Consider the following 72,089-nt stretch of genomic DNA (forward strand, 5'->3'; position numbering starts at 1 on the left):
GCCATGAATGAAAAATTGTTGATGAGGTGTATATGTAGGGCAATTACATTATTTTTCTCAACTTTTTTTAGGTTTGGAACTTTTTATTGAACACATGCACACGTCCCTTGATAACTGGGGCTGCTTCCCCATTATTCTTGTAGTAGCCCTTCTGATTTTCACTTCATCTTCAGTCTTGGAGATTCTGGATTTTTTTGTGTGTGGCAATTTCAAGTATGCCTTTGCAAGGAGTATCCAGCATGTCTACCTACTCAGCCGTATTATCAGAAACAGAAATATTTTCCAGATTCTTGTCTTGTCCTATTTAGACTTCTTAAGTTCCAAGAACAATCACCTTCTACTAGACACTCTGATGTTGGAAGACAAAGCATATTTTGTAAGTAGCATGATTTCTGGGCTCATATTTAGAACAGAGCCACAGCTTTCAACAACCCAAAAATAACTTACTGTGACTCACCAAATTTAGAAAGATGGAGATTATTAAAAAAAAGAAAACCTTAATTTACTATGTGACCTCTAAGTATCTCGGCTGAACATTGTAAATGTAGAAAGGTAAATCAAAAGATATAGAGACTGTAATCATGCACTTAATAAAGCACTAAATCAAAATATTTTTGGCATACGTGAAAGAGTTTAATTTTATCACATTTTTTACTGGCACTATAGCTATTTGCAAGTACATATAAAACTACAGTGTTACATACAAACTACCAAAAAAGAACTTTTTAAGAAATGAGACTCATCTAGCAACTTTATTTAAAAGTTTATCTTCAGGGAATAATTAAGGATGGCCGTACAAAAGGATTTAGCCATGGCATGAGAATGTTCTCCCTGGCAAACCAATGGAAATTATTAAATGTGCAAAATGGAACTGTTGGAATAAATTCTAATGCCTTCATATGACCGTATATTTAACCTTTTAAAATGATATTGAAGAGTTGCATACATTGACTTAAACACACATTTGTAACACATCACTGAATAGGAGAAATATGGGCCAGCAAAGAACATAGAGTTGGTCCAATTTCTACAAAAAAAAGAAGACTGTAATAGCATGACAGCAGGGAAGGGGGACTATGTCAACGTATGTGTGTATGTATGTATATGCATAGCAAGTATGAACTTGAAAAGATATATTTCAAATTGTTTACATAGATTACCTCAGAGAGGTAAATAACTTTGGACTTTGGTGTTCTGTATTCCACATGCTCTGAATTTTCTTTTTTTATTTAAATAGAGATGGGATCTTAGCCAGGAGCAGTGGCTCACCCCTGTAATTCCAGCACTTTGGGAGGCTGAGGAGGGCGGATTGTTTGAGGCAGGAGTTCAAGACCAATCTGGCCAACACGGCAAAACTCTGTCTCAACTAAAACTTCAAAAATTAGCCAGGGGCGCAGTGGCTCATGCCTGTAACCCCAGACACTCGACAGACTGAGGCATGAGAATTGCTTGAACCAGGAGGCAGAGGTTGCAGTGAGCCGAGATCACACCACGGCACTCCAGCCTGGGCAACAGACCAAGACTCTGTCAAAAAACAAAACAAAATAAAACAAAACAACAACCACAACAACAAAACAGTAATAAAGAGAAAACCTAATGGACAGGAGCAATGTCTCATGCCTGTAATCCCAGTGCTTTGGGAGGCCAAGATGGGAGAATTGCTTGAGGCCAGGAGTTCAAGACCAGCATTGGCAACATAGTAAGACCTTTTCTCTACAAAAAAATTTAAAAATTAGCCAGGCATAGTAGTGCATGCTTATACTCCCAGCTACCTGGGAGGCTGAGGTGGGAGGATCACTTGAGCCTGAGAGTTGGAGGTTGCAGTAAGCTGTGATCATACCACCAGAGAGCCACGACCCCATCCCCGCCTCCTTCCTCTGTCCTATGCTAGCAATAAATAAGTTTCCCAGCCACAAATAATTATTACAACCTCCTCCCCATGTGCCAGCTCCAACCTCAGCTAGGTATGACACAGGGGCAGCCCTACCCGCTGGAATATACAAAACCTTACACAGACACAATGTGTACACCGGGGAACGGAGGCCACCCCAGCAGCCCGTGCCCTCGCCTGGTCCACAGTTAGCACCACTGTCCTGCCTCTCTGAATAAGAAGGGAGCCCCCCTGAGGGAAAAGTTGCTATGGTGAGAGTAAGGGGGGCATCAGGCGTCCTCCAAACAAACCAACACCACCAGCCTCTGGCTCTTAAATAACAATCATCATCATCCAGAAATTTAGGGACTCAGCCCTGGTCAAGGTGGCAAAGGGTCTGTTTGTCTTTCCCCATTAGACAGAGGTCTTGTCCTGCTACCCTAATTGTAAAGGGGTGCCTGGGAAGGGGTGGTAGGGACATGGTGGCAGTGGAGACTCCAGCCCCACTTCTCCAGGCTTTGCTGACAGGGGCCTCCTTTTAATTTTTATTTTTATTCCATGACTTTTTAAAAAAATCCCATAACTTCTTTTTCATAACTTTTTTTGTAACTTTTCATAAAACTTTTTTCTACTTTTTTCCCACAAGTTTTTTTGCCACAACTTTTTCACATTTTTTTATCCCATAACTTATTTGCCCCATAACTTTTTTTAATAAAAAGTTATTTAATAAAATAACTTTTTATAAAACTTTAATGAAAGTTTTTTAATAAAAAAACCCATAACTTTTTTATTTTGGTTTTTAAGAAACACTTGCATAGTTATATTACAACTTTGTAAAAATGAAACACATTATCTCATGCCAAGCATGCCCAGCATTTGCACAGTATCAATACCTTTAATACTATAGTTTTCAAGAAACGCAAAATAAAATTTTAAGGCAAAAACAACACATTGAAACAACTTAATAATTTATTACATTACAGTGGCATCACACCAGCAGTCAATAAGGCCACTCTAGGGAAAAATCTTTCAGTATTTCCATCACACATTCTGTTTACAATAATTCATAAACTGGTAAAATTCATTCTAAGAAAACTTGGCAAATAAAACTTTGGATTGGAATTGGCATTTCTTTCTCTGCTTTTCGTTCCCACCATTTCTTTCTTTTATACTACAGTATTCATATTTTAAAATGTTTTAAATTATTTCAGAACATTAAGATAGCAGTTACATTTTTAATAGTTATATTATTTTAAAATGACTCTTTAAGATAAAGTTTTAGAGAAACTATATTACGGATAGGGCTGATTTACATTTTCAAATTTTCTAAAATCAGCTTTGGTTTCAGAGCTGATTTTTTTTTCATTTCTGGAAAATTATCAGGTTTAATCAAATACTTTTAAAATGATTATTATATATTGCCATCTTTAAATAGGTGTTTTGATTCTTCCTACAGAAATTAAAATGTATTCAGTGGAACTCACATTTTAAAATTCTATGTTTCTGATGAACTCTAACATTCCAATGTTGCCTTCTAAGCAAACTGAAAGCTGCCTTATACTGAATGAGGAAGAGCACAAATACTCGGCTGAATGAGGTATCGCAAAAGACTGCATGCACTTTGGAGAAAGACTTAAGTTATTGTCATACAATTTCCATTCTTTTTAGCTTTTTCTTAAATATATGACAAATACCTACACAAAGAGTGGTATTTCAGTCAATATAGTAAATTTATTTTCCAGACTGACCTTCAGCTTAAATATGCCAGTGTGTGATTTAATCCATAGGCACCTCATGAACACATTATTGTCAGATTGGTTACAGATGCTAAACGCTATCCGAAGGTCATTCCTAGTCACTGATATTTATCAGGGTAAAAGTGAAGTGATTTCAACGATAAAAGTACCTTTGAAATAATTTATCAATGTATTAGATAAACCCAGTTTCAGAATGATAAAAGAAAAAACGTTAGACCAAATAATGTGGCTGATTAACAGTGGTCCGATTTCTAGCCCGAGGGTTTAAAATGCTCTTAAAGTAACTGTCTTTAAACTGAACTCAAAGAATGCAAAAGCGGCAAGTTCAGAAAATAAAAGGCGAGAACAGGACTTTAAGTGCATTTTAAACCCACGGGCTAGAAATCGTACCACTGTTAATTAGCCGCATTATTTGGTCTAACATTTTTTCTTTATCATTCTGAAACTGGGTTTATCTAATACATTGATACATTCATAAAATTTGGAAGAGTCAGTTGAAGTCACAAGGACCGAATATTTGCACTCTTTCAGTGAATGCCAGCAAATCTGTTATCCCATCGGTAAAATCGTATTGTTGCTCTCCTGTTAATGTCATATTTATAGAAGTATCATGAGGATGCCAAATGCTAAAAATGGAGATGATCTAGTAACTAGAAATCCCCACCGCAGGGAGCACACACACCTATCTCCCTGCATCCTAACAATGTGATGTGTTTTGGAACACAGACATTAGAACTTCATGAAGTTTTAACTGTTGAGTCTTTCCCAAGCATCATCAAGTTACGATTTAGGCAATATATAACTGAAATGCATTCATTCATCATGCATAGGCACAATCACATAAATATTGCACAAAATATGTCCCGAACAGAAACCCAGAGGTACAAAAACATATTTCACTTTGTAAAGAAGTCTGTGAGAAAATATAACTCTGTGATTGTATAGACATGTTTCCTGATAATACATTGACATTCACGAACAGTAGATTGCACTGCAGTTTGTACACATTTTAAGTTTCATAAACTTCTCCTTGATTTTCAAAGATAGTATAATACCGTCTACTAAAACTCCTTTTTGTTTCAACTAAGTATCTCACATATATTAGTTTATAATAATGTTTCTATTATTTTTTAAAGTGTTTTCCATTCAAGGAAAAAGAAGTAAATTCCTATGTCAGAGTAACCAAGGTGGTTGAAGAATAGGTATTAGCCAAAGAGGTCTAGATGGTAAAATCAATCTTCAAGCCTCAAAGAATCTCCCTGAACAGAGAGGAATGCCAGGTGTCACACAGCTTTCCTTCACTCTAATTCATTCTTGACTAGAGCCTGTATGCCTGTTCCAGGGACATTTGAACTCGTAAAGGATTTTTTATGATCTTCACTAAATACATTAAGAAGAATGCCAACCAGTGCCCTTTTGTGTACTGGGGCATGTAGTCATGTGATTAAAACAGGTAACATGAACTCTGACTTTAAAATGTATTGTAGATACAAATGCTCTAAGCTAGGAAAGGATTTCCACATCCACAGTCAATGATGGGAACCTTTCATTCCTCAGAAATAAGCCCTTTTTAGGTCATCGAAAAAGAGTACAACTGCTGCAGCTCATGATGCAGTATCTTCATGAGCCCAGAGCACATACAAATCCTAAGGGAACCACCATAATACACCGCTAATTCCTGGCACCGGAACAGATGAAACACACTCTATCCTGCACGTACCTGCCAGAGGAGGCCACTTTCCTCTTCTGTGAGATTTAAAAAGCTCCCCCAAAAGGTTATCACTCCCATCACCAATACACAGAAAATGGAGGAAAGGCTGTTTCCGGTTCTTGGCCTTTAAACAACTCTAAATGTCAGTACTCATAGTGGCATATTACAAAGTAATAAACAGTGCACACTTGGGGGCAAACTACATATTGAGCTAACGAAGAGCTCACTGATTAAGATTAGATCAAACAACAGCAGAACATAGGCAAATTTTGTCTGAATTCTGTAGTGAATATACATGCTGCAATAACATTAAAAAAGCATGGCAGCCTATTCCAAACCAAAGAGAACAGTTGTGGGCAAAGAGTGGGTCTTTGTGTGTTTGAACTCCCACCACGTAAGGGCAAACTCGATATGCTTGCTAATGACCTACAATTATGAAATTAAAAAAGAAAAATGCTAAAGGATGCCAGAGTGAACATCAGTGAGAGCCACAGACACCCACTCTCTTTTAACTTTTTACAAATAAACTTCAACTATAAATTAGAAACACAAATAATCATGAGTGACTCTAACATTCAAAGGAAGTAAATGAATTGTGTAGGAGATTAACCCCATAACTTGGTTTCTTATTTAAAAATTTCTTGAGCAGCTCTTTGATGATGGTGATGTTTATCTCCTTCTTCTTGGCAGCCAAGCCCAGCGAAAGAATGGCACACAGCAGTTGCTGCCCAAGCCTGGGTGCTCCTGGTGGTCCTGCACGATGGGCTGTGCAGTAGGCTTGTCAAGGAGAGGATCCTCCCTGGCCTCTCCTTGGGCAGAGGAGGTGAGGCTCACCTCACAAAGATCTTTGGAGAGAGGGAGGCGGGGATCTCAGCACAGTGGGAGCCCCCTCTTCCTGCCTGCCCACCCCACCTGAGGACTGTACTCACCACCATGCTTGTCTGCAGCCCCAAGCTCCTGGGGAGCTGGGGCTCCTGGACCGGGCTCATCAGCAGGGTTGTGGGCAGCGGCCAGGAATTTTCTGTGCCCATTGTTGTAGTTGCTGTAAGCCGCAATACCATCTGCTGCAGCTCCAGCAGCTTCACCTGGAGGGAGGGGTGCTCAGCTGCCATGCCGCTGCCTGCGCCCACCCTCACACCCACCCCCACCCCCACCCCCACAGAGATGTTGCCCACACTACCTTCATCTCCTCCCTGAGCTCCAGCCTGATGGTGTCCTCCTCCCAGTGCCGCATCTTTGGCACGGCCCCCTGGTTCTGATAACAGGTGATGGATTTTCCTGCGGGAGGACAGGGCTCAGATGCTGGGGCCCCTCCGACGGCCCTGTAGCTCCCCCTGCCGTGCGCTGGCCTCCCACTCACTGATGGCATCTCTCTCGCCAGTGATGGATGAAGCGAAGTTCTTTTTTCTTCACCAGCTCACTCAGGTCTGCCTTCTCCTCCAGGTGGTCCATAAAGCTGCTCTGGAGCCAAAATATTGCAGTCACATCTCGGCAGCAACCTGCCCTCACGTGGCATTTTCAAGTCATGGAGAAGGTGGAGGTGAGTCCTGGCATGGGCCAGCTTCTCCGTGACTTCCTGCAGGGCCCAGTGGGTCTCCCCACTCACAGACTCGCCCCCAGGCCCTGGGGCTCCAGGGCCTCTGGCTGCCTCTGGCTCCTTCTGGGCTGAGGCCACCGGGTGAGCCAGGCGCTGGCAGCACACCCTCTGCTCTTTCACCTGCTCTTGTAACTGTGCCTGCTTCTCCTGGGCACTAGCTCCAGCGGACTTGAAAAATGCCACCTGAGGGCAAGATGTGAGCATTCTTCTAGGGGCATACACAGAAGAAATGGGGCAGAGAGGTGGAGCGCAGCCCCTTCCCTTGGGGCCTCAGAGAGTGCACCTGTTGGTCACAGGTGAAATGGTGTGTGACCACTGGCTCTCGGAAGGGGTGAGGGTCCAGAGAAATCAGAAGGCAGGGAAACGAGGAGCATAAAGGGGTCTTGGAGGGACCACAGAGAAAGGTGGCAAAATGGGTGCGGGGGGAGTCAGGCTCACCATGGCCTCCCTGTTCTCCAGGTCCTCTGGGACACTCGGCATGGGCTGAGGTGCCTCCTCCCCCTCACTGTCCAGATGTTCTCCTCCGTGTCCTGTGGGGGGTGGCCAGAGGGGTCTTCAGACAACCCAACAAGGGAGGTACTGTGGGCCCACCTCTACCTCCACCCTCACTGTGTAACCCTGAGCCAGCCCCTCCCCAGAGAGGAATGAGCTGTTGTTCTTTATTTTTACTTTTAAGAATCAAGATCTTGCTATTCCGCCCAGGCACACTCCCACTACTGGTCGATGTGGGAGTTCTGACCTGCTCCCTTTCTGACCTTGGCCAGTTCAGCCATCCTTAGGCAACTTGGTGACCCCCCGCTCACAGGAGGTCACCACACTGATGCCGAACTTAGTGCAGGCACCCGGTCGGCGTAATGACCAGCTGTTCTAAAGGTCTCTTCCAACTCCTCAATCCTATGCTGCTAGCAGTCCCCGCTTCCTACTGGGGCTCTCTCCTCTTCCTCTGAGCGGTCTCCCGTACCTTCCCCAGGGAGAGCCATGAGGCTAGGCTGGGCTGTTAGCTGCTGGTTCTGCTGGCTGGCCGCTTCCAGGTGCTCCTAAGGGGCCAGGAAAGAGTGAGAAGGGATGGAGTTTGCCGGGTCGTCCCCCTCACAGCCCCATCCTCGGCAGCTCCCTCCCCTGGGTCTCCTGCAACTTTTGGCAGGCCATCTCAGCCACTGCTTTGCCCCAAGCTTCCTGCTGCTGCAGCTGGTTCATTAGCTGGGTCTGTTGCAGTCACTGCCTGTACAGCGCCTCCATCTCACAGGTCAGCTGCTGATAGGCGGCCACCTGCTGCTGATAGGTGGCCACGGACTGCTGCAGGTGACCCAGGTAATGGTCTGGCTGCTGCTGCAGACTCTGAGCCTCTTGGCTCTTCAGCTCCACCTGCAGGAAGACCCTGGGTGTGAGGGCACGTGGTGGCTGGTTTCCAGATTCTGGGCCCATTAATAGGGTAGCGAGGGCACTGTGGGGCTCTGTCAGCTACTCAGGCGCCTGTCCCCTTACTCCAGGCCTAAGTGACTGCCTCCCTTTCCTAGAACCCCATGCCTCCTTCCCCAGCCTCAAATCTCATACCCTCTTCTCATTTAATCCTCAGCACCTCTGTAAGGAAAATGCTAACTTCCCTTTGAAGTGAAAGAAACAGAGACTTAGAGATGCAAAGTACTTGAATGGTGACCAGTGGAACCGAGGCTGGAATCCAGTTTTAATCTAAGGAGTCTTTTTGTTTTGTTTTCAGACAAGAGTGTCACTCTGTGGCCCAGGCTGGAGTGCAGTGGTGCAATCTCAGCTCACTGCAACCTCCACCTCCTGGGTTGAAGCAATTCTCGTGCCTCAGCTTCCCGAGTAGGTGGAATTACAGGCATGCGCCACAATGTCCTGCTAATTTTTTTTTTTTTTTTTTTTTTTTGTAATTTTAGTAGAGATGAGGTTTTACCACATTGGCCAGGCTGATCTCAAACTCCCGACCTCAAGTGATTCTCCTGCCTCAGCCTCCCAAAGTGCTGGGATTATAGGCATGAGCCACTGCACCTGGCATAAGGAGCCTGTTATACCACTGTCTCTTCCCCTGTGATTGGGGGCTCCATGCCTCTAGCTAGGATGATGTTGTCCAGACCTGAGAGGAGCCCAGGGCTACCCACCTTTAAAAGTCAGAGGCAGGAAGCAAGAAACAGGACTGCCCTGGGGGGTGCTGTGGTCACCAGCCCCCAGGCTGGAAGCTGCCTCTGGCCTGGCACCTCCCCTCCCAAGAGGCTGCTGCCCGCCTCCCAGCCCTTCTTGGATGGGGTGGAGGTTTCCGACTCCTTCACCTCACCAAGCTTCTCCTGTAGCTCCTTTACTTGCTGCTCCAACTGCAGTGCGCTCTTGTTCTCATTGTTCTGGACAGAGAGAAGCAATCAGCAGCCACCCACTGCAGCTGGAGACCCCAGAACTTGGTGTCTGCCTCCCATGGCACTGGGAAGGCTGGAGGCAGGTTAGAAAAATCACCCCCTCTCTCCCACAGCCACCTGGCTCACAGGTGCCTTTAGAAGTAACATTTCATGTGAGGGCTACACTGCCCCATTTTAGAGGTGGGGAAACAAAGGCCCGGAGGGCTAGGGAGGAGGGCAGGCTCCCCAGTTTGGGCAACGCACCAGCTCCTCCAAGACGCTCTGTGGCTTGGCCAGCTGCTGAAGGCTCTTGTGCTGCTCCTGAAGCCTCTCCTCCTGCTTCCGAAGCCTCTCTTCCTGCTCCTGAATCCTCTCTTCTTGTCCCCGGTTCAGGAGACTTATGCGCTGATTGTTTTTGACCTGGGCCTGGAGCTCTCCTGCCACTCTCTCTAGTTCCTTCCTCAGGTGCTGCAGCTCCACCTCAGAGGGCACTGCTGGGGGCTCCGGGGGCAAGGGTTCAGCTGAGAAAGGAAGCAGATAATAAGGGCCTCTGGATTCTCGGAAAAGAAAAACCCTCCTCTTGGCGCACAGCTCCTCTCAGGCTCCTCAAACTTGGCCTCACTGCTAATGATTCCTCGCACCCAGATGGTAGCCAGTCTTCCAAAGCACTTTCAGAAAAAGAGCACTGCGGGTGGCTGGCAACGGGCCCTCTTTGCTGATGGGGACACTGAGACTCATTGAGATGACAAGACTTGCCGTCTCCTGGCACAGACCTCTTTCCCTCTGCCTCAAAGCCCTTCCATCCACCCACCTCCCTGGGGCACTCTAAGCCACCCTCACAGCCCTCTGATGCCAGTCCTGCTGCCAGGCCATGCCAGCCCCATCTTACCCGTCTGGTTTTTGAGTTTGGACAAGCTCCTCTCCAGCTTCTCTACCCGACGCATATCTTGCTGCTTCTCTTTCTTTAATGTGCAAATCTGCCCAACGCACAGGGGGAAAGGGCCCTGGAGAGAGGGGCTGGTGGCTGGACAGGCTGCCCTCTCCCTCTCTGCCCCTACCTCCACAAAGCCCAGACCCATGACCACCTCTGGCTGTACTATTCCCATTTTACAGATGAACAGAAAGATCCAGTGACCAATCTAATGTGGGGGGGCTGAAGGGTCAGATCTCACCTCCTGTGACATTTTTCTCATCCTCTGCTGCCACCGGGCCCTCTCTCCTTTTAGATGTTCAGCATACTCATGTCTTTCTAATTGGAGTTGTTGAAATGACTCCTTCAACTGCAAGAATGGGCACAGAAGTTAGGAAGGGCTGTCACTGGTCCTCACCTGCTCCTGGCCACCTGGGGTCATCGTCCTTCCACATAACTCCCTCGGAAAACCTCACCTGTGTCAGCTGCGCTTTCAGCAGTGCCTCCTCCCGCATGGACTGCTCTAACTTCCACTCCGTACGTGCTTTACTGGGGCTGGACCACTGGATGGCGAAGAGTGAGAAGTTTCAATCTGGAGAGCCTGGGCCATTCCACACAGTGCCCCTTAAAAGGGCTAGGGCTAGGCCCAATATACAACTCGGTCAGTAAAGATCAAGGCATTTCCAAGCCCGTGGTCTGGTTTTTAAAAGAACTCAGTAAAGTTGGAATGGACAGGGAATGAGATTGAATTTATAGCTGGCTAACAAGAGGCCCAGAGAGATCAGATAATATTGCTATTGTTATTACTGTTATTATTACCACTGTTTGAACCTTTGTGGAATGCTTCACCAGGTACCGTGCTAACAATCCCATTTAATCCTCACAGCCACCATAGGAGACAGTTACTATGATTCCCTCTATTGTGGAGATGATAAAACATGGAGTATTTGAGGTTAAGTGCTTGCCTAAGTTCACTTAGGCAGAGCTGGGATAAAAACACCCAGGTCTATCCAATTCTCTAAGCCCGTTTTTCTTGCTGGGGATGGGGGCACAGATAGGAAGGGGAAAATTAATCTTTTGTTCACTTTTTGAAAGGATGATACATTTGCATAGTTCAAAACTCAGAAGGTACAGAAGGGAAGTATCTCCCGGCCATCTTGTTGCTCTCTCCTGAATTTTTTATGAACCCTTGCAGACATGTTTTATGTATATTATCATAGTATGTACACACACACACACACACACACACACACATGCACACGTTTCCTCTTTCTACAGAAATGGTAACATACTAAAGGTACTCTTCTGTACCTTCACAGTACAAGTACCCAATACCCCACCTAGGACTTGCCCAAGACCACAGCCAGGTAAGGGCGGGGCAGGCACTTGGCCTCCAAGCTCTGCGTCCAGTGCTCACTCCACACAGTGACCCCCAACTCACCCACAGCAGCTGACTCAGCCCCAGGCTGCCACTAAAAACCATACAAAAAAGTAGCAAGAAACGGCCATGCTGCCTTCTGGGCAGGACATGCCATCCTGCAGAAGGGACCTTTAGGCTCACTCCTCCATCTGCAAAGCCAGGCTCCCAGGGGATGGGGCAGGTGGCTGGACTCACCTGGTTTGCCTTCTTCTTCTGTGTGGCCATGACATCAGAGAGAACACTCTCTAACTCTCCTTTACGCTGCAATGAATGTTGCAGGCGGACAGCCAGATCCTTGGACTTTTCTGTAATGAGAGAGTTGAGATGGGACCCAAAGGACTCCCCCTGAAGACCTGTCAAAGTGCCAGGTTGAAGGATGACAGGGTGCCCAGATTCCCACCTTCAAAGTATCTGAGAGAACGTTTCATGTGGTACAGGTCTGTATTTAGTTCCTCTTTCTGTATGTTCAATGTCTGGATTTGAACCTTTGGGAGAAAAGACAAGCAAGTGCTGAAAGAGAAGGAAAGAAACCTTCTCCGGAGGACAGGAGGAAACTGCACACCCTCCACTCACCTCTAGCTCCCTTTCGGCTTTCTGTCTCTCGTTGTTTGCTTTCTTTTCCTGTAGGAAGAGGAAGACAGAGCTCTTACCAGGGGGAGGCAGAGATGGCACAGCAAGAGACATGCCCCCAGAATGCCACCAATGCCCCAGGACAGGCCCACCCATGGGACCGGGTTATCAGGGATCCTGTGGGGATGGGGTGGACTCTGGGGGGTGAGCCTTCTTCCCCAGGCTGGGAGTGGGTGAGACGAGACTGGGGCCTGTATGTCTGAGTGCCCCCCAAACCCAGCAGTCATGTTGCGAGGAAACGAAATCACGTTACTTCTTCCAGCTGATGTTCCACTTGTTTCTTCTGTTGTTTCTGTGGGAGAGTCAAATAAGGTGATGGAGGGTGGCCCCCTCAACTCTATTCCCCAGACCAGGAAGCGGTAGGCAGGGGCCAGGAATGGATTTTAAAGGCAAAGTTCCCAGACATAATGGGAACACAAACCGGTAAACTCTCCTCAAGCTCCCAAGGACAGAGGATTTGGGTCTTTGTTGGCTTTTGCCCACAGCCACAGAACTCAAAGTCTGAATCTGGAATCTCTTGAGAGGACAGAAACATAAACCTCTAGAGATGGAGTTTCAGAAAGGCCCCTCCTGCTGGCAGCTTGTGATTTAGAAAAGTGGGTTCATTCAATAAACATTTACTGCGCATGTATGGACCAGGTACGGTTCTTCACAGCAGATATAGGATGGAAAAGGACAGACAGGAGCCCTTAGCCCTGAGGTTTCCATTCTCGGGGGCCTTTAAATCTCAGACTCGAGAGCTAACAGAGACCTTTGATACTCACTACCTCCTCTGGAAACACGAGCCCAAAAAGGAGAGGTGGCTTGTCCAGAATCAAAGAGCAAATTAGGGACTGAGTCATGGCAGAAATACGGGGCCCTTGACAACCAGTCAGGCTAGCACTTCCCCAAGAGGCAACAACCCCAGGGCGTGTGTAGCAAGGACTCGAGCAGGGGTGTCTGGAGAGGAGAGAGTCGGCAAAGAGGGCAGCAAAAGAAGAGCCATGCTGCATGCTCTGGGGTCCCTCCAGGTGAGGCCTGGGCACCTAAGCTCCCTATTTGTCCCAGGCACCAGGGACCCCCAGCCCCTTTCTTCAGGGCCCCAAGGGGAAACTGGAGCCCAGGATTGGCAGCGTGGAATCAGGGGACCCCACCGGACTCTTACCAAAGATTTGATGGTGTTCTTCAGTTGACTGATTCCTACGAACCTTGAATCCAGGACTACTGCTCGTTCTTGGCACGGGCTCTGAGGTGCATGCAGAGAGGAGGAGGTGGAGCAGGAGTGGGGGGAGAGGTAGAGAGAACGATCATTAGGGCTGGGGTGTGTGGGCTGTCTCAGCTGGCAGAGGGGCACCCAGTCCCACCTGGAGGAGGAGGTTGGAGGGTTGACCCGAAGGGTCACTGCACCTCTGCCCAGAGCCTCTTACCTCCAGATCTTTCAGGGTAGCAGATGCTGTAGGGCCTTCCCTGTGGAAACCTGTTGCTGACTACAAGAGATGAGAGTGCACATGGAGATGTTCTGTCCCCCACAATGTCTGAGCCCTCTGACTTCCTTTCTTCCCCATCAACTGGTAACATTTTCTTTTCTGCCTATCTTGGACCCTTTGTCCCATAACTCCTTTGTGCTAACTTCTCTCATGGTTCTTATCTCCCCACCATCCCATCCTGGGGCCCCTTCAGTGACTCCTGATGGCAAGTGGCTGTTCTCATTGTCCTGGTTTCCCCTTGAGACTGGGGATGAGGAAAATCAAACCATATCCTGGGTGTCCTGAGTGTTTACAGCAGGCCATGTACTAGGGATTAACATAAAAACAACAATAACAAATCTCATGAAAATTTCACAAATGGAAGTGAAACAATATCACCTCTATTATACAGATATGAAAAGAGAGGCCCGATGAGGTCTAGCAACTTTTCCTAAATCATATCCCTAGCAGAGCAGATGGAGAGGCAGGATTCAAACCCAGAATTCCTTTTTTGTTTCTTTGAGACAGAGTCTTGCTCTGTCACCAGGCTGGAGTGCAGTGGCATAATCTTGGCTACTGCAAGCTCCACCTCCCAGGTTCACACCATTCTCTTGCCTCAGCCTTCTGAGTAGCTGGGACTACAGGCACACGCCACCACGCTTGGCTAATGTTTTTGTATTTTTAGTAGAGACAGGGTTTCACCGTGTTAACCAGGATGGTCTCGATCTCCTGATGTCATGATCCGCCTGTCTTGGCCTCCCAAAGTGCTAGGATTACAGGCGTGGGCCACCACACCCGGCTAAAGCCAGAATTCTTAACCAGTACCCAGCAGTCCATCCACAATCTTAAGAATTACCCTCTATTGCCCCTTGGGCCCCCTGTCCCCAGAAGCCTGGTCAGCAAAGACTCACATCCCCAGGTGACTGGCAACCACCAGAAGTGGCTGTCTCAGGGATACTGCCATTTGTTTTCCTGTTCCTGTTCGCTCCTGCTGGAACTCTAGGGCTGTTTTTCTGCCAATATTCTTTTAACTGTTGGAAAGAAGAGCAGTAATACTCATGAGAACCGTCAGCCCCTGCAGCCACATCCTCCTTTACAGTTTTTACAAAATACACTTACACACCATCTGATTTAATGACACCAACAACTGTACAAGGTGTTGTCACACTCATTTAGTGACTGAGAAGGATTGATATCATGGCTAGAAAAAAAAAAAAGAAAAAGGCAATACTGGAACTTTGAAACTCAGTCTTCTGACTCCAAGCTCTGAGGTTTTGCCAAGAATCAGCAGCTGCCAGGGATCAAAACCAGAGGCAGAGGTAGAAAGTAAACATTAAGTAGGCAGGAACTGTGTGCCATGTGGTTTAGAGTCACACATCCTCACACGTCTGTTAGTGTGAAGAAGTGCACCAGTACCTCTCAAACTCTTATATCAATGTGTCCTCATGGCAGAAGGCAGCCTTTCTGTGAAATCAGAATTTATCAGAAAGAGGACAACCCAAGCCTCATTTCAGAGAGAGGTCTGGTATACTCTTAGAAACCTATGTGACTGTCATCCCTAAGTACATTCATGTTTTTTCTCTTGATCTCAAGAGAATCAAGGGAAACTGATACTTCAGAAAGATGTCCCACATTTATCCTGTGGCACTCAAAGTACCCAAGCTTGAGATAATATGAGGAAGATTCAAGGTGTCAAGTTCAGTTTCCCAAGATCTATTCCACAGAAGATGAGCAAATCTCACTTCAGAGACCACTGACTGAAGGAGAGTCTGGTCCCAGAACCATGGAGAATTAGAATATGAGGTGGAGAACTCAGAAAAAAATGTTAAAATCTCTCTGGAAAGTAGAAGCCTGGGAGAAAACCAAACCAAACCCATTCTCTCATTGCCACCCAGAGATACTGTCAACATTTTGAGTTCATGGGGAAGTGTAGGCTTTTCCCACCGTCAACATCTATAAGGGAGTGAGGCAGCCTGGAACCTCTTGCTCCTAGGTCCCATAGTCTCCATTCCCCTTCCAGCTGGAAATTTGTGCTGTGACCAGAGGAACCAGAAATGGGGTTAGAACGCTTACGGGACTGGGTCGTAAGATCAAAGGCCAGTCTTGCAGTAACTGCAGTTACTAGGTGGGCTGTGACATCACAACATTCCACTCCTCCTGGTCGGGGGGAGGGACCATGTCAGCACCATGTCCAAGTCGCCGCTCCACGATGGGGGAGGGAAGCACAGGGTTGGGACCCAGCTCCTTGGAGACGCCAGCACAAAGAACCCAGGGAGGTCGACCTTGAGGCAGCAGGAGGGGAGGGCACAGTCTGCAGCAGGGAGTCCCAGGAGTCACCAGTCCAAAGTCACCCAGGGATGACTGGCGAGGGTGGGGCCTGGCTCCTTGGAGATGAGAGCCCAAAGAGCCCAGGGAGATCAAGCTTGGGGCGGCAGGAGATGAGGGCCCAGTAATGGAGCGGGAAGCCCCAGGAGTCACCCACCCAAAGTCACCTGGGGTGATTGGCGAGGGCAAGGACTGGGCTGCTTTCTGAAGGGGTGGGGCTGACTGACAAAACTTTGATGGGGGTAGCCCAGAGGCACCAGGGTTGGGGGGACCAGTCCAGTGTGCCTCAGGAGTCGTATAGACTCTGGCAGGGGTCTTGTCATCAGAGGGGATCTGTGGCTGGGTTGAGGGGCTATGACCCAGTGCGTTTTTACCTTTTTCTTGGCTGCAGCCAATTTGTTGTGTTGAGTTTCTTCTGCCATCGCAGGGTGGGGAGGGAGGCAGGGTTGGGGTCACAGCAGCAAAATCTCAATGAGAACCGATCAAGGCCTCCAGTCACCTACCAGGCAGCTGTGTGACTGAGCCAGAGGAGGCGTAACCAGGGCCCCAGTAGAATGCGGAATAGGGGCGTGGCCTTAATGCTCCAAGCCCATTGGTCAATGAGAAAGATGAAAAGGAAAGGGGGCGTGGCCAGAAAGCAGTGTGTCCAGAGGGACCTGTGGCTCACAAGGAAAGCTGCCCATGCAACCGCTCTCCCCACCCACTCTAAGAGAGGGGAGAGGCCTCCCACTCTGGAAGAGAAGAGGGGCCGGCTTTTGCTTTAAAAGCTTTAAAACTTTAAAAAATATATGTGTGTATACTTTATATATATGTGTGTCCGTGTGTGTGTATCTATGTTTTTCTCCATAGCTGTCTTCATTATCCAGCTTCTATGCAAGGTCTATGATTTTGGCCTATATTTTTCATCTTTGATTACAGTACAAAAATTACCAGTATTACCTTAACTGAGATACAGATCCTATAAAAATGGAAAATGCATAGCATGCTTGATGATTAATGAAGCAGACTATATTATCCAACATTCTAATAAGATAAAATAATCACAATGATTTCTCTTTTTTGGAAAAATGTTTCTCTTATTCTCCTACGTTTTCATTAAGATTTTTTTTCTTAAACAAGAAACATGTCTAATATCTGTAAAAACACAAAGCTTTTGGGCCGGGTGCAGTGGCTCATGCCTGTAATTCCAGGACTTTGAGAGCCCAAGGTGGGTGGATCATGAGGTCAGGAAATCCAGACCATCCTGGCTAACACGGTGAAACCCCATCTCTACTAAAAATACAAAAAAGGCCGGGCATGGTGGCAGGCAACTGTAGTCTCAGCTACTTGGGAGGCTGAGGCAGGAGAATGACATGAACCCCCGAGGTGGAGCTTGCAGTGAGCCAAGATCATGCCGCTGCACTCCAGCCTGGCTACAGAGGAAGACTCCATCTCAATAATTTAATTAATTAATTAATCAATTAATAAAAATAAAAAAGTAATAGTAAGAGCAATGTGAACAAAAGATGCAATGAAATAATTTAGAAAATACAAGCTATTTAAGAAAGAGATTTTAAAGCTTGTGCAACAAAGTCAAACAGCACCCAACGAAAATGTATACCCTTACATGTTTGTTTAAAACGCAATTTAAATTACATTGATCCACTAAACTAGGAAAAGCAAAGCAAACAAAAAGGGGGAAATAAGACGTAAGGAAAAAGGAAAAAGAAAAACCACTAGATTTAAAAAATAAAACTGAAGGAGGATTCTTTCAAAAGACTGAGATAATAAAACAGTCAAGCCTCTGATAAGTAATCAAGATAAAGAAAACTTTGAAGAGAAAAGGGCATATAGCCACATGTGAATATGATGCAAAAAGTGAAAACTTTACACATCTTTACAACACCTTAGAAGTATGGATGACATGTTCTTTTTTTTTTTTTTTTGAGATGGAGTCTCGCTCTGTCACCCACGCTGGAGTGCAGTGGCGCGATCTTGGCTCACTGCAAGCTCCGCCTCCTGGGTTCACGCCATTCTCCTGCCTCAACCTCCTGAGTAGCTGGGACTACAGGCGCCCGCCACCACGCCTGGCTAATTTTTTGTATTTTGGCTTAGTAGAGACAGGGTTTCACCATGTTAGCCAGGATGATCTCGATCTCCTGATCTCGTGATCCATCCGCCTCGGCCTCCCAAAGTGCTGGGATTACAGGCATGAGCCATTGCACCCGGCCAAAGTTTTAATTTTTTTTTTTTAAGATTCTACAGTTACAAAAACTAACTGAAGAAGTGGGAAATCTGGAGACCAATACGCAGAAGAAGGAAAAAGACAAAGACTCATCCTCCAAATTGGATATTTATTTAAACCAGAATTTGTCAGCCTCAGCAATACTGATACATTGGGCCAGATAATTCTTTGTGGAGGGTTCTCCTGGTGTGTTGTCGGACATTTAGTGACATTCCCTCTACCCACAGAATGCCAATAAGACCTCCCGACCTTGACCAGTTGTCACCACAAAAATGTCTCCAGATATTTCCAAACGTCCCATAGGAGGCAAAATACTCCTGCAGTTGAAAATTACTGTGTAAACCAGATCTACATCCTAGATCTTATAAAAAAGATGTAAAGCTTCCCAACTCAGCCCTGCATACCCTTGATACTGAAATGAAATAACAGCCTTATTGGAAACAAACAAAACTATAATCTTATTTAATACAGAAGTAAAAATGCAAAAATAAAATATTACCACAGCCATTCTAACAGTGTTTATTATAGGAATGCAAAGATGATTCAAAATTAGGAAAAATTCATCAGGCAATTCACAAATTATATTTCTACATATAATTGAAGGCAAAATCATGAAAAACAAAGTAGCTCTATATGCATTAAGTCCATGATCTATTCAGTGAAAAACACAAGTTGCAGATGTCTTACAGAAGGAAAACTTAACACTGAACACATATTCTTACCATCTGCTCTTTGTCCTGAGGCTCCAATAGAAATACAGAGAAGAATAAACATTGTATAAGCACGCAATTACAAAAAAAATGGGGTTACCAACAGAAGAGAATTCATCTTCATTAGACAATGACAGTACATGGAAAATGGTTAACTAATGGAGCAAAGCAAACAAAGGTGGAGGTCAGGGGGATACTGAGAACAAGGAGGCCAATTTGTCCCCAGCAACCTAGAAAGGTTCTAGACCCAGACACGAGGTATCCACGAGAGTGGGACTGATAGGCAAGACTGAAAACAGAGATTAAGCAAAAGCCCGGATAGAGAACACATTTTACAGGCCCTGAAACACACTGCTGGCCCCATCTCCTTAAACAGAACCCAAGCAAACATATCTACCTCAGGCAAGAGAATGTAGATTTTACATCCAGAGGAATGGAGTAGTCATCCAGCCATCATTTATGATTGCACCAGGAGATAAGATAGAGGGATGGAGGATAACAATTAGGAATCAGCATACATTGCCCCTAAAAGCTATCAGTTGACAAGTCTTGGCCACAAAGAACTCCCAATCAATTTTTATTTATTTTTATTTATTTATTTTTTTTGAGACAGGGTCTTGCTCTTTCGCCCAGGCTGGAATGCAGGAATGCAGTGGCATGATCAGAGCTCACTGCAGCCTCAACCTCCTGGGCTCAAGCAATCCTCCTGCCTCAGCCTCCCAGGTAGCTGGGACTGCAGATGTGTGTCACCACACCTAGCTATTTTTTTTTTTTGTAAAGATGGGGTCTCACTATGTTGCCCAAACTAGTCTTGAGCTCCTGGGCTCAAGTGATCCTCCCACTTCGGTCTCCCAAAGCACTGAGATTATAGGTGTGAGCCACCACACCCCAGCTCCCAGTCTTTTAGTACCTCTCTCAAATATGAATGAGCAAATAAAGGAATGAAAAAAAGACTATAGGTCAGGCGCGGTGGCTCATGTCTGTAATCCCAGCACTTTGGGAGGCCGAGGTGGGTGGATCACCTGAGGTTGGGAGTTCCAGACCAGACTGACCAACATGGAGAAATCCCATCTCTACTAAAAATACACAAATTAGCTGGGCATGGTAGCACATGACTGTAATCCCAGCTACTTGGGAGGCTGAGGCAGGAGAACTGCTTGAACCTGGGAGGCAGAGGTTGTGATGAGCCGAGATCCCATTATTGTACTCCACCCTAGGCAACAAGAGCAAAACTGGGTCTCAAAAAAAAAAAAGACTACAGATGATATGCAACATAGAATAGATATTTAAGGAAAGGCTTTAAAAAGAAAAATAAGACCAAAATAAACTAAGAAAAAAAATTATTGAAGGACAAAGAGATACCAGGGAGAAGACAAAGAGTATCAAAATCATTTCATAAAGACACTTGTGAATATATTACATGTATAAAACAAAACAGAATATGAATAAGAAATAATCAGAGAAGAAAAAGTTCTTAGAACTCATGCTTCATCTTGGGAGTTGGTCTCCAATGAGCCATACCTCCTGTCATCATGTCCTTAGACAGGCCCATCCCATAGTCAATCTGGGTTGGCCCCAACACTCACTTTAACCTATAGCATGTGGTAGAAATGACACTGGACCTGTTCCAGGTCTGAGCCTTAAGAACCCCTGGCAGCTCCATTTCTGTGCTTCTGGAAGCCAAAAATAAGAATTGACTACCCTCTTGGAGAAAGAAAAGCCACATGAAGAGACCCGAGAGGATGAGATGCTATGCAGAGAGAAAGGCCACATGAAGAAACACCAAAGCAGCAGACCTGTGGGTGAAGAAGCCGTCTTAGACATTCCACTGCAGCTGAGCATCCAGATGACCAGTCCCTGACACTGTTTGACCGCACAGTGAGAGCTGCCAAATAAGACCAGCAAGAAAACTGTCCAGCTAGCCCCAGTTAATCCATACAGTAGTGACAGATAGACATATGTGTAGTTTTACGCCATTAAGTTTTGGGATAATTGGTTAAGCAACAATAAATAACCAAAACAAAACTTAAAGTTATGACAGTCCAAATAAAATTTCCTGAAAGTCAAAAGATAAGAAAATATTCCAGAACTTAAAAATTTTTTAAAAATTTAGAAATAACGTGAGATACAAGACTCAAGACAAGAGGTCTAAAATCCAATTAACAGACACTTTAAAATGAACACATAAGATGGAAAAGAGAAAGTTAACAACAAAAATATAACAAGATTCAAGACTCCAACTTTGAAAGAGGCTATCCATAGACCTGTTCATTTGGTGTACCCAGCATAATGAATGAAAAAAGACCCACACTAAGTACACTGTTGTGCTATTTCAGCTCACCAAGGAAAAGACAAACTCCTAAAAGCTTCCAGGGAGAAAGTCATGCATAAATAAGTGAAACTCAGGATGGCATGAGGCTTCACCACCACGACTGGTTAGAAGACAACAGCACAGACTTTGAAATTCTAAGGTAAAATTATCCTCAACCTAGAAATACATAATCAAGCAAACTATCAATCAAGTGTGAGGGTAGAATATGAGAGACGTGAATACTGATGGGGATGTGGTATGCAGCAGGCACTGTTCTAAATGGTTTACATGTACCAACCCAATTAAGAAACTTAAAATACACACACACACACACACACACACACACACACACAGTTTTTCCTGCTAATCATTTTACGATGAAACAACCAAGTAGCTAACCCAGAGCCCACAAAGGCAGAGTAAAAATTCTAACACTTGGTAAAATAAAAATGCACATATACCCTGTGATCTAAAAAAAAAAATGCTTAAATATTCAAAGACAGACAGCAATTACAGCTACTGAGAACATCACTGTAAGCAAACTGAGGCAGAGAAAACAAAGGTGCTAATGAGGATTTGAACCACCTAACCTGCAGAAAGCCACTGGATGCTTTCCTAGGTTTCGAGCTGGCATTGTCTTTCAGAATGATCTAGAAGAGGTCACATGACACTGTTACAAAGGATCTGGAGAAAGGGACCCTTGCTTTATCACTCCGGCTCTCCAGTCATGCTTCACATTTTCACTTCTTACACTCTTTCACATGAAGTCAATTTACAGACCTCCATCAAGCCCTTAGAGACCTTTTTGTAATATTCATGACAAGTTCTGGATGTCATCTCTGCACTTTTGACAAATTCTTAGCAGTTAACTTACAAGACAGTTAACATTTTTGTTCACAGTATAGCTAGAAAAGGGTCATATACTCAATAAAACAAATATTTACCAAGCTTTCATTGAGTGGAAGATAAAATGCACAAAGCATAATTATAAAATATTCTCCCCTGCCATGATACAACAAAATTTTTAAAGGCTTACAGAATATAGCATAACATGACCAAAGCAAAAATAGTAAGGTCTAAAGAGGGGAGGAAGGGAAAATATCAGCATGAACTGAATATGACCCAGAAGAGTCTTGATGGTCAGACATGTAAAAATGTATTGGGTAGGGTTAAGGGGTGGAAGTCAGGGGCACAGGTCAGGGGCACATTCTACAAGGGAAAAACAGCTGATACAGAAGCCTGAAAGGTAAAGTGGGCAGAGCACCTGTACAGGACTCTTACCTGCCACAGCGAGGGTACAATGCGCCTTTCCAGAACACAGCACCGCGCAGCCAGGCCTGGGGCAGAGGGATCACTCAAACAGCACCAGAGGCTGCATTCCTACTTTTCTTCCGTCAACAAGTCCATTTTCATTGTTAGTTTCTCCTTCAACATAAACTTAAAAACAAATGGCTGAACACGCAGGAACAAGGAAAACCTGACTGAAGAATGAGACCTTAAAACTTAAGGGCCTTGGGTCCTGGCACGGTGGCTCACGCCTGGAATCCCAGCACTATGGGAGGCAGAGGTGGGTCATTTGAGGTCAGGAGTTCAAGACCAGCCTGGCCAACACGGTGAAACCCCGTCTCTACTAAAAACACAAAAGCTAGCCAGGCGTGGTGGCCGGCGCCTGTAATTTCAGCTACTCGGGAGGCTGAGGCAGGAGAATCACTTTAACCAGTGGACTGTCAAGAGAGGTAGGCTGCAGTGAACAGAGATCGCGCCACTGCACTCCAGCCTGGGCTACACAGTGAGACTCTGTCTCAAAAAAAAAAAAAAAAAGTCATGGTCATGGTAAAAAACCTATGGCTTTGGAAGGCTTTCTCGGTAACGTCCTAGAATTAAGGTTAAGCCTGCGTTTCCTGTTAACTGAACAGGAAACCAGCCTGACCAACATCCTTCTGCCCAGTGGCTTTCTCTCAGCTCCTCTTCATTGGGCCTTGGGCAGCAAGACTGTCTAGTTTTAATCCTTGCTCTGCCACCTGTGACCTTGGACAAGTTACCTACCTTCAGTTACCTCATCTACAAAATGCAGATATTAATAATACCCTCTTTTTAATTTATTCAGGGGATTAAAAGAGTGAATAAAAAGTAAAGAATAAAAAGACTTGGTAAGCATAGGCACAGAGGAAAAAAAAGTAAAAATAAATAATTAAATAAAAAGACCAGTGCCTAGCACATAAAACTTCATCAGGAATTAATTCTATAATATGAACTCAATTTTGCAAAACTTCAAAGTACATATAACTTTTAACTTACTAGGGTATACATACCAGTAATAAATTTACAACGGTAGACATGTTTGCCTACTATAAATATAACAAAGACTAAACAAGCAGATACTAAATCATTAAGCAATTATCAGTTAGTATCTTTAATTTTCTTATACTTCTATATTTTCTATAGATCATCTTTGTAACAAGAAGAAAACAAACCAAATGAAAATGAAATGAATTCTCTCAAAAAGAATTAAGTCAAGACAGGAAGAAGGCTCACAAAGTAATATAAAATATATCTTATGGTTTATGTAAAATTCTTAATAAAATACCTTCTTTGCTCCAAGCTGCACTCGGGCTTTGCCTTTGAGTCAGGCGGCATTTCTTTGCGCGATGACTGGTTCTATTGAGTAGGCACTGCTTCAGCCCTACAGGAAGAACAAAACATCTCTGTAACACAGCAGCATTCCTGATTCCCACTTGAGGAGGCCTAACAAAATGGCATATGCCTCAACAGCAGCAGATCAATGTTAAAAAGTCTGGAGTCAAGGGGAAAAAGTAAAATTGGACCATTTCCAGAATCTCACAAAAAGCAACAAACTGACGTTCTAAGAGCCCAACATGAGCAAATTAGAACCTTAAATAAAGGTCACTCTCAATGCCTATCCCAGCATAGATTCAGCACCAAGTACAGTGTCATTTTACTGGTTTACCTTTTTCATTCTTGAAAGTAGGAGCTATGAAAAAAAAACACTAAAATTTCTCTAAGAGAACCTTCTACTTTCTATCTAACTTACATAATCCAAACACTCTATTGAGGGTGAAAATTGAATATTATAAGAAAATCATCACGTGTTTTGCGAGAAGTTGCAAATATAATGCTCCTCCACCCAATATATACCTTAAAAAGAAGAAAGGAAACATACAAAACTATCTCGAGAATTATTCCTGCTTAAACAATGTCTACGTGCCATTACTAAGAAAGTATGCACACAGTAAAGATGAGAAGAGAACATGCAAGCGTGAACATACTTGTTAGGGATATAGGACTATGGGTAACTTAAACATTTTAATGGTATTACTCTCATGTAATTGCTCTGAAATTCTAGTCAGTTGTTTGAAATGGCTCTTAGAACAGAATACTTTGACATTTTTATGATGTCAAAAACTAAGAACTTAGCCCTAAATATTCCAAAGAATAGGTGCAGAAGAACACGTTTCCTTAAACAGCATTTGAGTATTCTTCACAACTCAAACTTTCTCTCCCATCCTGTGATGGCCGAGAGTTTTTCCTCTGACGACGGCACTGACCTTACCCTATCCAAAATATGAACATCTGCATGGTTTCCTGGTTCAAATTGTTTTTATCCATTCTGTCGTGAGAATCAAATGGTTCAGACCATGCAGCACCTCTCTGGGACTTCTCAAGTCCTTTCTAGATCTGAAGACTATTCTCTGAACCAAAGACAACTTCTGGGGGTGTACCAAATCTCCCATTAGAAAATTATTAAGATCAAGATGTTTTAACCTTTTAACTCTTTCTCAAACAAAATAAATTCATTTCTCCTTTACTGTTATTTTAAATTTCAAAATACACAGATAGTATGTCTAAAATAAAATCAAGAGAATGACAGTTTTAGAACACAAACTGTGGTAATTTTGAAAACACAAAAGCTAAGACCACTAATTAGGTCTATGTGGACACCAAGTCCACCACAACCTGTTCTGTCCTCCGGGGCTCTGCCCACGCCTTTCCCTTGCCTGAGATTCCTTCTGCTTCCTACCCTTCCAAATGCTGTATTTGCCCCTGGAAGACTTGCCAAGACCACTCTAACCTGCACATCTCCCATTCCAGCTAACCAAAGGCATCCTTGGGTTGACTAAACCAAATTGTTTTGCAGACAAGGCATCTAAAAACTTCCACTGTAGACTATTCACCTTAATAATTGTTATTGTGACATTATTCAATAATAAAATGAGGGAAAGAAGTCCCTTCAATCCCTTATCCTGGAGAATCCAAGCAAGTGTCTTTCCCACTTGCTTTGCCCAAACCCTGGGACCTTTCTAAGTAAAAGTTTAATGGAAGGGAAAGAAAATCTAAAAGAAAAACTCTCCAAAAAATTAAACTCGGGAAAAGAATCATGGGATTAAAATTTTTTATTCTTTGTGTATTTGATTTCTGAAACATAGAAATCTCTCTCCCACTCCTTAAACCTGCCACTGGGCTAAGAGAGTATTGTACAGAATATGCACTCGCTGACTTAACAGAATTAGAACATCCAGGCACTCACTGAGATTTTGCTTCCACAACCGCTCAAAGTCTAGTCATTAGTTAATGAGTTAACACCACACTTGATCTTCAAATTTTGGAAATGCTGACGGTAGACAGGGACTTGTTTTGGGAAAGGAAGTACACAGTAGACATTGTTACCCATGACCCAACCACTACCACCTTTCCTTTAAAGAACCCCACTCTTCCTTTAAGGTTGCAGAGTCTCAGAAAGTGGGAAGAAAGGAAGTTTTTGCATTTTCAGGTCAAAACGAAGTACATTTGTGCAACCACATAATGCCCATGCAAAGGTTTGTTGAAATCTAAACACAAGACAGAAGTAGTTCTAGCACCTCCACAAAAAGTAGGGTAAGTAAACTTTTCCTTAATATACACTTTCAGCAGCATCAACACCTAAAAGTGGTTGACTTTACTACTGTACTAAATTAAATTACATTCATTTTGTCAATAGGTGTTCCAAATTCGTACTGATCTTTGTCTCCAAGGGGTTCCTGCTGAATATTGAGACACTTGAAGATTACTAGGGGAAAAAATTCTTAATAATCAAAGTAAGGATCATCTAAGGATAATATGCCTCATATACAGACACAGTCACATTTTCAGCTTTAAAAATGTTCAGTTATCAAAGTTGTACAGCAAACACTATCCTAAGCTTAGCGTCTTCAGGCATTTGATTTATAATCACTGTAAAGAAAAATCAGTCACAAAATGCCACTTTTGTATGATTCTATTTATATGAAATGCCCAGGATAGGCAAATCTACAGAGATAGAAGTTAGATCAGAGGTTGCCAGGATCAATGGTGGGGGAGAGAGGTACAGGGAGTGACTGCTAGTGGGTACGGGGTTCTTTTTGGGGAGATGAAAATGTTCTGAAATTAGGGAGTGGTAATGGCTGCATAACTCTGAATATACTAAAAACCACTGAACTGTACACTTGGAGGGTGAGGCTTATCATACAAAAACTGTATCACAATAAAGCTCTTAGTTTAAAAAATGTTTGTCTATGTCAAGAAACAAAGAAATAGGGTCATAGCTAGAAGATATGGGATATAAAATACTGGAACAAAACTGCTTAATAATATATCTAGAATCACACGATGCTTAGTCTTTACGCTGACTAAAATCGCGAGCTTTGTGTTTTATCGGTATTTCACATTTTTTACTTCTTCTAAGTCAGCCAGTAATTCCTCCTTCTCACTTAATCGTTGACCACAAAGACAAAGCCATTTTGACTCTGCCACCAATGAGTTTTCACATTTCTTTCCTCCTTCCATTCCCATGACTACCAAACCAGTGTAGGTTCTCCTCACTTCACTCTAAGACAACAGCGTGGCCCTCAAATACTGTCACACTCTTCAAGGCTCTGTGAGCACAATCTGTCTCATATTCTCTTCTGCTGTCACCAGATTTATTCTAAGACCATTTCTTCACTGTTACTCCCCTGTTTCTCAACCAGTTACACAGAAAGATGAATATCCAGGCATGGTGTCATGTGCCTGTAGTCCCAGCTACTCAGGAGGCTGAGGCGGCAGGATCGCTTGAGAATGTGAGATTCAGACTGCAGTGAGCCATGATCGTGCCACCGCACTCCAGCCTGGGCAACAGAGTGAGATTGTCTCAATAAATAAATAAATAAATAAATGAATAAATAAATGTGGTCTATCCATGCAACGGAATACTATAAAATTATCAGCCTTAAAAAAAGAAAGAAGCCCTGTCACATGCTGCAATATAGATGAACCTTGAAAACATTACACTAATTGAAATCAGCCCATCACACAAAGACAAATGCTGTACGATTTCTCTTACATTAGGTTCGAAATTAGTCAAACTCATAGAAACAGAAAATAGAGCGCTTGTTTCCATAAGCCAGGGGATAGAGAAATGGAGAGTTGTTGTATAGTGGCTATAGTTTCAGTTCTCCAAGATAAGCAAGTTCTAGAAACTCGTTACTCAACATGTATATTTTTAACACTACTGCACTGTATACTTACAAGTGGTTAATATGGTAAATTTTATGTTGTGCTTTATCACCATAATGTTTTTAAAAGAAGGGGTTTGTGTTTCCCTTCGTTGTGATCACCCATTTTTCACTTCAGCATTTTGAACTTGAGATTTCCTGTAGCGGTTTTACTGAGCCCTGCAGTTACCGGCTCAGAATGTCTCCACCACCTTGTAACCTTGTAGGCAGACACTTTTCAGCATCTTATTGGGCTCCATGTGCTTGATGCTTAAAGTGACATGGAGACATGCCACTTGCTGAGAAGCAAAGAAAGGCAAAAGGTGACTGCTTTCCTGGCATCGATGAAGGCAGAGAGAAGGGATCTTGGAGGCACAGATATTAAGCCATAAGCAATAACATGGGTTGCCAAAAAGAGAACTAACCCCTCTCCCGGTAACATTTCCAGGTGTTTTTCACAGGGCCAGTGGATTTCACAATGTGAGTGCTGTCCAGCACCAAAGGGAATGGCCAACAGGCATGGAGCAGCCTGCAGTGTCCAGCACCCAGGAGGATGGCCAGGAGGCACGGAGCAGCCTGCCTGTCCCAGGAAAGCAGGAGTCACAGGACACAACTGGACCCAGGTAGGCAGGTATGTTAGTTTCCTGTGGCTGTTAGAGCAAATTACCAAAAATGTGGTGACTTAAAACAACAGAAATTTATTTTCTCACAGTTTTGGATATCAGAAGTCCAAAATCAGTATCACTGGGCTGAAATCTAGGTATCAGCAGAGCCAGTGCTCTCAGAGGCTGAGGGGAAAATCCATCCTTTGACTTTCGCAGCTTCTGATGGCTGCTGGCATTCATTGGCTTGCAGCTCCACCACTCCAGGCTCTGCCTCCGTGGTCACAGGGCCTCCTTCTCTTCTGTCTGAAGTTAAATCTCCTTTATCTCCCTCTTATAAGGATATATGTGCCAGGATTTAATGCCCACGGAGACAATCCAGGATAATCTCTCCTCAAGATCCTTAACTTAATCATACCTGAAAAGATGCTTTTTCCAAATGAGGTAACATCTACAGGTTCTAGGAATTAGGACTCAATTCTTAGCTCCCACTTACAAGTGAGAACACGCAGTATTTGGTTTTCTGTCTCTGTGTTAGTTTCCTGAGGATTATGGCCTCCAACTGCATCCATGTTGCTGAAAAGGACATGATTTTGTTCCTTTTTATAGCTTCATAGTATTCCATGATATATACGTCCCACATTTTCTTAAAAAGAGATTTATTATGGGGTCATGGCTTACATTATTATGAAGGCAAAGAATGTGCCATCTGGAAGCTGGAACACTCAGAAAAATTGGTGATTTAATTCTGTCCAAGTCAGAAGGCCTGAAAACCAGGAGAGCTGATGGTGTACATCCCAGTCCCAGGACAGAAGATGAGATGTCCCAGCACAAGCAAAGAGGCAGAAAGAAATGGGGCAAATTTCCCCTTCCTCCCTTTGTTCTACTCAAGCCCTCACCAGGTTGGATGATGTCCATCTCCATGGGGCCATCTACGTTACTGAATTCACTGACTCAAAAGCTAAAGTCACCTGGAAACACTCACAAACACACCCAGAAACAATGTTTAATCCGAGCACCCTGTGGCCCAGTCAAGATGGCACATAAAATTAACCCTCACAGTGTAATCCCAGGAGCGAGGCAGATCGCTTGAGCCTGGGAGTTCCAGACCCGCCTGGGCAACATGGTGAAACCTGTTTTTTTGTTGTTGTTTGTTTGTTTTTCAGATGGAGTTTCGCTCTTGGTGCCCAGGCTGGAGTGCAATGACGGCTCACCGCAACCTCCACCTCCCGGTTTTAAGTGATCCTCCCGCCTCAGCCTCCCGAGTGGCTGGGATTGCAGGAGTGAGCCACCATGCCTGGCTAATTTTTTTTTTTTTTTTTTTTTGGTGGAGACAGTTTTCTCCATATTGGTCAGGCTGGTCTCAAACTCCCGACCTCAGGTTATCCACCCACCTCAGCCTCCCGGGGGTGCTGGGATTGCAGGCGTCAGCCGCCGTGCCCGGCGCAATTTATTAATCAGAAAGGAATAGATCGGCCTGGCGTGGTGGCTCACCCTTGTGATCCCAGGATTTTGGACGGCCGAGCGCAGCGGATCACTTGAGCCTAGGAGTTCCAGACCAGCCTGGACAACATGGTGAAACCCGGTCTCTGTTTTGAGACGGAGTTTCACTCTTGTTGTCCAGGCTGGAGTGCAATGGTGTGATCTTTGCTCACCGCAACCTCGGCCTCCCGGATTTAGGTGATTCTCCGGCCTAGGCCTCCCTAGTAGCTGAGATTACAGGCATGAGACACCATATCCGGCTAATTTTGTAGTTTTTTTCTTTTTTTTTTTTTTTAGTAGAGACGGGATTTCTTCATGTTGGTCAGGCTGGTCTCCGACCTCGGGTGATCCGCCCACCTCTGCCTTCCAAAGTGCTGGGATTGCAGGCCTGAGCCACTGCGCCCGGCGGAAACCCAGAACGGAAAAACAAAACAAAAACCACAAAGATTAGCCGGGTGTGGTGGGCCGCGCAGGTAGTCCCAGCTACTCTGAAGGCTGATGGAGGAGGATTGCTTCACCCCGGCTTCTAGGTGGCAGTGAGCTATGATGGCGCTGCTGCACTCCAGACTGGGCGACAGAGCGGGACTCTGTGGCAGGAAAAGGGAAAGGAAAAAAAAAGAAAAAGAATGTAAATAAAATTGCTAACTCAAGGAACAGCTTGACAGTATATTATTGCGACAAATAGAGGCAAAGGTTAGCAGACACCAGTGTTCACTTAGTGGGAACTGCAGGTGTTCCCCCCATAGGAGGCTGCTACTTTCCCACAAGAAATCCATTACTGACTACCGATAAAAGAACACATTGTAGGTTTCTTACAATATACAAATAGCTAAACTTTATATAGCCACGACCATATTCTAGCACTGCTCTAAGCCATTTCCTACTCTGAAATAGCTACTATTGTTACCTCCATTGTAGAGAAAACAGATGCCAGAGGCTGTTGTGGAAGGCCCAGGGAAACTGACTATGAAATTGACTTGTTGTAAGTTTCAGACTTAAAAGTTCTTCCTGCTCTGCTCCTTACATTGCCACATTTTAGTTAAGGTACCTCTTACAATACTGGTCCTTTCTGTATTTGGAGGGACTTCTCTTGCAAATTGAAGTTTTTTCTTGCGCTAAGCATTTAGTCATAAGATTATCTGCGTTTTACATCAGTTTAAGTACCTCTTTAGACATTGTTCAGTTAGGAATGTAAATAGGAGCTAACATTGTGTGTAAAAGGAAAGAACATCTGATTACAACCACTTTTGTTTCATAATACAAATATAAATCAATATGTTATTGGAAATGCAGGCTGGGAGGGGAGGGAAAATATGCATAGAGAAAAGCCCCATCTCTGCTTGGAGTTCAGCACTGTGTCTCTTTTTCCTTTCCACCTTCCTTGTCAAGGCTGCCACAGTGACAAGCACACAGAGGTGCCTTTAGTGACACCTGCTGGGACAGACCTGGCAGAACGGATTGCAGATTTGCATGTTTCCTGGCTGCCTCTGCTAGCGTGAGTCAGCAGCCCACTCCAATTCATGCTGAGCTTAGACAGCTCAGGTTTGCAAAATTATCCCTTCCCTTGGAGCAACCGCTTTCCAGTCTCCTCATCATTCCTAAAGGAGAATGACGTACATGCCAGCATGACAGAGGTCCAGAAATTTATAGAAGCTTCATTGTGAGCCTATATCCTTAACAGGGCCTCAAACTACCAACACCAAATGAAGAGAGAGGTTTTGCAGTAAAGCAGGAAGTCATTAAAATAATGAATCACCCGGCTAGGTTTTGAGCTCCTTTCCCACCAATTTAATGGAAAGTTTTATTGTCTTTCCAATGTACACTTTCATAAATTTTCCATAAATTTATTATTCACATCTTAACATAGGTAACTCCTTTGTGTTTGATCACTGAGCAAATTATATGCAGCAAAACAATCCTATATTTTGGTGAACTCATAGCTTAGAAAATACTAAAGACTCATTGTAAGCTGAGGGCAGCGTTAAGCAAATTATATTTACCTTTGTGACTGCAAAACTTAATGATTCAATGCTTTTCCCATGAAATTTATCTTCCAATACTGATAGTTTTTTAAACAAAAAATATGAATTAAATATCAATTAAAATTTTATCATTGTTTTCAGAAACTGTGACTTCACTAGTTATGAACAGACTTGAAATGTATAGTTTTTAAGTTTGGAAATTCTTTGTAGTTTCATTTACTTTTCCAGGAAGGGAGTGAGATATTTTTTGCCACTGTTGCCTGGTTTTTGTTTGGTTTTTGATCATAAACAAAACTTAATGGAGCCTCAAATCTACTAACTCGGTCCTCCTCTGGCAATATGCCTTTTTCTGATTTCTAGATATCACTTGATATTTTTAACACACTAATTTTATTATTTAAAAATTTATAAAAGTACTCAGAAGTAAGAAGCAAATTAAATTTGAAACCTTAGTAGTAATACCATCATCCAAAGTCATCATCAATAATATTTTGGCATATTTTATTTTAAAATACATTTCAGCACAGTTTAGTTATATTTGTTATATCTATCAATAAACTGTTTTCATATGTCATTACTTTTATGGATATAATTTTTGACGTGTGACTAATACTAAATCTTATATACTTGCTATAGTTGACCTTGTGAGACATTTAGATTTTCAACTGTTTAGTACTTTAATAACCAGTTTTTATTCTAATATCATTATTAGAATAATAATATTACTATAGTGTTATTATTATTATTGTAGCAATAACTTGTTTTTAGAATAAATATCCTATTTCTCATTTAACTTGATTGGATCCGTGCATGGACAATTATGTTGGGAACATAGAATGTAACTGGCCCTGTTTCAACCCCTTAGATGTGGCCCTCAGTTCAGGGAAGGGAGGAGTTCTCTACTGGGCTGATAAAGCAGAATTCAGAAACATTGTTTTCTTCTTTACCTGGTGTTTTACAAAACCAGAAGATGTGAGTGTGACTCGTAAAGGCAAGAGCATGTATATTATGCAAAAGCAGCCTGAAATATTTTATTCACAGATAGACAGACAATGCTTGACTCCCTGCTAATCTGAAATACTTCATGGGGAGGGCCAGGGAAATCAAAACAAAATTTCAGAAGTAGAATGAGCTATTTGGTGTATGTCTCCAAGGCCAATAAATAACAAGAAGGAGGCCGGGCGCGGTGGCTCACGCCTGTAATCCTAGCACTTTGGGAGGCCGAGACGGGCGGATCACGAGGTCAGGAGATCGAGACCATCTTGGCTAACACGGTGAAACCCCGTTTCTACTAAAAATACAAAAAATTAGCCGGGCGTGTTGGCGGGCGCCTGTAGTCCCAGCTACTTGGGAGGCTGAGGCAGGAGAATGGCATGAACCTGGGAGGCGGAGCTTGCAGTGAGCCGAGATCGCGCCACTGCACTCCAACCTGGGAGACACAGCGAGACTCCGTCTCAAAAAAACAAAAAAACAAAAAAACAAAAAAAAAACAAGAAGGAAAAATAAATTTCTTTGCTAACAACAAGAAGGAGAAATAAACCTTTTTGCTCTAAAACATTTTCCAATTATCTCCACGACACTGGAGGGAAGGACTAACAAAAAAAAAAAAGAAAGAAAGAAAGAAAAAAAAAAGAAAAGAAAAAAAAAGGTGGGGCATGGTAGCTCATGCCTGTAATCCCAGCACTTTGGAAGGCCAAGGCAGGTGGATCACAGGGTCAGGAGGTTGAGACCATCCTGGCCATCCTGGCTAACACGGTGAAACCCCGTCTCTACTAAAAATACAAAAAATTTGCCAGCCGTGGTGGCGCCCGCCTGTAGTCCCAGCTACTTGGGAGGCTGAGGCAGGAGGATGGTGTGAACCCAGAAGGTGGAGTTTGCAGTGAGCCGAGATCCCGCCACTGCACTCCAGCCTTGGCTACAAAGCGAGACTCTGTCTCCAAAAAAAAAAAAAAAAGTTCCCAATGCACAAATCAATCAAGAATTTCACCCCCAACAGTAAAAAAAAAAATGTGAAAGCAGTCAGGTTTTAGTCACTGTAAATCACAATTTCAATTCCACCCCATCCAAAGAAAGCTATGTACGTCCTTCTCATTCCAAATACATACAGGCCATGAGTTAATAATCTTTCATTCTTCTAAAATACAAAGAGATTTGCTTTTTTACTTTCATTTGTAGTTTATAGCACTCACAATTAAATTGATCCAAATGTATTTGAGGTATATTTTATATATATATATATATATGGATCAAAGGTCAATGCTATTGTCTATGCATTAGCCACTCCCATTTATGAGAATTTTCTGAACTTGTTGGTATATCTCTTAAATGGTGTCCGTTGGCCACATTTCTTTCCTGAGAAACAACTGAGCAGCTGACAATGAAAATGAAGCTCTCTGCATTCCTGTTAGGCATACTGCATACATCTTAGGCTCTCTGCATGCCTCTTAGGCACTTACATTTACATATATTTGTATCTCATTACATAGTGATACAGTCCTAAAATAAAGTAAATAATGAGTTATTTTCTAGACAAATTTGATGAGGCTTTTATTTGATAACAAATTAAAATTATGCCACCAGATGCCTATACCTTGACTTATAAAATGTGTTATGTTCTGCATGGGCAAATAGAAAGTGCAGAAATTGAACGGCCTGGTAAAATTACCTAAATCCACAATGCCACTGGACAACATTGAGCTAGATATTTAAATAAGTCAAAGTAATCAAGTAGTTGAGTTCACTGATAAAATTATACTTGGAATCTTACATCATTCCCAGATTAATATATACAATGTATATCAAATGTCATTGCTATGGGAATGGAAACTGTTACACATGAGGTTAAATTTTTATAAAGAGTTTTTTTTCCTCTAGAACTGACATTGAGAAACTTGATATCCTCTCTTTATGGCATGTCTTAAGAAAATGTCAACCCAATGTCAAAGGATAATTAATTTTTTTAAAGAAAAGAAAAATAATGGTTCTCATACAAATGTAAAATGAATATATGTTCATGATTTTATTTAACTGATTAATAAATAAGAGTGCCACAGGATGTTTTAACTGGTTCAAAGGAGAATACAAACAGCAGAGAATATATAGGCAGACATTCATGCTGAAATGAATTTGCTTAATAAAGGCAAAACTAGCCAATATCCATAGGGTGATGGTCAAATATATCTACACTGGATAATTTGCATTTTCATGGACAGGAATTATTTGCAATTTACACAGTTGTGAAATAGGTAAAACAAACAAAAAGTGAAAGGTTCAGAAACCCCATACAATCAGCTAAACTAACATTTAGTTTTCCATTGAAAATATTTAGTAATTTTTTGAGACCATTTCAAAGTTTTTCTTAATTTTTCTCTGCTCTAAACAAGTATATAAATTATTTCCAATGAAAATTAGAGCTTTTTCTTTGTTGAATTAGTATTTTGAAAAATTTATAGAAGGAGACGGAACATAAAAGCAGTCGCCAAGTTTATCAATTAAGTCGGTACGATTACAAATCCCAATTGAGACATATTTTTAAGTATATTTTTCTTTCCAAGACAAATAGACATTAAACAGTTCTAATGTTCATATCCTTTATGTTACATATATATGTATAGATGTGTAAGTATATGTATGTCTACATGTATATAAAAAGACACAAACACATAGTTATTTCAGAGAATTATTTATGGAAATATGTTGGGTTTTCTTTTTGTGAAGCTATGTTATCAAGAAGTTATTCTTAGTTTTACAGAAAATAAAACAGCTCTAGCTCTTTGTATCATAAGATAAATATCTGTTTATAAATATCAGTATTTTCTAATACTTCTAATGTACTCTTTTGGAGGTAATGGTATATGAAACCCTATAAGAGCAATTCTACTTCATTAATTAATTCGGAAGAAACACAAGTTTTTAAGACCCAGTGTATGCCAACAATTGACAAAGTCATTAAGGTAGACAAAGATGGGTAGAGCCTGGGCTTTGGCTATGAATGTTAGGAAATGAATCACTGAAAGTAAAACATGTTTAAAAGATTAAAATAACAAAAAATGGTTTGAAATTAATTTCAGTTATTGGCCATCAATTGGTTAGAAAGAGTAATTAAGAATGAGTCAAAGCTTTTTTCTCTTCATTTAGGTCAAATATGTCATAAAAATAGTCAATTTTAGATTATTATAAGTCAATTATGTCAAAATGGTTGAATGACGTCATTGAAATTAATCTTTAGCTTGTAATGCTATCATTTCAGTTTTAATTAATATTGGGGCCAAAATGTTCATTAGATACTGTTTTTAATGATCAGTTTTTATGCAAATGATTTATATAAGTCAGAACTTCAATGTTTGGTAGCTGTTTGATTTTTAGGACATTATATATTGAAATGTACACTGATTATCCTAAAGTTGTAAATATTTAAGAAACTTTACAGCAAAAAGTCTAAAATAAAGATATATTTATATTATTTCCAAAACAGAGAATTTAAATTGATTCAGTAGTCAAAGAAACTGTTTGTAAATAAAATGTAACAAACTATATATTCCTTGGCCCCCAGACATTTTAAAGTCACTTTTCCTTTTTATATACATGTTCTAATATTATAAGCAGTGAGCTCAGGAATACCCTAATTTGTCTTTTGTATATTTTCAGCACATTGTGCTGTTTCAAATTCTATTATTTTACTCCAATTCTTTTGTTTACATATTGCTTTTTTTGCTAGCGTTTTTCATATTTTAAAATATATTACTATATTGTATATAGTAATATTGTGTTTCTATTTCTCTTTCTTCATGTTTTATTTTGTTCCATAACCTTTGGCTTGTCCTTTTTATTCCATATTCCCATTTGTAGATGTAGTTTTCAAAGGTGCTTATTTACACAAACTTAAGACTCTTGGGCCAGGCGTGGTGGCTCACACCTGTAATCCCAGCACTTTGGGAGGCAGAGACGAGCAGATCACGAGGTCAGGAGATCGAGACCATCCTGGCTAACACTGTGAAACCCCGTCTCTACTAAAAATACAAAAAATTAGCCGGGCGTGGTGGCGGGCACCTGTAGTCCCAGCTACTTGGGAGGCTGAAACAGGAGAATGGCATGAACCCAGGAGGCAGAGCTTGCAGTGAGCTGAGATTGCGCCACTGCACTCCAGCCTGGGCAACAGAGCGAGACTCCGTCTCAAAAAAAAAAAAAAAAAGAGAGAGAAATGTTAAGTAAGAATCTCATTTGAGCTACATGTGTGAAAATATGTCTTTTACATTATAACAGATTTTGGATATGAGTGCTGAACTGAGGCTTTTCACTTGATATGCATTACAAATTAGAATTTTTCACTCACAAAACATGCTTATGACAATTTTATATGTGAATAGAATTGTAAAAATTGCCTTGTTATTGAATAAAATGTTTAAAGTACCTCATAGGATGAGGAAAAAATGGAAGGGTTAATTAACAAGGATACAAAGCGTAAAAGATAGAGAAGAATAAGAGTTCAAATAAAATCGAATGAAAAGACACCATCTTGTGTAACTCTGTAGTTAATTGTGCATGTGTGCTATTTTTCATGACTTGGAGCACGTTATTTTTGGCCAAGAGCTTCCATTCTATCTATGGATATGCCAAAATTTTCCTATTTTAGATCTAGTCTCCAACTCTCAAGATAAAAAACAAAAAATTATTAAAACCTCTGACTCTGATACTGAATGCCTGCAAAAATATCTCCTCCCATCACCTTGCAACAGATGACTTGCTCGTACACCTTTTTGACTACCACTCCCCATCAAGGGTTCTCTCCTTCGAGACGGCAGTAATTCTCTATGTATTTCATGTTATGTGCAAACTTTACTTTCAAAGAGTTGTTACCTATACTAATGTATTTACATCATTCACTTAATATATTTTCTCTATCAGTAAAATTGGTTTAGATATATTGGATTAGGATAGAACACGTCACAATTTTTCTCACCTTCATGATCAGTTTTTTTTTTTTAGTCGGACCGTTTTTCAGTTGGTGACAGTGTCAGAAATTAAATAAAGTTGTTAAGAATAGGTAAGGGTAAAGAGAAGGGTGTCCTTATGTATCAACTTTGCATATTTAGTTTTTTCAAGTTCAATAAGACCCTCCTCTTCCTTCAAGGAAGATGATTCCTAGGCATATTTGTTATTTCTATCAAAACAGCTGAGGTTTTTTTTTTTTTTCATTCATATTGTTAAAATACCAATTGTGGAGCGAAAAATGCTTCACCTGGGACTGTCCCCTGACAGGCGGTGCGACGAGGTCAGGCCCGCGCCCGCCAAGCCCTAGGGCCGCTGCCGCCGACGGCCATGGAGGACGAGCCAACCCGACAGCCTGGAGGGCTGGGCGCCGCTCCGGGAGGGCCTCTTCGCCGATCCCCAGAGGCACCGGTTGCGCTTCCTGGTGGCTTGGAACGGCGCGGAGGGCAAGTTTGCTGTGACTTGTCACGACCGCACCGCGCAGCAGCCGCAGCGGCGCGAGGGGGCCCGGCTGGGGCTGGAGCACAAGCCCGAGGCCGCCGTGTCCCCGCCCATCTGGGCCGGCCGGCTCTCGGCCGCGGGGTTCCGCGGCGCGCGCCGGCAGCTAGCGGCGCTGTGGCCGCCTCTGGAACACTGCTTCCCACGGCTGCCGCCGGAGCTGGACGTGGGCGGCGGCGGGGCCTGAGGTGTGGGGCTCGGGCGGTGGGCGCTGCTCTGGCCGGCGCGCGCGGGTCCCGGCGAGGCGGCGCTGCAGGAGCTTTGCGGGCAGCTGGAGCCTACCTGGGCGCGGCGGCCCACGGCTGTGGCGGCGCCACCGTGCGCGACGCTCTCTTCGCGGCTAACGGCCGCGCGGCCGACGGCGAGAGCCCGCGCGAGTTTCGGGAGCGGGCCCTGCGCGCCTGATGGGTCGAGGCGGACGCGCGGCTGCGTCAGGTAAGCGAGGCCGGGCCGCCGGCATTCGTCCGCGCTTAGGTGGCCTGGGACCCTGCGAGAGGCTTCCCCGGCGCCGAGAGCCCTGGCTGACGGCTGATGGGGAGGAGCCGGCGGGCGGAGAAGGCCACGGGCTCCCCAGTACCCTCACCTGCGCGGGATCGCTGCGGGAAACCGGGGGGAGCTCCGGCAGGGCCTGCAGAGAGGACAAGCGAAGTTAGAGCCTAGTGTACTTGCAGCTGGGAGCTGCGCTAGGCCCCCGACCTTTGCCCTGAAGATGCTGGCGGAGCAGGATATTGTAACGGGAATTGCCAGAAATACCGCAAGCAAACTGAAAACAATCCATCCATGTGGGAAAGAATAACACGGACTAAACAATTCTAAGTCTGTGTATGCGAGGGGACGTCGCAAGTGGGATAAAATGGTTTAAAGGAAGAAATGGCTTTTAGGAGTTCGGGTGTTTTAAGTAATATAGACTTGGTCAAATGGAAAGCCGGTAGAAAGTGAGCTTTATTCATCAGTTTAGAATAACCGCATTAGTGCCCTTTTAAGCTTGAAAGAGGTAGTTTGAGCGAGTAATTATTTGAGTGGTAAACTTACTGAACTTAAGGGGACGGGGAAGTTCATGTTCATAGAAGGGTTTAGGAGAAAGTATGCCTTCTAAATCCACACCTACAGTTTACTAAGCAGAGCCAGGCTGGAGTCTCGGCTCACTGCTCTTATTAACCTGAATGATATTTTTCTGTGCATTCTTTTGAGGAAGGGGAGGTGAAGAGAAGAATTCAGCCTAAGCTAAATATAGAATAAGCTTTCTAAATTAAAATGGTTTTATAAAAGCTTGTTAGTGGGGTCATTTTTGTACTGTGAGCTTTATGTGTAAATGTCTACACACCCGCTTAACGTGTTGATTTCACTTTAGGCTATGAGGAAACCACAGGGGAGTTTCAGGCCAGTCAGCTTTTCATCTTCAACTTTATAACTTTCACCTTAGGATATGAGGAACCCACAGGGGAGTTTCAAAAATGGTATCATTTTGTATCAGACTTGTTTTTTACACACTTGGTTTCTCACAGAGATAGGTGGTTTCTCCTTAAAATCGAACATTTATATGGTGTATTTTACTGTAGTTGCTATCAGAAAAGTTAGTTTTCCCAAATTTAAGTTCGCTCTGGGGTACTACAGCATGAATGTAGTTCATTCTGTTGAACTAGCTGTTCACGTTAGTGTAGTTGACATATTTATCTAGAACTCAAAAATGAGGGGTTGAGAGGGGAAGCTAAAATTCACAGCATGTCCAAATATATAATTTTAATATTTACTTTATATTTAGAATAGAAAAGCAATTGATTCTAGAATTAGACCAATTGCTAGCATTGCTAGGATATATAAAATGAAGCTAAATGTTTTAACTCTGGAATTTTTCTGAATAGTCTAAGAAAGAAGGCTGAAATGTACCACTTGCCTTTTGACTTTTGCGTGTGTGTTTTAATTTTGTTCAGTGAGGCTTTCACTTAAAAAAAATGATAATATTATTACCTGGATAAAAAATACAGCTGAAAGTAGATCACTTTAGCCTTAAGCAGAAGGATGGAAATAGAAGAATTTAAGAATGTATTGGTTGAAAAAAATCTATATTATTTGATTTTATTTCTCTTCTTGTGGGAGTAAAATAATTTCCAACCAAATCATTCCACCTAGATTATACACTGTTCAGTTTGTTTTCTGCCCTGCAGCACAAGCAATAACCAGCAGAGACTGGAACCACAGCTGAGGCTCTGTAAATGAGTTGACTGCTAAGGACTTCATGGGAATATTAACCTGGGGCATTAAGAGAATCAACATGCTAAAGTACTTGGAGACAGCTCTGTAATGTTTTATGAGGTTTTGTTTAGTTGAGTTTTGTTTTGTTTTTTGAGAGAGTCTTGCACTGTCGCCCAGGCTGGAGTGCAGTGGTGCCATCTTGGCTCACTGCAAGCTCTGCCCCCCGGGTTCACGCCATTTTCCTGCCTCAGCCTCCCCAGTAGCTGGGACTGCAGGCGCCCACCACCACGCCCGGCTAATTTTTTGTATTGTTAGTATAGACAGGTTTCACCGTGTTAGCCAGGATGGTCTCGTTCTCCTGACCTCGTGATGCGCCTGCTGTGGCCTCCCAAAGTGCTGGGGTTACAGGCGTGAGCCACCACGCCTGGCCCTTATGAGATTTTAAAAAGGATTACAGCCTCACAAAACCTTTACAGTCAGAAAAGTCAAATGAAAAAATATCCACAACCTCAAACCTTCTTTTGGGTCCTTTTCACTGCATACTTAGTGCACAGTTGAGATTAAATTTTGTACTCTGCCTCTCCATTTAATTTAAAATACTCTTTTTTTTTTTTGAAACGGAGTTTGTTCTTGTTGCCCAGGCTGGAATGCAATGGCACTGTCTCGGCTCACCGCAACCTCCGCCTCCCGGGTTCAAGCGATTCTCCTGCCTCAGCCTCCCCAGTAGCTGGGATTACAGGCATGCGCCACCACGCCCAACTAGTTTTGTATTTTTAGTACAGACAGTGTTTCTCTATGTTGGTCAGGCTGGTCTCGAAGTCCTGACCTCAAGTGATCCACCCGCCTCGGCCTCCCAAAGTGCTGGAATTACAGGCATGAGCCACGGTGCCTGGCCAAAAGTCTCCATATTATTATTAAACAATCTTCAGAAGCACAGTGCTGAATGACTACAGTAATAATATTCTGCCATGGATATATCATAATTTTCTTAACAATTTTTGTTTTATTGGGCGTTTTTGATGGAGGATGATAACATTTTCGTATTTAATCAATATTTTAAATTGATGTATTGAAAGTTGAGAACATGAAGGTTTATTTAGTTTTGTTTGTTGGGTATGTATTACACTGTCCTGACTTGAGCTTTATTCACATTTGCTCTCTAGGTTATTCAAGGACACGGAAAAGCCAACACCATGGTAGCATTAATGAAAGTTTACCAAGAGGAAGATGAAGCCTACCAGGAATTAGTTACCGTGGCAACCATGTTCTTCCAGTACTTATTGCGGCCATTTAGGGCTATGCGAGAAGTTGCAACTTTATGTAAGCTTGATATTTTGGTATTTTTTTTAATTTTTATTTTATCACATTTACTATTTGTCATATATTATTTCTTTATTTACACTTAATCTTCAATCTCTGTACTTTGTTTGGGTTTACTCTTATGTTTATTTACTTATTTATTGATAGAGATGAGGTTTTGCCATGTTGCTCAAGCTCGTTTCTAACTCCTGAGCTCAAGCAGTCTGCCCACCTCGGCCTCCCAAAGCGTAGCATTACAGGCGTAAGCCACTATGCCTAGTTCACCCTCATGTTTAAATATTGAATTTATATTTAAAATTGATAGAAAATGAAGACATTTACATTGGTCATCTTAATAGCTTAAGATTCCTACAAATTTTAAAGAGTTAAATGTTTTTTCTGGCGATGATTTTTTTTTTTTTTTTTTGAGATAGGGTCTCTCTTTGTCAGCTAGGCTAGAGTGCAGTGGCACGATCTTGGCTCACTGCAACCTCCTCCAGGTTCAAGTGACTCTTCTGCCTCAGCCTCCTGAGTAGCTGGGATTACAGGTGTGCACTACCATGCCCAGCTAACTTTTTTTGTATTTTTAGTAGAGACGGGGTTTCACCATGTTGGCCAGACTGGTCTCGAACTCCTGGCCTCAAGTGAGCCACCCGTCTCAGCCTCCCAAAGTGCTGGGATTATAAGCGTGAGCCACTGCGCCCAGCCTGATGAATTGTTTTTGATGTGATGTTTATTTGCTTCAGTTGTTTTCCTCTAAGGACTCATGCAGATTTCTTAAAATAGGATGAAAATTTAAATAGCAGGACCCTAGATTGTAATTCAGTAACTTAAATTTTAGTAAATACAGTTATAGCTCTTGCTTCATTGAGCCATCAAACATCCTTGTGACACCATTCAGGAAAGGCATTCTTATTCCAGTATTACAAATTAATCTAGAGTCTGGAGTTGTTAAATAGCTTGCCTTGGGTCTCAACAACGGGAATCAAAAGACACCTAAGAGATCTCTTGATTTCTGCCCCCTGCACTGGGCCATCTTTCCACATATAATCTCATGCCCCCTGCCAGATGATTGTACTATAAAAATAGTATCACATTTAGATGAAACTCATGCCACTGTAACCTGTGGATAAAGTTGTTCTGTTCATTATTTTGAAAGTCTATTATTTGGAGAGTCTACTTCTTGCATATATTTTGCTTTCTTCTTTCTTTTTTTTTTTTTTGAGATGGAGTTTCGCTCTTGTTGCCCAGGCTGGAGTGCAATGGCGTGATCTCGGCTCACGGCAACCTCCACCTCCTGGATTCAAGCGATTCTTCTGCCTCAGCCTCCCGAGTAGCTGGGATTACAGGCATGCGCCACCATGTCCCGCCCGGCTAATTTTGTATTTTTTTAGTAGAGACGGGGTTTCTTCATGTTGGTCAGGCTGGTCTCGAACTCCTGACCTCAGGTGATCTGCCTGCCTCAGGCTCCCATTGTGCTGGGATTACAGGCATGAGCCACCGCACCCAGTCTATATTTTTCCTTTCTTTAAGTAACAGCTGTTTTAAGATACCATTCACAGACTATATATATATATATATATATATAATCCGTATATATGTATACATATATGTATGTATATATGTATGTGTATATGTACATACATATATGTATATATGTGTATATATGTATACATATATAATCTGCATAATATACGTATATATGTATATATACATATATGTATGTGTGTATATATGTATGTGTATATGTATATACATATATGTATGTGTGTATATGTATATACATATATGTATGTGTATATGTATATATACATATATGTATGTGTATATGTATATATACATGTATGTGTGTATATGTATGTATACATATGTGTGTATATGTATGTATACATGTGTGTGTATATGTATGTATACATGTGTGTGTATATGTATGTATACATGTGTGTATATGTATGTATACATATATGTGTGTATGTATATACATATATGTGTGTGTTTATGTATATACATATATGTATGTGTGTATATGTATATACATATATATGTATGTGTGTATATGTATATATACGTATATATGTATGTGTGTATATATGTGTATATGTATATATACATATATATGCATGTGTGTATATGTATATATACATATATGTATATGTGTATATGTATATATACATATATGTGTGTATATATGTATATGTGTACATATGTGTATATGTGTATATGTATGTGTATATATGTGTATATGTGTATATGTATACACGTATATATATATGCATATATATAAAATATACATATATAAAAAGATGTACAATTCAGTGATTTTTAGTATATTGAAAGTTGCACAATGATCATTACTATGTAATTTCAGGACATTTTCACCTCCAAAAGAAACCCTGTACCCATTAGTCACTCCCAACCCTGGGCAACCACCAATCTACTTTCTGTCTCTGTGGATTTCCCTACTCTGGACATAGCAACAGCATTATTGAATATGTGGTCCTTTCACTCAGCACAGTGTTTGCAAGGCTAATCCATGTTGTAGCAAATACCAGGATTTCATTTCTTTTTATTGCTCAGTGATATTCATTGTATGGATATATTGCATTTTATTCATCAGTTGATGGACATTTGGGTTGTTTCCCCTTTTTGGCTATCATGAATAATTCTGCTATGAATGTTTGTGTGTGAGTTTCTGTGTAGACATATCTTTTCATTGCTCTTGTGTACGTACTGAGGAGTAGGATTGCTGGGTCCTATGATTACTCAATGTTTAACCTTTTGACAGACGCCAGATGGTTTTCCAAAGTGGGTGCATCATTTTATATTCCCAGAAGCGGTAAATGAGGGTTCCAATTTGTCCACATTATCACCAACACTTGTAATTGTGTGTCTCTTTGGTTACAGCCATCCTAGTGGGTGTGAAGTGGTATCTCGTTATGGTTTTGATTTGTAATTCCTTGTCGGCTAACTTGTACCTATTTCTTATGCTTTGTAGAAGAAAAATTGCATATTGGATGACATAGCTGTACCCGTCTTAGTTCAGGCTGTTGTAACAAAGTACTGTAGATTAGTGGCTTATAAACAACAAAACTTTTTTTCTCACAGTTCTGGAGGCTGGGTAGTCTAAGATCAAGGTGCTGGCAGATCCAGTGTCTTGTGAGGGCCAGTTTCTTAATTTGTAGATGACTGTCTTGCTGTGTCTTCACATGGTGAAGAGCAGAGAGAGAGATCCTGTGTCTCCTCTTCTTTTTATAAGGGCATTAATCCCAATTTTCTTGAGGTCTCCACCCTCATGACCTAATTACCTCCCAAAGGCCCCATCTTCAAATCCCATCACACTGGGGATTTAGGTTTCAACATATGCATTTTGGGGGGACCCAAACATTCAGTCCAATACCAGTACATGTTATAAGCATGAATATACAGATACTGTCTTTTAGGTGATAATATTACATATTCCTAAAAGAAATGATAACAACAGCTAACACTTAAGTGCTGTTTTCCAGGCCCTGTGCTGAGTGCTTGACAACACAGATCACTCATTTAAACAATTGTGTATTATTATTAATAGAAGCATAAGTTGACAACATTCCTCTCTAGAAAAAGTTATTCTAGGCATGTGAAGTGAAAGTAGTTTTTTTTCCCCCCACTTTATGCCCCAGAGGGTCCTTTTGTCTTCCAGGTGGTGCTCAGCTTAGAGCCTTATTCATATGCAGTAAGGGACTGCTGAATGAATGAAAATTTAACTGACTGAGTAGTAGTGTAGTTAAATTAATCCATGTGACCAATTTCCTTTCAATTTCCTAATGGTTCTACATAACTATTAGCTGTTACTAAGATAATTTTCCCTTCTGTCTGTAGAAGTCCTTGGATGAGGATGACCTAGGTCCTAGAAGGGTAGTTGCCCTGGAGAAAGAAGCTGAAGAATGGACCAGACGGGCTGAAGAAGCTGTCGTCTCTATTCAAGATATCACAGTGAATTATTTTAAGGAGACAGTAAAAGCATTAGCAGGTGATAATCTAAAAAATGCTATACGCAGATACGTGTAATTGATTGTCATTTTATTCAAATACCATTTGAGTCCCTCTTACGCACTAGGCACTGTGTTTTCTAGGTGGCGAGAATTCAGTGTCAAGCATTAAGAGACATTGTACAGTCTGGTGAAGGGAGAGAAATCTTAATTATCTATTCACTGAAGCACACAGAAAATGGCAGTGACAATAAATGGCACAAAGAAGAGAGACATGGGGCTCTGAGGGTCTGTGAGAGAGAAATTGGGCTTGATCAGGGTGGTCACTGAAGGCCTCTGAGAAGTGGCGCTTCCCCCAATATCTGAAGGGTAAATGGAAATTGAGAGAATAGAAAAAGTGAGGAGTGTTCCGGGCAGAAGGAATAGCACTGGCAAAGGTCCCCTGGCTTGAGGGAAGTTGGCAAATAGGAGCTTACAGAAAACCTGCGGGGCTGGATCGCAGAGAGTGCAGGACAATGTGGTATGAGGGAGAATGCTGGCAAGACAGGCAGGGATCAGACCGTGCAGGGGCTTATGGGCTGGGTGAAGGACTTTTTTTCAGTCTTAAATAATTGTTGATAAAAACACCAAATAGGAAACAACTTAATGTCTGTCAGTTTGTTAAGTTATGGTACAAAGAGAAAACTACATAGCTATTAAGCATGATTCATGATTTTTTTTCAATAAATGGCACGAGTTTCTGATATATTGCACAGAATCAACAAGATATAAAGCAGAATGATGATCCTGGTTTTTTGGTCAAACTATCCATATGAGCCTGTCTGTCTAGCTAGTCATAGAAACAATATGGAAGCAAGTGTGCCAAAATATAAGAAGCAGTTGCCTCAACTAGGTGAGATCATGACTTATTATTGTCCTTTTAAAAATTGAATACCTAAAATTGTATATTAATGACCATGTATTATTTTTATAATAATAAAAAAGTTAATAAAACAAAATTTCTTTTAAAAAAGATGTTCTGCAGGTAGTATGGAGGCAATAAAAAAAGAATTAGCTCATGATCAATGTTTCCCTTTTTAATGAGGTGTAATTATATTTTATTTTTATAATCCAACAGGAATGCAGAAAGAAATGGAACACGACGTGAAGAGATTTGGCCAGGCTGCCTGGGCCACAGCAATTCCCAGGTTGGAAAAACTTAAGCTAATGCTAGCTCAAGAGACTCTGCAACTCCTGAGAGCGAAAGAGTTGTGTTTAAATCACAAAAGAGCTGAAATTCAGGGAAAGGTAAGACAAAGATAAACATAACTTTGTTTTAAAAATACACTTTTATTTATTTATTTATTTATTTATTTTGAGACAGTCTCGCTCTTTTGCCTAGGCCGGACTGCAGTGGCACGATCTCGGCTCACTGCAAGCTCCGCCTCCCGGGTTCATGCCATTCTCCTGCCTCAGCCTCCCAAGTAGCTGGGGCTACAGGCGCCCGCCACCGCGCCCAGCTAATTTTTTGTATTTTTAATAGAGACGGGGTGTCACCGTGTTAGCCAGGATGGTCTCGATCTCCTGACCTTGTGATCCGCCCACCTTAGCCTCCCAAAGTGCTGGGATTACAGGCGTGAGCCACCGCGCCCGGCCCCACTTTTATTTTTTTAAAATTTTGTATAAATAAAGGATACAAGTGCAGTTTTGTTCCATGGATATATTGTGTAGTGGTGAAGTTTGGGCTTTTAGTGTAATCATCACCTACATAATGTAATTGTACCCATTAAATATTTCTCATCCCCCCTCCCACCCTCTTACTCTTCTGAGTCTCCAGTGTCTATTATTCCACACTGTCTGTGTATACACTACTTAGCTCCCACTTATAAGTGAGACCATGTGGTAAAGCACACTTTTATTTTTAGATAGCACTTTTCTTTCCAGGCATTGTTAAAGAGCTTCTTTTCTTCACTTATTCCAACACCATCTCCTATGGAAGGTTAGACATAAAGTTTTCCTTTGGTTAAGATGTTTCAAAATACCACATTGTAGGATTCACTTTATAGTAACACCAAGCCCAGTATTGAAGTGGGTACTGTACTTGAAAATCAATCCAGCAAAGTTTTCAGTACAGCTTTAAAATAATCAAAGAGATACTTCACTGAAGGATCATAGACACTTAAGTTTTTTCCTATATTCTTATGACTTTAAAGCAGAAAACACTGTAAACACCTGTCTTAGTTGGCTAAGGCTGCTATAACAATATTAAATATCACAGATTGGGTGGCTTCAACAATGGACGTGTATTTCTCACAGTTCTGGAGGCTGGGAAGTCCAAGATCAAGGTGCCTGCAGATTCACTGTCTGGTGCGGATCCTCTTCCTGTCTAGTAGACAGCTGCCTTCTTAACTGAGTGCTCATACAGCCTTTCTTCTGTGTGTATGTTTGGAGAGAAAGAAAGTGATCCCTGTCTTTCTCTTCTAATAAGGGCACTAATCCCATGATGGGGGTGCTATCCTTTTGACATAATCTGAACCTAATTACTTCCAAAGGACCCACCTCCAAATAACATCACATTGGGAGTTACAGTGTCAACATATGAATTTTGGGGGGACACCGATATGCAATACATAATAATACCTCATTGCCATGTATGTTTCTCAAAACCTAAATGTTTTTCTCTGTTTCAAGGATGGGATAAAGTATTAGCATCACTAGATGAAATGAAAAAGTGATTCTTTCCTATTTGCTCTTTTATATTTAGTACGGAAGAAGGAATAGAAAATAGCTAGAATGCTTCTAAAGTTTGTTTTTAATATACTATTTGTTTTAACTTATTTTTCTTTTTTCTATGAAAATAAGATGGAAGATCTTCCAGAACAAGAAAAAAATATAAATGTTGTAGATGAATTAGAAATACAATTTTATGAAATTCAGTTAGAACTATATGAAGTTAAATTTGAGATATTAAAAAACAAAGAAATACTGCTTACTACACAGTTGGACTCTCTTGAAAGACTTATAAAAGGTAAAGTTTTTATTTAAGTATATAGATTACAATGTTTATAAATTTAAGGAAATACAGACCATATTATCAATTACTTTTTGTAAACTGTAACATCTGAAAATTTCCTAAAGTTTTCCTTCAGTGGTTTATTATTCAAATAATATATTCATTGTTAGCACATAGCAAAACAAAGAAAGAAAAATGATTATTACCCCAATCCCATCATCTAGAGATGCTCAATGGTTGGCTGGGCACAGTGGCTCAGGCCTATAATCCCAGCACTTTGGGAGGCTGAGGCGGGCAGATCACTTGAGGTCAGGAGTTCCAGACCAGTCTGACCAACATGGTGAAACCCCGTCTCTACTAAAAATACAAAAATACTAAACCCTGTTTCTACTAAAAATACAAAGTCCAATGTCGTGGCACGTGCCTGTAATCCCAGCTACTTGGGAGGCTGAGGCAGGAGAATGGCTTGAACCCGGGAGGTGGAAGTTTCAGTGAGCCAAGATTGTGCCACTGCACTCCAGCCTGGAAGACAGAGCGAGACTCCGTCTAAAAAAGAAAAAAAAAAAAGACAGATACTTAGTGGTAACAATTTGCTGTATAACTTTGTAGATTTCAAAATATGCTGATATGTAAAAATATACATTTTTAACCAAAACTACATAACCAGTTCAGTAACATCTTTTTTAAAATTTTTTAATGTTTAAGGGCGCATAGCAGATATATATATTTATGGGTTACATGAGATATTTTGACACAGGCATACAATGCATAATAGTCTCTTTTTCATTTAATACATAATAATTGTCTTTCTATTTCAGAAATAATAAAAGTATCAAAATTTTAATGGCTGCATAGTATTCCATTATATGGATATACCGTGATTTCCAAATTTCTGCTGTTTTGAACAGTGGTGTAGTGAACTTTCCTTTACACATGTCTTTGAGTATAGGACAGATTATCGCCTTGGAATAAATATCTAAGGATGGAATTATTGGGTCAAGGGCAATGTATATTTTACATTTTGCTACGTAACAATACAGCAGTCATCTGAGATACATTTTTCCTCACCTCCGTATTATTTTCTGATTTCTAAATTTCATACTATGTAGTGGCCCTCTAGATAGGTTGTACATTTAAAATGACACTCCCAGGCTGGGCGTGGTGGCTCACGCCTGTAATCTCAGCACTTTGGGAGGCTGAGGGGGGGCAGATCACTTGAGGTCAGGAGTTCAAGACCAGCTTGGCCAACGTGGTGAAACCCTGTCTCTACTAAAAATACAAAAATTAGCCGGGCGTGGTGGTGGGTGCCTGTAATCCCAGCTACCTGGGAGGCTGAGGCAGGAGAATCGCTTGAACCTGGGAGGTTGAGATTGCAGTGAGCTGAGATGGCACCACTGCACTCCAGCCTGGGCGACAGAGTAAGACTCTGTCTCAAAAAAAAAAGAAAAGAAAAAAGACGCTCCCATCAGCAGAATATGAGTGTGTATGTTTCCCAGACTCATGCCATTCTTTTGCATTTTTGCTTACTTGACAGAGAAAATGGCAATCTTCCAATTTTCATTTATTTAATTATGAGTGAATATTGAACAAAATTTTGTATGTTTACAAGCCATTTGTACTTATTTTATGAAATGCCTAGTCATAGTCTTTGTCCATTTTTCTTTGGAATATTTCCTTTCAACATTAAGAATAATGTCCTCTATTGTCTGTCATATGTTGCAAATAATCTCTCCTTGTCATTTGCGTTTTCTTGCCTTTCAGAAATATTTAAGTTTTATGAAGTCGTGTTTATCGATTTTTTCCCCTATGGCTTCTGCTTTTAGTATTATGTCTGGCAATAGTCTCCTATCCCAAAATTATGTCAATATATATTTATGTTTTCTTTCAGTATGTTTATGATGTTATTTTTTAAAACATTTAATTCTTTAGTCCAGGTGGAATTTATTTTGATTGTGGTAGGAATTGAACCTTTCCCTCAAATTGTTAAGCAGTCCCAATCACTGATTTTAAAAACATTTTCCCTAAATGTTTAACATTTCTCCAGTTAAACATTAGATTGACTTTGGTCTGTTTCTGAGTTGTTCTCCTCCATTGGTTCGTGAGTGGCTTCTGCTGCTGGCTCCATACTGTTCCCATGACTGTCTTGGAGGCACATTTCAGGGTCTGGTAAGGCAAGTACCCCCCACATTACTTCACAAGTTTTCTGACTATTTTCACTCCTTTATTCTTTCAGATGAAATTTAGAATCAAGTTCAAAACAAAAAACTCTTTGGAATTTTGATTGTGGTTTTGCTTAAAATTAGAGATTACTTTGGGGAGAATAGTGGTCTTTGCAATTTTGAATCTTCCTACCCAAGAACATGGTATGTCTCTCTCCATTTATTTAAATCTTTTTTCCTAAAGTTCCTCCAAGTTTAATAAATTTCTTCACATAGATCCTGAACTTTTAGTTTAATCCTGAGTATTCAGAATTTTTTTCAGTAGTTTCAGGTTATAAGCATTTTACATATTTAGGAAAAAAATTACATTAAAAAAGAAGTTAATCTGGAAGGATGCATGCCAAATTGTTCATAATGTTTTTCCTCTGAGAATGACTCAGAAGGTTTGGGGAAGGAGCAATAGAATTTCACTGTTTATTTGATGTACTTCGGGTGGGTTTGAATTTGTTACAGTAAGCATGACTTTTAAAAAATCAATATGTAATCAAGATTAAATATCACTAAGGCATCTTAATAATATATTGCTGGTAGAATATAAGTTGCCTTTCTGGAGGGCAGTGTGGCAGTGGGTATCAAGATCCTTAAACACTTACCTGGTAAGGAAGTGATAAAAAGCGTACGCAAAGATTTATACAGAGATGTTCATCACAGTGAAATGAATAATAATGGAACATTGGAACAGCCTAACAACATGGATTGCTTAAATTAGAGAATACTATGCTGCCATTAAAATTTATCTTTTTTAATTTTTTTTTGTTTTTGGAGATGGAGTCTTGCTCTGTTGCCCAGGCTGGAGTGCAGTGGCACGATCTCGGCTCACTGCAACTTCTGCCTCCCAGGTTCATGCTGTTCTCCTGCCTCAGCCTCCTGAGTAGCTGGGATTACAGGCGCACGCCACTGTGCCCAACTAGTTTTGTATTTTTAGTAGAGATGGGGTGTTGCCATGTTGGCCAGGCTGGTCTTGAACTCCTGACCTCAGGTGTGCAGCCTGCCTTGGCCTCCCAAAGTGCTGGGATTACAGGCGTGAGCCACCGCACCTGGCCTAAAAATTTATTTCCATCCCATGGAAAGTGTTCTTTTAGAACTCCATTGATACGTGTAGCTATGTAAGTAGTATGTGTATGTGTGTGTGCATGTGTATATATACGTATGTCTATACAGGTATATATACATGCATATACTACTTACATGTATATACACACATGCTACTTAATACATGTGTATAGTCATGTATATATACACATGTGTATACGTATATTACATTTATACACATAGATTTTTTATATGTTAATAGTGATTCTCAGTGGTGGGATTACAAGTGATCTTTATTTTCCTTACATTTAAAAAAATTCAATGTATTTTTACAAATAATAAAATATGTTTTAAACAATCATTAATACCTTTTTAGAAAAACAGGATGAAGTTGTCTATTACGATCCATGTGAAAGTCCAGAGGAACTTAGTCATTGACTGTGGTGGGGCTGCAGGACGATAAGAATTCGGAAGTGAAAGAACTCAGAAGGCAGTGCCAGCAGCTGGAGTCTATTAAACGGGGCAGGATCTGTGTCAAAAGAGCTTCTCTCCAGAGTAGAAAGGTGGGTACACTCAGAGCGGCTTTCTTTTCTTTTCTCTTCCAGAGATTTATTCTTGTATGAAGGATAAAGAGGTATTGAAATAAGGTTTTTACCAACACAGTGATTAATTTTTTGTGTGCTTATGAACTTATCCATGGCTATAGTTAAAATGATTTTTAATATGTTTCTTAAAAATATTATTTTTTTCTTTTGGGTTTTAAGCATTTAGCAAATCTCAAGGTTTTAATTTATTCATTCAACAACTATTTGTTGAATTCCCACTGCATACACAGGCACTTTATTTTTATTTTTTTTGAGACAGAGTCTTGCTCTGTCACTCAGGCTGGAGTGCGGAGGCATGATCTTGGCTCACTACAACTTCTGCCTCCTAGGTTCAAGCAATTCTCGTGCCTTAGCCTGCCAAGTAGCTGGGTTTACAGGCACGTGCCACCACGCCCAGCTAATTTTTGTATATTTTGTAGAGACGGGGTTTCGCCATGTTGGCTAGGCTGGTCTTGAACTCCTGACCTCAAGTGATCCGCCCACCTTGGCCTCCCAAAGTCCTGGGATTACAGGTGTGAGCCACCACCCCCGGACCACAGGTACTTTAAAAACCACAATAGGTAGAAACTCTATTTCTAATAACCAGCTATAACAATTCTAAATATATTTTACTGTAAATTATTGAGTACACAAAACAATTACAGATAACAATATTCAGCTCACCTCAGACCTTGTATTTGGTGATTTTTTTCTTAATTTTTAAAAATCCATGAATACATAAAAAGATAACACTAAGAAATTTAATTTTTTCTGACAGAAAAGGAAGCTTCTATATATCATTTTTATGTAGACTTTTATGTGTATTTACTCATATTTACTATACTTTTCTCCCTTTTTTTTTTTGATGCACAGTCTTGCTCTGTCTCCCAGGCTGGAGTGCAGTGGCGCGATCTTGGTTCACTGCAACCTCCACCTCCCAGGTTCAAGCGAATCTGCTGCCTCAGCCTCCTGCGTAGCTGGGATTACAGGTGCCTGCCACCAAGCCTGGCTAATTTTTGTATTTTTAGTAGAGATGGGGTTTCACCATGTTGGTCAGACTAGTCTTGAATTCCTGACCTCGAGCAATCCACCTGCCTCAGCCTCCCAAAGTGCTGGGATTACAGGCGTGAGCCACTGTGCCGAGCCTACTATACTTTTCTTGTTAGAATTAAGAAAACATGAAAATTGTGACTTTTGTAGCTTACAAAAATGTTAATTACTCTTCCATGTAAATACGAATACTTAAAAAAAACTTGGCTAGGTGCTGTGGCTTATGCCTGTAATCCCGGCACTTTGGGAGGTTGAGGTGGGAGAATCACTTAAGGCCAGAAGTTCGAGACCAGGGACAACACAGTGAGACCTCATCTCTGTGGTGCGCACGTATAGTCCCAGCTACTCAAGAGGCTGAGGCAGGAGGATTGCTTGAGGCCAGGAGGTTGAGGCCTCAGTGAGCTGTGATTGTACCACTGCACTCCAGCTAGGGTGATAGAACAAAACCCTGTCTCTAATAAAAATTAAAAATAAAAAAATTTGTTAGAAGAGTATATTCTTTGCATGTTCGTGTTTAAGAATTGTACTTCTGGATTTAGGAACTGTTATTCAGAGGATTTGAAGATCTACAGGCATTTGCCCTTTGCTCCACATTTCAGAAAACCCACGAGCCCCAAGAGGAGTCTCCTTTGGCACTCCCATGGTGCTGTGGATGAACAGATGCCTCCACCTCCTTGGCAGTGTTACATGTATATGTATATAAAATGCTCCTGTGCCTTCTCTTATCCAGACTTGGAGCATTAACCTTCACTCTCAAGATATAATCACTCCCCCTACCCCATTTAGAGAAGCTCTTTCCACTGATTCTGGAAATGTTGGAATTTGGAAGGCACTCGGTTAATAGAATGGTAGTTGAGGTGAGCTCTCAACTTGGGTTCAGATCACAGTCTGGCCACTTAGGCAGTAGTCATGTGACATTAGGCAAATTACTTAAATCTCTTTTGGGCTCACAGTTTTCTCCTCTGTTAAAAGAGGATGATAGACCAGGCACGGCACCCGTAATCCCAGCTACTTGGGAGGCTGAGGCAGGAGAATCGCTTGAACCCAGGAGGCGGAAGTTGCAGTGAGCCGAGATCATGCCATTGCACTCCTCCAGCCTGGGCAACAAGAGCAAAACTCAGTCTCAAAAAAAAAAGATAGTGGTAATAATACAAATTTCATGTGACGATAAAGTAGCATAAGGCATGAAAAGTACTTATCATTGAAGCTAAAACCTACTCAATAAATGTTAGTATTATCTGTGAGTATTACTGTATTATTTTTTACATAGATTAAGGATTTTATGTACATATAGCATATTATATATTGGTATAGTGAGTGGTTAAGCACAGGTGAAACACAGTTATAACAATTTTTCAGGTATTTGTAGGTTGCTCTGCATTTGTAGGTATGCTTGGAAATGTAATTAGTATTTATAATGTTATGGGGAAATGTGTTTAAAACAATCACATTAAAACATTGTTGGGACACATCCCATTTAAGAATGGGGGCTGCCTGTATGTCCTCTCATGGTTGGCGGATTGTTTTCACCTCTTAAAGCACTCTGCTGGGAACAAATTATTTCCATAATCAGCCAGGCAACTCTCATCATAGACTGTGGAGGAGAGTACCATTGGGCCACACCAGAACTAATATTAATGAATGCCTTACACTACGCCCAAATGCAGTGCTTTCTTCTTTTAACCTTTTATGCTATACCAGGGTAACATTAAAAACCATGTAGGTGATTTGTATTATTCCACCAGGATCAGTGCAAAGAAAATCATTGGCTCAGATTGCAACAGGCTGAAGAAAGCATAAGATATTCTCGTCAGCATCACAGTATTCAGATGGTGAGTGTCCTCCGAAGGAAAATGTTCTATGTTTGTGTAGCGTGACATGCAGGCCTAGACTTGTGGAAACTGGAGTTGCGCTGCCCTGGACCTGCAGCTGTCAGCCAATTCACCTCCAGGCCTGCAGTCTGGGCGCAGTCTTGGGGTGGTAATGTTGGGGTACAGCCTCTTTCTTTGTCAAGACATTTTTATTGTATGCCACGACATTTTTGTAATGTTGAGCAATTTACAAATATACATCTGCTTAAATATAGAAAAGAGACAAGATAAAAAGGAGCAAAAGAAAAAAGAATAGATCAACCAAGAACGTCAAACACTCCAACGATTGAGAGCATTTAAAGACGTAAGTTCTATAAACAATCACCTCATCTACACTTCTGGGGAAATAAATGAAGAGTGCTCTAAAGAGGAAAGTATTAAGAACAGGTCATTCAGAACGTGAAACATTTAAAAAATAACATTATTTCTGGTGTATCAATAAAAAGCAACAACAAAAATAGAATATCAGTGATTCAAAACCCATGATATAAAATAACTGCTGTTTTTGACATCACAACACGCTTGGGTTCCTGCTCTGCACTCTTCACTGAGTAGTCCTTACTGGCACTGGTGGTTTAGATTGGCAGGGAAAACTGAAAACTGTTCAACTCCCTTGACTTTAGCTGGCATTTCCTCTCATTTGTAATAAACAATTCTTTAAAATGTTATCCAGGCAGCATTGTGATATAAGTGTAGTGAAAGTGCCCAGTTAAAAGTAAAATGTGTTGTTTTTTTTTTTTTGATATCTACAACTTTCTTTTTTCTTTTTTTTTAAAGTATATACTTAAGAGGATGATGTTATTTTTTATGTTCCAGGCCTACATTTGTATTTCCTCTACAAAATGATCCTCAGTCTGTAATTTTTGTTCTATTTGACTTTATTATTAGAGATAAATTCCTTTAATTAAAAAAAGCTACTATGAAGATTGAAAAAATAATTTTTTGGTTTTATTTTTAGTTGACACATAATTGTACATATTTATGAGGTATAGTGTGATATTTTGATACAGGTATATAATGTGGAATGATCAAATCAGGGTAATTAGCGTATCTATCACCTCAAACATTTATCTAAAGGTAAATAGGTTTTTTAAAATAATGTAAATAGGGAGTCCGGCACAGTGGCTCATGCCTATAATCCCAGCACTTTGGGAGGCTGAGGCGGGCGGATTGCTTGAGACCATGAATTTGAGACCAGGCTGGGCAACATGGTGAAACCCCAGCTCTCCTAAAAATACAAAAATTAGCTGGGCATGGTGGTGCATGCCTGTAGTGCCAGCTACTTGGGAGGAAAAATATCAATTGTGCACATATTTTTGTAAAATTATACATAAACACTTTATTTTTTATGTCATTCTAAATAATTTTTTGTATGTTTCTATTTCCAAACGTTGTTTGGTAATATATAGAAATATGATTGATTTAGTTTATTGAGTTTGCGTATAACCACATTACTAAACTCGCATATTGAGCATTTTAATAGGTTATTTTGAATACTTTTACATAGACTGTTGTCTGAAAATAGAAACAGGTTTATTTCTTCCTTTCTGATGTGGATGTCACTGATTTTTTTTCCTACATTACTGATCTGGCTAGGACTATCAGTATAAAGTTGAATATAAGTGGTAAAAGAGCTGACTTCTTGCCTTGGACCCAGTTTTTAAATCAGTTGGAGAGTCGCCATTAAGTGTAATTCAGTGGTAGTTTTGTTTGTTTTTGTTTGTTTTGTAGATGCCCTCTATCAGGATAAGTTCCCTTTTCTCATTTTGCTGACAGTTTTTATAAAGAATAGCTATTGAATTTTGTCAAATGCTTTTGCTGCATCTGCTGAAATGACACGTTTATTCTTCATCTACCTAATAATGTTGCAATTTATATCTGTTGAGCTTTGAATGTTGAACCAGCCTTGCATTCGTGGTATAAATCACTTGTTTGTAAAGTATTGTTTTTAAATATTGCTAGATTTGATATCTTAGTATTGTATTTTTATATTTGTCTTCATGCGTTTTTGTTTTCTCATAAGTGTCTGTACCCCCCTTTTTTTTTCTTTAAAGAGAAATAATGAGAGAGATTGTCTCTCTTGAAGTTCTCAGTGCCTGTGCATTGCTGCCACTACACAGCTAGTATCATGACAGCAGCTTCAGAACCAGAGCTGGCTTCCAGGCAAGGCTGGGTGGGGAAGAAAGAGAAAAACAAAAGAATTATTTCTCTATGCCGAGACCAGCTCGGTCAGGGAGACCCTAACCTAGCGGTGCTAGAGGAATTAAAGACACAGACACAGAAATATAGAGGTGTGAAGTGGGAAATCAGGGGTCTCACAGCCTTCAGAGCTCAGCCACGAACAGAGATTTACCCACGTATTTATTAACAGCAAGCCAGTCATTAGCATTGTTTCTATAGATATTAGATTAACTAAAAGTATCCCTTATGGGAAACGAAGGGATGGGCCGAATTAAAGGAATAGGTTGGGCTAGTTAACTGCAGCAGGAGCATGTCCTTAAGGCACAGATCGCTCATGCTATTGTTTGTGGCTTAAGAATGCCTTTAAGCGGTTTTCCACCCCGGGCGGGCCAGGTTTCCTTGCCCTCATTCCAGTAAACCCACAACCTTCCAGCATGGGTGTTAGGGCCATTATGAACATGTTACAGTGCTGCAGAGATTTTATTTATGGCCAGTTTATGGCCAGATTTTGGGGGGCCTGCTCCCAACACTCTACATATGCTCCATCTTGCAGAGGCTTCATTCTTGGTTCTCTAACTAAAAACAGTAGAAATTTTGCACACCTGGGTTAGAAAAAAAAATTGCCATTAAACCCACCCCTGTTACAGGTCACTATTGGTATTTTGATTTTGCTTTCAATCCATCTGTTATTGTTTACTTTTAAGAGTCCTTGATAGTTGCTTTTTATGTCCAGAGTTTTAATTTCAGTCAGAAAGAGAAATAGGCCTTGGTGAGCATGCTTTGTCTTGGCTGGTGCCAGAAGTCTATACTCAAAAATTTTTTAAATAATTTTTAGTTGAATAACAAGTTAGACCTGTGCTTAGCTTTCTCATTGTTTTCCTAAAAATAGAAGAAAAGGTTTTAAATACTTTAACTACGAAATAATTTAAAGCAGGTTTAAAATAAACTCCTTCATTTTGCCTGTTCTATTACTCTGTTCTCACACTGCTAATAAAGACATACCCAAGACTGGTAATTTATAAAGTAAAGAGGTTTAATTAACTCACAGTTCCACATGGCTGGGGAGGCCTCCCAATCATGGCAGAAGGTGAATGAGGAGCAAAGTCACATCTTACATGGTGGCAGGCAAGAGAGAGAGCATGTGTGCAGGGGAATTCCCCTTTATAAAACCGTCCAATCTCATGAGACTTATTCACTCTCATGGGAGCAGCATGAGAAAGACTCACCTCCGTGATTCAGTTACCTCCCACTGTGTCCCTGCCACAACGTGGGAATTGTGGGAGCTAAAAATCAAGATGAGATTTGGGTAGGAACACAGTCAAACCATATCTCCTATATACATTCACACTAGCATTTTAGTTTTAGAACTAGTTCTATGTTACTATCTGAATTAATTTTTCCACAATTTTGTAAGGAAAAATAATGCCTTCTTTGAATTTCATGTGTAAATGATATTTTTAGTTGTGTGTCATTTTGTCCAATAAATTCTGAAAATCTTTGTATTGACAGTGTGTTATCTCTGCACAACCATATATGTATAAGAGCGCTCAATAAAAAGAATAAAGAGGAAAAAGCACTGGATCTATACCTATACAAAACAAGCTACCAGCAGAGCCCACTGGGAGTGGTCATGATATAATCAGGAATGTTATATTCCCAGGTTGTAGATCTGCATATGAGAGGAGGGTTTGCAGATAGCAGATTCTAGAAAAGTTGTCTAATCAGACAGTAAATGCAGGTGTTGAAGCACTGAACAAAAATAAGCTGCTTTAATTACTCATAAGAGGGAAGTACAAGTCATTATTCCATCTGCCAATTTACAGACTGTAAGATACCCTTTAAAAGTAGCAGTAAGTAAACTCTTCATAAAAGTTAGACTGTATGACAAATCCACTGCCTTTCTTCTTTTGCAGCAGGGCCTTTCTTTTTAATGACTATTTTTTGTTTTTGGAGATGAAGTCTCTGTCACCCAGGCTGGAGTTCAGTGGCCTGATTGATCACTGCAGCCTCGACCTCCAGCTCACATAATCCTCCTGCTTCAGCCTCCTGAGTAGCTGGGACTACGGGTGTGTGCCACCATGCCTGGCTTTTAAAAAAAAAAATTTTGTAGAGTTGGTGTCTCGCTATGTTGCCCAAGCTGATGTCAAACTTCTGGATTCAAGCACTTCTGCCCAAAGTGCTAGGATTATAGGTGTGAGCCACCGTGCCCAAGCTAGTGACTATTTTTGAAAAAAGAAGCACATTACCCTCCCTTGTTAATCACTTATGTACAAAAATGCATGTTTTGCTGTTGATCTGTTTTAACTCTTTCTACATAAATAACACATTTGTACATGTATATGTGCAGATATATTTATAATGTTAAAATTGTGTTTAAGTGATGTTTACTAAACAGGATAAAATTTTGTTTGGAAAATTGCGATGTGAAATTTTATCTAGTTAATCTGTAGTCCTTTCCCTTATGGTGTCCAGCTCTATGCAGGCTCTGCCTCACTCCAGATTATGTAAATATCAATTCATATTCAAATGAATTTGAAATTTAGCTTTCAACATTTGCCTTTTCAATTCATCTTGAAATCATTGTGGTAATATTATTTCCTGTCCACTAGCATACTTTTTAATCCCAACAGTAAAGTTTCTGAAAAGACCACTAGTTCTTCTATTGAGCAGTTACTGATACCTTGCCATTCAAGGGGAGGATAGATGCCCACAGCCCCTCTCCTTCAACCACATATGTCCAAGTAAAACTAGTATTTCTTCTTTTTAAAAAGATAGACATAATTATTTTCCATATTATTGAATACATTTCTGTTGTAACCTCAGTTCTACTCTTCAGAATCCTTTGTTCGATTTTCTTGTAGTTAATTTGATGATCCCACTCACACTTTCCTACCAGTTGTTCCAGAGACAATGGGCTTAGTCACACAGTGGGGAGACACATTTGTGGGGGTTGGGTGGAAGTTCTGGTTCAGGTCTGCATCTCTGTTCACCATCATTTATGATGATGCTGTAACTCACATCTGCTCTTTGATGAGAAGTCACACAAGTAATTGCTAAATTAACCTGTCAAATCTAACTATCATTCAGCTATGTCTCACTGAGCCTTTTCTGGACAAATCGTGTTGTTCTCAAGAATATTTATGTGACTTTATCCTTTGTGCAAAGGCTATAGGCAACGGAAGCCATAGGGGAAGTATGTGGAAGGTTGACCCACATAGCTGTTTCCATATGCAACTTTTCAATCTTCTTGATTTCTGCTTCTCTTCCCAGTTCTTATCATCCATAGTGATTTTTGGAAAAACTGCCACTACATTGGCATTGTGAGTACTCAGAGTGGTGTGTCTCTTCTCCTTAGCTAGACTGTCAGGACAATTCTATTCGCTTTCAGACTTCCAAATGTCATCACATCTTATTAGTGCCTGACCTCCTTTTCTCTCATTCGCAAGATATTCATGGCTCCTTTTAAAGAGGATAATGGCCAAATGAAAAGTGTGTTATTTTCTGAAAAAATTGCTGAAAGGTGAGGAAAGTGGCAAATGTATTTGCTTATAAAATTTTTAAGGAAAAAATTAAGGTTGAAATGAAAGTAAGGATATTTTCATCCAATTACCTCATTCAATTATCATAATCAAGGTCAGAGAAGAAAGAAACTTCAGTTCAGCCTTTGCTAGAAGCAACTTGCAACAAATCACACATCTACTGACTCTGACATTCGTCCGGTGATAGCAGCAATGTTCCACATATCACATGGTATACTGAAATATAGCAGTTAAAATAGTTTTCGATGCAGATCAAGCAGTAATTACTTTTGCCCAGAAATCTTAAAAAATAAATTGTATGTGGAGAACAGGAAGCTTAGGAAATTAGGGTGCCTTTTGTCTTTGCAGTGACAATTTACCTTGCGCTCGCAGTGACATTTTCTAGATTTTAAAAATCAACGTTTTTTATTTTTATTTATTTATTTATTTATTTAAATCTGCTGGCCCTTTTGCTTTTAGCAGCCACAGACTTCTTGGCCTCTCAAATGCCCGGATGCCTGAAACTTCTGAAGAGATACTGCCTTCAGCTTCTTCTCAGTCCCAGCACGGTGTGAACACGTAGCTCCAATGATGCCTCTGCTTGCTTCAGCCTGCTGGTGCTTAATTAGGTGCTTATCCTAACACCTTAGAACATACTTTCTGTAGATGGTTTAATTCCAACCATCATATATGCTTTTTCTCAGATTTTCTCCAGCTTCTCAAAACTTCCCTGTAAATGAGGCCTTGTAGGCAGCTTTCTTGCTATGACCTCACCTTCCATTCAGCACAGAAACAGCATCCATTGCTGTTATGCAATGGATAAAATTGTATAACAATGGTTATGGTTTCATATCTTTAATGTTACTGGCAGACTTTACTCCTGGCCTTCTCCTAATCAATAGGCCAGTCTTCCCCTCCCCACTCGCCCATTTTTAGCCATCTAATTTTATTCCTTACATTCGTTCTTATAAAGGCAAAAACCTGGCCGGGCACGGTGGCTAATTCCTGTAATCCCAGCGCTTTGGGAGGCCAAGGAGGGTGGATCATGAGGTCAGGAGATCGAGACCATCCTGGCTAACACAGTGAAACCCTGCCTCTACTAAAAATACAAAAAAATTAGCATGGCAGCGGGCACCTGTAGTCCCAGCTACTCGGGAGGCTGAGGCAGGAGAATGGCGTGAACCCGGGAGGCAGAGCTTGCAGTGATCCGAGATCGTGCCACTGCACTCCATCCTGGGTGACAGAGCGAGACTCCATCTCAAAAAAAAAGCAAAAATCTTTTTTAGCCTTCTCTTCAGAATGGTTAAAATATATTGGCAACGAAAACAATTTTTACAAATGATTTAAAACACAAATTATTTGCTTATTATTTTTCACACTAATAACAAAGAATATAGACACTATGTATGTTCCAATCACATTGATCATGCAGAAAATATTCTTTGGTACTGGTTTTCCTTTGATCACAAATAGATATGAGGGCAAAATATCTTATCACTTATTTACAAATAACTGATGGCCAAAATGGATAATTGTCATGATAGAAGTTATTGACACTGGCTGGGTGGGGTGGCTCATGCTTGTAATCCTAGCACTTTGGGAGACCGAGAAAGGCGGGATCACCTGAGGTCAGGAGTTTGAGACCAGCCTGGCCAACATGTAGAAACCCTGTCTCTACATAAAAAAAAATAAAAAATAAATAAACACTCTTTGGTTGTGGTGGTGGGCACCTGTAATTCCAGTTACTTTGGGAGGCTGAGGCAGGAAAGAAGTTATTGATACAAATATTTGCAAAAATAAAAAGTTATTTGATACCCACAAATAATTCCAGAGTATGTCCATGTGCTAATTTGTAAATAGGAAGGAAGTTCTTATTTTGAAACTTGCAGCCTGGAAAATATTTATAAGATTGTTATGACATTGATAACTGGAGTACTTCCTATATCAACTTACTAGAATTTTGGAGACTGACTTTAAAATATAATAAAAAGGGAAAGACAGGGAATTGAACTTCCTTCTCATGTTTTTTACAAATTTTACAGGGAGCTAGAGTCTCATTTATGTAATCACAGATTTATTTTACAAGTTTGGACTTGCAAAAATATGCCAAAATTTGAATGCCTTCCCCATTTTTTTGGGAAGCAGCTAAAATATGTAATGCACTGACCTTTTAATGTTCACTTTGATTGGTTAATGGTTACACCTTTACAGCTCAGTCAGATTGTAAACAAGGGGACAAAACTGAATATATAAGGTCAGAGAAGTATAGTGACAAAATTTATGAACCCCTATACATTTCCTATGAATAAAAAATGATTAAAATTCATATGTTTTCTTTTTAAATATATACATAAGAAACATCAAAAATTAATTCAAAGCATATATTAGCAAATATATTCTTAATTTTGTCTTGAATAACCTTCTTTAGGTGTGCCTTTTTCTACAAAGTTATGTCTTTATTAAACATTTTTCAAATTATTAGTATTATTATTTTTAACTGATGCTTCATATTTTATTTCCCCTCTGCTCTCCCATCCCACCCTTGGTGATGGTTGTGCTCATCTGAGCATTTCGGGGCACATGACCGTAAGTAAATCTTGAGAGAGGAGCGGAATTATTGTCTAAACAGTAACAGAAGGGGATTACCTGTAAGGATAGCATAACTGTTGTGCAGGAACAGAAGCTGCCCAGATCTTCTTGGTGGACAGTGCATAGAAAGAAGACTTAGAATTATGGAACATCTGTCCCCCCAACCACCCTTTCCCACCCATCCCCCAAACCCCGACTCCCACCCTATTCCCCGCCCAATTAATAGTGTTAACGAAAGGTTAATCTAACTTTTTTTTTTTTTTTGACGGAGTCTTGCTCAGTCGCCCAGGCTGGACTGCAGTGGCGCGATCTCAGCTCACTGCAAGCTCCGCCTCCCGGGTTCACGCCATTCTCCTGCCTCAGCCTCCCAAGTAGCTGAGACTGCAGGCGCCCGCCACCACGCCCAACTAATTTTTTGTATTTTTTAGTACAGACGGGGTTTCACCGTGTTAGCCAGGATGGTCTCCATCTCCTGACCTTGTGATCCGCCCGCCTCGGCCTCCCAAAGTGCTGGGATTACAGGCATGAGCCACCGCGCCCGGCTTCCAGAATATAAAAAATGAGTTCCATGATGACAGGGCCCCTCACTGAGCTAGCAGGCCCCTCCATGGATCACCGGCACCAAGGCGCTGTCCAAATCATTCATGTACTGCGAGGGAAGGGGCTGGCCATTGCTCCCTGCTTGATAGCCAGCCTGATCTGAGTCAAGTGTCACACGTAGTCCCAGTTTGGTCATTCCATCTTCCTTCAGAAGCTTCAGGAGCAAGGCAAAAAGCCTTGGCAACATGCTCAGTCAATCTACTGTGATCTGTAGGATCACTGAGGCAATTGTGCTGGTCATCGTTTTCTTGTAATCCCAGCACTAGGATTTCTAGGAAATCCTGGGAATCGTTTTCTAGAAAAAACACCTCTGTCCATATGATGACTTTTCCATTTGCTTTATATTCTGATCCATGGAATATCTTCACATTTGTTATAGTCTCCATGGACTTCCCATCTATAGGACTTACGACACCCTTGCTAACGTTCTTGTCATCATCCACCCACTGGATGTGGATGCTCCTGGGGATCCTCCGCGTCTGCCTTCCCACAGGTGATGGTGAAGTCCCTCGTCTCTAGCAGTGCCTGCCTCAAGGAATCCATGTTCTCTCCAGTGATCTGGACCATAACGCCATCTTCCGCAATACTGGACTTGGCAAGATATCCAGAAGAGGATTTCAGAGCGCCACCGAACACAAAAAAACTGCTTTGAGTTTGCATATAGTTACAGTAGTACTGAAAAGTCCTTGCAATTTAGGTTTTTGTTTTCAGTTTTGTTTCTCTGTTTTCTAGTGCATAATGACTTAATAAATATTCATTTAACAAAAATTGAAATCTCAAAGGTACATATAAATAAACAATATAAATAACCATCCTTATTACAGTTAACTTTGTGCTTTAAAAAAAAAAAGGCATCCAAAGAAAGACAGACGTATTCATGCAATAAAATCTCAGCAATCCCTGCAATAGTCTTCCAGAATTATCAGCCCTCCCATCTTAGTCTGGACAGAATGAAAAAAAAATTAGTTATCTCGTGTTATTCTTTGAGCTCCAACTAGGAAAAATTACTGAAAACAGCTGGACGTTACAACTGTTTTGGGCAGAGAAGTCACACTGTTCAGGAGGACCCCATGGTAGAAACTGTTTTAAAAAAGTTCTTTTTACTTGAAATTACACAAGAAAGCAGAAAATGGCATTGCAAAAAGGAAAAAAGTATAGGCAGGAACATTGTTACAGAAGCCAGGTGACAATGAGAAGTAGAGTAGAAAGCAATCAACCCTTTTGACCATTGAGAATGAGGAAAGTAGAAATTCAATGGCTCATGGATAGCAATAGTCACTCACATGTCAATAACAGGGATTCTGAAGAGTCAGACTTATGCATACACAGAGCACCTCTACCGCATGCATGAATTGTGTGTGAGTTTGGTGATAATGAAGAGAGAGAAACTGCTGCATCAACTAATATACTCTGGGAGTGAAGAGCAGGATAAAAAAAAACTGTAGAGACCACTACTCTAGGTCATTTAAGTATTTTAAGGAGAGAAAAATAACATAATAGAAGAAAGTGATAACTATCTGGAGTGGTGGGATGGGTGGCTTCTGACACAGCTCCCATGTTTCTGATTCCACCTCCTGATATCTTGTATTGTCTCCCCTTCTTGAGTATGAGCTGGACCTGGTGCCTTGCTGCTAAGAAACAGAATTCAACAAAAGTAATGCAGTGTTACTTCCTTGGTTAGGTAACAAGGAACTATGTCTTGCCCCTTGCTAGCCACCCCCAACTCTTGCTGGCATTCCCTCTTGCCCTCTCCCTTGCTTGCTTTGATAAAGAGAGTTGGCATGTTTTGTGATGCTTTGTGGAGAGGCCCACGTGACAAGGAACCAAGGGAGTTTACAGCACAACACCTGGCACAAAACTAAAGCCAACAACTATGTGAGTCTGCAAATAAATCATTCCCTGTCCAGCCTTAAGATGACTGCAGACTTTTAAAAGAGTGAGAGTCAGAGCCCACAGCTAATCCACATGTGGATTCCCACCAACAAAAATTGAAATAATGTGTGTTTTAAAATGCTAAGTTTGGGGGTGATATGTTACATATAAATAGATAAATAATAAAGATGGTTTGGCATGGAGATAATGACAGAAAGGAATTCGACTATTTTAATAGTCCAATGAAGAGGTATGAAAGATCTGAATTTGGATGGTAGCAGTGTGAATGATGTAAAAGATAAATGTGAGATTCTATAAAGTAAGATTTTATAGGACCTACCAATAATAGGGGTGAGAGGAGGATAGAGAGATGGGAGAGAGAAAGGGAGGGGGAAAGAGAGAAAAGGAGAGGGAGAAGTGGTAAATGAACAAGATTTTTAGTTCAAGTCAGTAGGAAAACCACTGGCAGAGTTGTTTTATTTAAGCATTAGCAATTACTTTCCAAGCAACTGTGATGTGTAAGACATTATGTTATCTGTACTAGACACTGAGATGAACCCTCAAAATGATGATGCCCTCAAAATGGTATAGCGCAAAGTAGAATGTTGTGAAATTTTTCCTAATGGAGAAATTCGTCCAATTAGCATTTGAGGAAAGGTATGTGTGAGTTGGACTTTGGATAGTAACATACAGAGATTAGCATTAGAAAGGAAGCAAAATATTTCATTAGACATATAAAGAAGTCAATAGTTTATTTTCACTAGATTGCAAGCATATGAAAAAGACAACGGGAAAATGTGTCTCAATTGTCAGCCTAAACTTAACATCTTATTCTGTAGTGAAATCACAGGACAAGTAAATAGATGTCTTGCACTTAGGACAAATTATTTAAGTTTGTTGAAGAAATGAGATGATTGATTTTATTTTTAAGTAATAAGTAATGTGAGAAAATCTGCGATCAGTAAGATTTATGTAGATCCAGGCTCAACAAACTACTGCCGATGGGCCAAATCTAGTCTGCAGCTCATTCATGTAAACAAAGTTTCATTGGAATATAGCCATCCTCATTCATTACGTAATGTCTATGGCTTTGACAGAGACTGTGCCACCTGCAAAGTCAAAAATATTTGCTATCTGTCCCTGGACAGGAAACGCTTCTCAATCCCTGGTCTACATCATAAAATGGATTTGAGTAGAGAGAAAGAAAAAAAACTCATTAAAACATATGGGGTGTTACTGCCTTAAACAAGTAGTATACTAACAATAGAAATGGAAAGGAAAAGTTGGAGTGTGCATGTGGGTATGCCTCTGTGTGCATCTGTGTGTATGTGATGAAAGCTGTTTAAATGCAGGGTACAATATAGAAGAGGAGGCCGTCGTGCTGCTTAGATGGCTCTGAACTGACAGTCTCCTCCGTTAATATTTAAGCGCAATTTTGGAGGAAGAAGTCTTTCCACTCAACTCTTAAGTGGTTTAATCAACTGGCCATATTTTTTTCCTAATGGTTAGAAAGGATAAGTTACTCAGAAGGAAAAGTAGTATTGATTGAGAAAGAATTATAATGGAAGTAGGGGGTGATTGCATACTTCTAGGAAAGCTGGAGGGAACAGCTAAAAAACAGTGTGATACTGAACACTTGGATGAAAGCATGAGTGAAAGCAGGTGAGAGCAGCCCTAAAAGGAAGCCAGTTTGCACCGAAAGTAAACACGGGTTTTCATTGCTGCCTCTTGTATATATGTATCAAAAGATACTGGTACTTAATGTATAAATTAGAATATTAATTTTTTAAATATGAATTGAACTTATATGGGGTTAAAAAAAATCAATTATTTAAAAACATCACCAGGTTCCTTTTGTTGTTTAAATTCTCTCCTGATAGAACTAAATAGGGGTCCCTTAAACAGGGTTCAAGAAGCAGAAACATACATAATGGTACTCAGGATTCAATGCATTAAAGATTAATATTCCTTGAATTAGAAGAGCCGAACTAAGCATCCAAACACCAGATATAGGTCTAGAATAGCAGATACATCTAAGTAGGTTTCAACTGTCTAAGGGCACATGCCTGGTGCAGGGACATGAACAAATTGTGAGTAAACAGGGATAAAAGCCCTATGAGGGATGTTTAACATTGAAATGTATAAAGTTTTTATTTAATCACAAAGTTTTCTATATTGGCTAAAATTTTATAATGATAATGAATTATTCATGTGAAAATTAAAAACTATTTTTTTGTATTTTTAAAGAAAAAAGCACAAATACACCCATAGAACACTGTGAAATATTATCTTTCACAATGTACACCAGGCCAGGAAATTATTGGGCTAATTTGAGTCTCCAACAAAATTTTACTTTGTGAAGAAATAAGACAATGCTGGAGGCACCAAGGTTTTCATTTGCCTGTGCTCCTTCTGATGCCATCTTTACTCTCCAGGTGAAAGGATGTTTCTGAGATCAATATTCCTCTCCTTTGATAGTTACCTTCTTTTAAAACCTGCTGAACACTGACTTACTCAGCTCTTCTCTATTCTTCCCCGTTTCCTCTGGGTCCTTTGATAATAGATGCTGGTATCCCTGTCTGTCATTCATTCCTATATGGTTCTCAGGATTTGTTTGCTGTTCCTCCCTCTGTTAACCTGAGCCTTACAGGCCAAAGTAAATTACTCTCCCAGCACCTTTTATACAGAGTGGTCCATAGTAGTTTTCCTGACACCTATGTTATTACACATTTCTCTCCAAGAACATCTCTAAAGCTTTATGATTTATACATTTGAGTTACCTTAGACCAATTGACCTAAACACAAGATATGCTGTCACATTTTAAGCTGCTTCCTCAGAATATGTTGGTTGAAATCTACTGCCTCTCCCTTGTCCAGGGTTTCTAAATACCCGTAGGGTAGCTTCTCAATAATATATATTACTAATAGCTCAGAATGATTATTATACTAACAGGAACTTTTTACTTTCATTACTGTGTCAGAGGACTCGGAATATCATTAGCAAAACCTGTTTAGAACAGCCATCTTAAATCCTTGTTGAACCAATTCCAGCATGCTTTTAATTTAAGAAGTAATCCTGGCGCCGTGGCTCATGCCTGTAATCCAATCACTTTGGGAGGCCGAGGCAGGCAGATCATGAGGTCAGGAGATCCAGACCTTCCTGGCCAACACGGTGAAACCCCATCTCTACTAAAAATACAAAAATAGTTGGGCGTGGTGGCATGTGCCTGTAATCCCAGCTACTCAAGAGGCTGAGGCAGGTGAATCTCTTGAACCCAGGAGGCAGAGGTTGCAGTAAGCTGAGATCGCGCCACTGCACTCCAGCCTGGTGACAGAGTGAGACCCCATCTCAAAAAAAAAAAAAAAAAAAAAAAGAAATCTTGAGTAGTACATTCCTTCCCAAGATGAGCATGCAAACAAAGATAACATGACTTTTTATTCTATATGTACGTTTGAAAGATCTCTTTAGTCCTTTAAAAACTTCATGAGATGTATAATTTTATAAATATTGAGATGCTTTGGGAAAAATATTGAAGAAAGGCCATTTGATCAGGCATAAAGCACTTAAAGTGAATGCCAAGAAAGTTGCATAGGTCAAAATAGGTACACAAAAATGTATAGATTAATGAACCTTCCAATGTGAACTGACTGTTTCTCTGAGTGTCTTTTATAATTATGGGTGAAGGCTGAGGATTGGGCCTGGCCCAGATATGGATTAGGGGTAAAATAAGCAGTGGCACACAAAAGATATTTTCCCTGAGGCATATTGACTGAATTATTGTGATATATGCAAGAATGAGGAGTTATTCCAGAAGATTTCAAGAGACAGAATAAAATCTTCAAGAGTATCACAGCAACTGGGAGACAAACTCATTGCAAAGAAGAGAGCCTGCCCCAAAAGCATGGCCAACTCCCTTGTTCAACACATTTCTAAGATTTTGAAGCTGAATAGGGTGAAATGCTAAAGGGCTAAGCCCAATACCCCTGAAATTAAAATTTAATCTCCAACAACATTTTTTGAGACTAATGAGAAGTAGTTCCAACCAGCTCTCAATCAAAAGCTCAAAAGGAACATACTTCAGAAACAGAGATAAGCCAAAGATGCCAGTCTTACTGAAACTAAAACTGAATCCTGACTGCTCCAATATCTGATTGTATTGGTAATGACTTTCTCCCAACACTATCTGCTTAATAGAGAAAAGTGGGAATACATTCTAAAACTACTATTATCAGAATACTTTATTATTCTTTTATACACAATGTCCAGCATGATACAAAAAACGTCTAGATATGTGAAGTGGCAAAAATTTTATTAATCAAAACACATGTGCACAATAAGCACAGCTCACGGATTCACAGTTCAGAATTTAGCAGACAAATTTAGAATGACCGTTGCTAATATAATAAAAGTAGGCAAACTGGATGAAATGATGGAGATGGCAGCAAAGATTTAAATATCTATAAAAAGTCACACAGATATTCTAAAACAGAAACATAATAATTGAACTTATGTCACTGAATAGGTTTGCTTTAGAATAAATGTAGTAAAACAAGTTAACCTGCAAAGAGATTCACAGAAATAATATAAATTGATCTATAGAAATAATCTCAACTGAAGAGATTTAATAAAGCAGAACAAAAAAGACATAAGGCACTGTCACAACATCTACTATAACTAAACTGGACATAAAGACAAGTGAGAGAGAATGGAGAAGAAGCAATATCGGAAGGGCCGTTGGTCAAAAATTGTGTAAAATTGATAAAGAATATCAACCTACTTGCAAGAAACTTAACAAAACCTAAGGAACATAATACAAATAAAACTTTACCTATCCAGATTATAAGCTGCTGAACCAAAACAAAACTCTCAAAAGTAAGTAAAAGAGCACAAATAAGTATTCCAACAAAAACAATAGAAGCTGGAGACAATGAAATGGCATTTTAACATGCTGAGGGGCAAATTTGCCAGTCTAAAATTTAATAACCAGTGAAAAAACACATAAAAGTGAAGCGCAGTAAAATATATTCAGACAAGTAATTGTTGAGAGAATGTTTGCCTAGGAGAACTGAACTACAGAAATACTAAGGAAAGTTCTTCAGACTAAGAAAAAATTATCCCAGAGAGAAGCATACAATTAGAGGAAGCAATGAAATTAACTGAAATAAAAGCCTTAAAATATTGGCACAAGAAGTTCTAAAGATCTGAGTAAGTTCTGTATGTATTATAGAAACTATATTTATGATTAACACATTTTACACACACACACACACACACACAAAATTCCAACCACATGTGGATTACCTGGTGAATCCTTACCAAAACTTAAGGAACTAATTGAACTAGTCTTACACAAGCATTTTCAGGAAATAATACAAAAGAAAGAACACTTTAATTTTTTTGTGGGAAGCCAGTAATCATTGATAGAAAAATCTGAAAGATATTAAAGAAAAGTAATTTATAAAGAATATTCACCATGAAAATAAACCTGAGAAGTAAGGATAAATATAATTAACTTGTCTTTTACAAAGTTTAAATGTTGAATAAAATATATGACAAAGAGTGGGAGTAGCTAAATAGTGTTCAACTGCTCTAAGGTCCTTACATTGTTGGAGAAGTGGAAAAAGTACAAACATACTTCAGAAACAGTAGTCCACAATAGTTGAGAATAAATATTATATCCTCTAGGATAACTAAGGTACTTAAGGTAGTCCACAATAGTCTAGAATAAATATTCTGTAGGATAACTAAAGTACTAAAAAGAAATTACAAGTATTTTAATAAAATGAAAAATAAATAATTAT

At 40.8% G+C, this 72,089-nt stretch overlaps 1 protein-coding gene and 1 pseudogene across 4 annotated transcripts; one reads left to right on the forward strand and one right to left on the reverse strand.

Moving 5' to 3' along the window:
* Positions 1–2,745: 2,745 nt before the first annotated feature.
* Positions 2,746–17,368, reverse strand: LOC107968571 (putative golgin subfamily A member 8I). Of its 4 annotated transcripts, none has more exons than XR_010151575.1 (19): positions 16,388–17,368; positions 14,600–14,719; positions 13,650–13,709; positions 13,388–13,468; positions 12,497–12,535; positions 12,187–12,234; positions 12,014–12,098; positions 11,809–11,918; positions 10,670–10,756; positions 10,456–10,563; positions 10,173–10,260; positions 9,548–9,804; positions 9,224–9,292; positions 7,897–8,300; positions 7,374–7,465; positions 6,699–6,799; positions 6,519–6,616; positions 6,268–6,423; positions 2,746–6,183 (listed from the first exon to the last, which is right to left on the reverse strand). XR_010151575.1 is itself a non-coding variant. In XM_024349082.2 (19 exons), the coding sequence occupies exons 1-19, from the start codon at positions 16,433–16,435 to the stop codon at positions 6,008–6,010; spliced, it is 1,899 nt and encodes a 632-aa protein (XP_024204850.2). In that variant the 5' UTR covers positions 16,436–16,465; the 3' UTR covers positions 2,746–6,007. The 4 variants fall into 4 exon arrangements, 3 of the variants coding, with proteins under 3 accessions (XP_024204850.2, XP_054523273.1, XP_054523274.1); XM_024349082.2 differs by having other exon boundaries at positions 7,897–7,972; positions 16,388–16,465; XM_054667298.2 differs by lacking the exon at positions 9,224–9,292 and having other exon boundaries at positions 7,897–7,972; positions 16,388–17,287.
* A 15,272-nt stretch (positions 17,369–32,640) lies between these two features.
* Positions 32,641–59,210, forward strand: LOC749803 (WASP homolog-associated protein with actin, membranes and microtubules-like; annotated as a pseudogene).
* The last annotated feature ends 12,879 nt before the right edge of the window (positions 59,211–72,089 follow it).

This window comes from Pan troglodytes, chromosome 16 (assembly GCF_028858775.2).
Source record: "Pan troglodytes isolate AG18354 chromosome 16, NHGRI_mPanTro3-v2.0_pri, whole genome shotgun sequence".
Taxonomy (NCBI): domain Eukaryota; kingdom Metazoa; phylum Chordata; class Mammalia; order Primates; family Hominidae; genus Pan; species Pan troglodytes.

Bases quoted from the DNA above. Each gene is read 5' to 3' on its own strand.
- LOC107968571 (XM_024349082.2), bottom strand. From the start codon at position 16,435: ATGGCAGAAGAAACTCAACACAACAAATTGGCTGCAGCCAAGAAAAAG. The intron at 6,800-7,373 runs GTGAGCCTGACT...TTTTGGCTCCAG, and splicing joins TGGAGAACAGGGAGGCCATG to AGCAGCTTTATGGACCACCT. The intron at 6,184-6,267 runs GTGAGTACAGTC...CTCTCTCCAAAG, and splicing joins GGCTGCAGACAAGCATGGTG to ATCTTTGTGAGGTGAGCCTC.